Genomic DNA, 72,089 nt, shown 5'->3' on the forward strand with positions numbered 1-72,089 from the left:
GCCTGATACGGCATGTAGAGGAGCCTGATACGGCATGTAGTAGAGCCTGATACGGCATGTAGAGGAGCCTGATACGGCATGTTGAGGAGCCTGATACGGCATGTAGTAGAGCCTGATACGGCATGTAGAGGAGCCTGATACGGCATGTAGTAGAGCCTGATACGGCATGTAGAGGAGCCTGATACGGCATGTGGAGGAGCCTGATACGGCATGTAGAGGAGCCTGATACGGCATGTAGTAGAGCCTGATACGGCATGTAGAGGAGCCTGATACGGCATGTAGTAGAGCCTGATACGGCATGTAGAGGAGCCTGATACGGCATGTTGAGGAGCCTGATACGGCATGTAGAGGAGCCTGATACGGCATGTAGAGGAGCCTGATACGGCATGTAGAGGAGCCAGATACGGCATGTTGAGGAGCCTGATACGGCATGTAGAGGAGCCTGATACGGCATGTAGAGGAGCCTGATACGGCATGTAGAGGAGCCTGATACGGCATGTAGAGGAGCCTGATACGGCATGTTGAGGAGCCTGTTAAGGCATGTAGCCTCTAATACTCTATAGACCTTATAATCTAATACTGTTTTTATTAAGGCTTATTATAATCTAATACTCTATAGACCTTATAATCTAATACTGTTTTTATTAAGGTTTATTATAATCTAATACTCTATAGACCTTATAATCTAATACTGTTTTTATCAAGGTTTATTATAATCTTATACTGTTTTTATCAAGGTTTATTATAATCGAATACTGTTTTTATCTAGGTTTATTATAATCTAATACTCAGGAAGAAGGAGAGATGTTGTCTGCCTCCTAAAGATCCTCTGACACACTCGGTCGCAGAATGAATCAGTCCCACACGATGCCTGCTGCCATTGCCCCAGATGATGTTGACACGTCTTCCTCGCAGGGTCTTGTCTGAGACGACGGTGTCATTTAGACCCCGATACCCTGGAGTATTCTCCTCCTCATGCAGACTGCTTAATGAAGCAATTAATGGCCCGAGAGGGAGAGTGTAGGGGGAAGGGGGAGAGAGAGTGTATGAGTGTGTATGACAAAGAGGGAGAAGGAGAGAGAGAAGGATGGAGGGAGAGCGAGAGAAGAAGCTGTGGAGGGGTACTGATGATGAGTGTTAAAGCTAAATCTCCTGCCTGCCATTTACCTCCACTGATTAACTTCAATTTAAACACATCAACACTGTGGTTTGGTTTCTGTCACATCTAGGTACAGTACATTACTGCATTGGTACATTACTGTATCGGTACATTACTGCATTGGTACATTACTGCATTGGTACATTACTGTATCGGTACATTACTGTATCGGTACATTACTACATTGGTACATTACTGTATCGGTACATTACTGCATTGGTACATTACTGCATTGGTACATTACTGCATTGGTACATTACTGTATCGGTACATTACTGCATTGGTACATTACTGCATTGGTACATTACTGCATTGGTACATTACTGCATTGGTACATTACTGCATTGGTACATTACTGCATTGGTACATTACTGCATAGGTACATTACTGCATTGGTACATTACTGCATAGGTACATTACTGTATCGGTACATTACTGTATCGGTACATTACTACATTACTGCATTGGTACATTACTGTATCGGTACATTACTGCATAGGTACATTACTGCATTGGTACATTACTGCATTGGTACATTACTGCATAGGTACATTACTGCATTGGTACATTACTGTATCGGTACATTACTGCATTGGTACATTACTGCATTGGTACATTACTGCATTGGTACATTACTGCATTGGTACATTACTGCATTGGTACATTACTGCATTGGTACATTACTGCATTGGTACATTACTGCATAGGTACATTACTGCATTGGTACATTACTGCATAGGTACATTACTGCATTGGTACATTACTGCATTGGTACATTACTGCATTGGTACATTACTGCATTGGTACATTACTGCATTGGTACATTACTGTATCGGTACATTACTGCATTGGTACATTACTGTATCGGTACATTACTGCATTGGTACATCACTGCATTGGTACATTACTGCATTGGTACATTACTGCATAGGTACATTACTGCATTGGTACATTACTGCATTGGTACATTACTGCATTGGTACATTACTGCATAGGTACATTACTGCATTGGTACATTACTGCATAGGTACATTACTGCATTGGTACATTACTGCATAGGTACATTACTGCATTGGTACATTACTGCATAGGTACATTACTGCATTGGTACATTACTGCATAGGTACATTACTGCATTGGTACATTACTGTATCGGTACATTACTGCATTGGTCCATGACAACATAGGTACATTACTACATAGACACGTGGCTGCATAGGAACAGGACTACATTGGTACATGGCTACACTGGTACATGACTACCTTGGTACATGACTACATTGGTACATGACTACATTGGTACATGAATACATTGGTACATGACTACATTGGTACATGACTACATTGGTACATGACTACATTGGTACATGACTACATTGCTACATTACTACATAGGCACATGGCTGCATAGGTACATGACTACATCGGTACATGACTGTATTGGTACAGAACGACATTGGTACATGACTACATATGTACATGACTACACAGGTACATGACTACATCGGTACATGACTGTATTGGTACAGAACGCCATTGGTACATGCCTACATTGGTACATGACTGTATTGGTCCATAACGGTATTGGTACATGACTATATTGACTGTGTTGGTACATTCATATATGTACTGTATTGGTACATTGCTGTATTGGTACATGACTGTATCGACTGTATCGAAACATGAATGTATTACATGTATCGGTACATAACTATATTGGTACATGACTGTATTGACCACACTGGTACATAACTGTATTGGTACATGACTATATTTGTACACACATGTATTGACTGTATTGGTACATGACTATATTGGTACATGGCTGCATTGGTACATGTCCGTATTGGTACATGTATGTATTGGTACAAGCCTGTATTGGTACATGAATGCATTTAATGTATTGGTACATGTCTGTATTGGTACATGGCTGTATTGGTACATGACTGTATTGGTACATGACTGTATTGGTACATGACATGTTATAAACATTAGGAACACTTTCCTAATACTGAGGAAGCTTTTTGCTCTCAGAACAGTCTCAATTTGTCGGGGCATGGACTCTACAAGGTGTTGATAGCGTTCCACAGGGATGCTGGTCCATGTTGACTCTACAAGGTGTCGATAGCGTTCCACAGGGATGCTGGCCCATGTTGACTCTACAAGGTGTCGATAGCGTTCCACAGGGACGCTGGCCCATGTTGACTCTACAAGGTGTCGATAGCGTCCCACAGGGATGCTGGCCCATGTTGACTCTACAAGGTGTCGATAGCGTTCCACAGGGATGCTGGCCCATGTTGACTCTACAAGGTGTCGATAGCGTTCCACAGGGACGCTGGCCCATGTTGACTCTACAAGGTGTCGATAGCGTTCCACAGGGATGCTGGTCCATGTTGACTCTACAAGGTGTCGATAGCGTTCCACAGGGATGCTGGCCCATGTTGACTCTACAAGGTGTCGATAGCGTTCCACAGGGATGCTGGCCCATGTTGACTCCAATGTTTCCCACAGTTGTGTCAAGTTGGCTGGATGTCCTTTGGGCAGTGGACCATTCTAAGTGTGAAAACCCCAGCAGCGTTTCAGTCCTTGACACAAACCGATGCGCCTGGCACCTACTACCATACTCCGTTCAAAGGCAATTCAATATTTTATCTTTGTCCATTCACACTCTGAATGGCATAAATACACAATCCATGTCTACATTTTTATTTTACCTTTATTTAACTAGGCAAGTCAGTTAAGAATAAATTCTTATTTTCAATGATGGCCTAGGAACTGTGGGTTAACTGCCTGTTCAGGGGCAGAACGACAGATTTGTACCTTGTCAGCTCGGGGATTCGATCTAGCAACTTTTAGCATGCCACCATTTAATAGCAGGTACATTTATGTAATTTCGATGTCACAGACACATCACTTGAAAAACCCTTTTAAATCCTTTTAAAACCGATTCAAATTACAGACTATATATATATTTTTTTTTAAAATCTGGCTTCCAGACCTTCTTTCTCATACAGGACAAGAACAAATTGGCCTAGCAGCATTGACAAATGTCACTTGGTACAAGTAACCTACAGTACTCCCATCTGAAGCGATGTCAAAGTGCTCCCTATTGATGTCAGGCAACACAGTGAGTAAAGCACTACCCAGCCACATTATAAGGAGATCTATTAGTTACCGCTGTGCAGCATGCGTAATGGGCCACCCACGGGAGAGCAGGAAATCATTTGAATCTCCACCCCAAATGGCACCCTATTCTCTATATAGTGCACTACTCATGACCAGGGCCCATATTATATTATATAGAATAGGGTGCCATTGGGACACAGTTTAAACTCCAGGAAATTCCAAGCAGTGGCAAGCCTCTGTAATCTGCACCCTAACCCCAGGCAGCAATACGGACCAGATGCAATTAGAGGGTTACAACATTCAACACAGCAAACAAAGAGACATGTAAATTACTGTTAAATCATGAAACAAAGAAGAACAGAAATATAGAGAGGGTATTTATATTATCTGATGAGCATGTAGGCCTACTGATATAGCTCAATATCTCTCTATATGATTTACAATTATATCTGGATATTTTTCTTTAATTCAGTAGTTAGTTATTGAGAAGGTAGTTGTAATATTGTAATGACTAATCCCCCCCACCCCAAAAAAACGTGTAATATTAAGTATCTGAACCCTATTTTAATACACTATTACGATATTTGAATGTATTTGATTGTATCTTCATAAACCTAGTTAAATTGCACAGAATCAGATGTTATGTTCTCCTAAATGAACCTTTCTCCTTTAAATCGGTCTCTTCCTTCAAGATAAGGATAAGGGTTGTTGGTTGGTCAATTGTCAGAAGACTGATCGTACGCCTGCAGCAGAAGAGTCTGGTAAGTGTGGAGGAGAGGCTCATATCAATATATTTATACAGAAACATGCACTACAGATAGCCTAAAACGTGTGCCACTGTGGTTAGTAATGTCCTGCTCGCTATTTCTGAGTCTATAGCTTTTTACCTAGCCGTTCTTAGACAATTTTGTGATGAGTGGAAGCGCATGTCGATTGTTTTTTTTTGTCTGTGAGTCCCGCCTTCCACTATACTATTGGTCAATTCCGCAAATACTCGTCTCTGATTAGAGAGCTAAATTGTCTATCATTAGTGGTGACGTGGAATACCAGGAAATGATAATTGGGGTGAAGTGATGTGTTGGCATGTTAGGGAGAATTTGGTGGAAAATATAGCAAATCTGTCAATTATCTCTTACATGTTTGCAGACTGCAGACAGGCAACCTGAGAATGCAGAAGTACCTTGAATAAGCAACAATATTTCGACTTACTGAGTAGGTAAGTGCACCAATGTAGCATATGCATTTGGGTGTAGTCATTCGATATTGTGCACAGAAAGTGCAGCTAAATTATTGAGTTCAGCCTGTCTGTTGCAGTGGATATGCATTTTGAAGAGTTGTACAATGTGTAGTTGACACAATCACCGCATAGGGAAAATACACAACTATTATTATCAACATTCTGGCATAAAATGGCTGTTGTGGATTTTTGCGTCCTCCTTGCCCAGGTTTACATTTTATAGTGACTTAAAGCCAGGTCATGGTGCTGTTTCTTAATCAACCAATCCCACTGTACTGGACATATGGTTTGTTTTAAAATGCATTTCCTCCTATTTCTTAGTATAGCTGGAGGTGCAAATGGTTTTCTCTGTGACGCTCAAACCTTTTTTGTTTACTCAGTCTTCAATGGGTTAGCCTACACACCTACAGGCTTCTTCAGACTAGGACCATATATATTATTTCACCTTTATTTAACCAGGTAGGCTAGTTGAGAACAAGTTCTCATTTACAACTGCGACCTGGACCAAGATAAAGCATAGCAGTGTGAACAGACAACACAGAGTTACACATGGAGTAAACATACACACAGTAGAAAAAGTCTATATACAGCATGTGTGCAAATGAGGTAAGATAAGGGAGGTAAAGGCAATAAATAGGCCATGGTGGTGAAGTAATTACGATATAGCAATTAAACACTGGAGTGATGGATGTGCAGAATTTGGATGTGCAGGTAGAGATACTGGGGTGCAAAGGAGCAAGATAAATAAATAAATAAATACAGTATGGGGATGAGGTAGTTGGAAGGTTGTTGGATTGTTTGTCAACGCTGCGGAGGATTTAAATGTTGTTGGATTGTTTGTCAAAGCTGCGGAGGATTTAAATGTTGTTGGATTGTTTGTCAACGCTGCGGAGGATTTAAATGTTGTTGGATTGTTTGTCAACGCTGCGGAGGATTTAAAGGTTGTTGGATTGTTTGTCAACGCTGCGGAGGATTTAAAGGTTGTTGGATTGTTTTCTGAGAGAATAGGTCAGAGGGGATTTAGAATCAGAAACACTCCCGCCCTTTGACTCGTACTGTCTCCCCCTCTTAAACAGAGTAGGGCTGGGTGACATGGCCAACATCTCATGTCCTGAATATAGGTCATTTCTTATAACGAAACATATCACAATATACTCATTTTCTGTCAATTAAATTAATTAATAGTATATTTAAAATGGCCACATTTAAAGGCCTATTTCTTATTTAATTTTGAATTAGACAATTATTTTTTAATTTTTTTCTTCGTTTGGTACCTTGGGTTGAGTGTTAGCACCAACTCACGAAACCCCCGTTTCCCGACCGTGTAAATTGGGGCCATGTCTTTGCAGCTGTTCTCTCCTTCCATCTTCGTGGTTCTTTGCCATATGGTGTGCCGCGGGCAAAAGCCTCTTGCAACGTCTGAGTCGGGGTTTGTTTTGAGCGCTTGACTGTACTTTTTAGGGTCTCATCCGTAGACTCTCCATACTGTTCCACATGACTCCTGCGTAGGTGTTAAGAGGTTAGTGGTGTTTGAGCCTGTTGTCTGGGCCCGGCCTGTTCCACATGACTCCTGCGTAGGTGTTAAGAGGTTAGTGGTGTTAGAGCCTGTGGTCGGGACCGGCCTGTTCCACATGACTCCTGCGTAGGTGGTGAAAGAGGTTAGTGGTGTTTGAGCCTGTTGTCTGGACCGGCCTGTTCCACATGACTCCTGCGTAGGTGGTGAAAGAGGTTAGTGGTGTTTGAGCCTGTGGTCGGGACCGGCCTGTTCCACATGACTCCTGCGTAGGTGTTAAGAGGTTAGTGGTGTTAGAGCCTGTTGTCTGGACCGGCCTGTTCCACATGACTCCTGCGTAGGTGTTAAGAGGTTAGTGGTGTTTGAGCCTGTGGTCGGGACCGGCCTGTTCCACATGACTCCTGCGTAGGTGGTGAAAGAGGTTAGTGGTGTTTGAGCCTGTTGTCTGGACCGGCCTGTTCCACATGACTCCTGCGTAGGTGGTGAAAGAGGTTAGTGGTGTTTGAGCCTGTTGTCTGGACCGGCCTGTTCCACATGACTCCTGCGTAGGTGGTGAAAGAGGTTAGTGGTGTTTGAGCCTGTTGTCTGGACCGGCCTGTTCCACATGACTCCTGCGTAGGTGGTAAAAGAGGTTAGTGGTGTTTGAGTCTGGTCGGGACCGGCCTGTTCCACATGACTCCTGCGTAGGTGTTAAGAGGCTTTAGTGGTGTTTGAGTCTGGTCGGGACCGGCCTGTTCCACATGACTCCTGCGTAGGTGGTGAAAGAGGTTAGTGGTGTTTGAGCCTGTGGTCGGGACCGGCCTGTTCCACATGACTCCTGCGTAGGTGGTAAAAGAGGTTAGTGGTGTTTGAGTCTGGTCGGGACCGGCCTGTTCCACATGACTCCTGCGTAGGTGTTAAGAGGTTAGTGGTGTTTGAGTCTGGTCGGGACCGGCCTGTTCCACATGACTCCTGCGTAGGTGTTAAGAGGTTAGTGGTGTTTGAGCCTGTGGTCGGGACCGTCCTGTTCCACATGACTCCTGCGTAGGTGGTGAAAGAGGTTAGTGGTGTTTGAGCCTGTGGTCGGGACCGGCCTGTTCCACATGACTCCTGCGTAGGTGGTAAAAGAGGTTAGTGGTGTTTGAGCCTGTGGTCGGGACCGGCCTGCAGCATATTCTGCAGAGGACGGTTTTCTGGTCCGTGTCAGACTTCTCATACCCAAACCACGTCCATGCGATCGAAGTAGCCCCTCTTTTAGGCACGGTCTCTGTCAGGTTCTCCATGTTTGTTTGTGTTGCACATTTCTTTCCACACGACACGAAGAGTGCAAAGCGACGTCCAATTGACAAAAAATATTGCCGTAAAGAGTGTGATTTGCAACACAATGAAATAAACGGTAGAGCATAATATGAAACGATAGAAAAACGTCTATCGTCATAGAGAGATATAGATATCTCCCTAAAACAGAGTTTTGATGTAAAACAGTACTGTGTATAGGCCTAAGAGCTTTGATACAATACCACAGTTGATTAATACAGATTTTGTATTCAAGATTCATGTAATATTTAGCTGTAGGCCTATTGTCTGTCCTCAGAATGTTAACTCTTCTATTCTTCTTCCTCCCAGGTGAGGATGGGGAGGAAGGATGCATGCGCTACAATGGCCCCGGTCGACCAGTACCGGAAACAGATCGGTGAGTTTCTTGTACTGAGTCAGGGCTAACGTAACTAGCTGTACAGCCTGATAATACCGGTGATGGTGTACAGCCTGATAATACCAGTGATGGTGTACAGCCTGATAATACCAGTGACGGTGTACAGCCTGATAATACCAGTGATGGTGTACAGCCTGATAATACCAGTGACGGTGTACAGCCTGATAATACCAGTGACGGTGTACAGCCTGATAATACCAGTGATGGTGTACAGCCTGATAATACCAGTGACGGTGTACAGCCTGATAATACCAGTGACGGTGTACAGCCTGATAATACCAGTGACGGTGTACAGCCTGATAATACCAGTGACGGTGTACAGCCTGATAATACCAGTGACGGTGTACAGCCTGATAATACCAGTGATGGTGTACAGCCTGATAATACCAGTGACGGTGTACAGCCTGATAATACCAGTGACGGTGTACAGCCTGATAATACCAGTGATGGTGTACAACCTGATAATACCAGTGATGGTGTACAGCCTGATAATACCAGTGACGGTGTACAGCCTGATAATACCAGTGACGGTGTACAGCCTGATAATACCAGTGACGGTGTACAGCCTGATAATACCAGTGACGGTGTACAGCCTGATAATACCAGTGATGGTGTACAGCCTGGTGTTACCAGTGATGATGTGTAACCGTATCTTCTAAATCGGAGGAATACACAAAGCAAGAATGTTGGCTACGTGAAGTAGCTAACACAACATTACATGTAGCTACAGATTATAAGGTCTCCTAGGAAACACTTTGGTTTCTACCTTGTCACAATGGCTCCTCCCTGGCATTTTCATTTGTCGTTTTCTCAAGACACTGAATTCAAAGTGCCCACTATTATATTCTATAGATTTAAAATAATCATTCTATTTCAACAGTTCACCAAAGTGTTTTGCTCTAAATCACAAGTCAAATTGCAATTGCAAAATGTTGTTAAAAAATAAGGCCCATATTGTGAAGACCTACGTAACCGTGTGGAAATGATCTGAAATTCGTGCATGAAATTGCAGAAACATATTTTGGGTTGAATTGAACAGTATACAACAAATCAGAATGGAGCAAGACCCATTTGAAATCACTTAATGTCTCACTACAAAGGGTTGCAAAGGGTCGGAAACTTTTCCGGATACATTTCTGCTCGTTTCTTTGCTACCATGTGGGCTTTAGCTTGCTAACTGAGTGTTAATTCACCAGTTTCCATACATGTTTAATTTTAAAACATTTATCTTACAAAGAAGCAGTTAGATTAAACAACTCAACTATTTATCTGTAATTGTATTATATTTGACTCTTTTCTAATCTCTACATGAAAATGCCTCGGGCACTATCTGATGTGTGGAGACATTTCACTGCAGCTAATGTAGAAGGAAAAGCTGTGTACATTTGCAAATACTGTGCCAAATCATATGTGAAGAATGCAACAAAGATGCAGAATCATCTGGCCAAGTGCATAAAGTTCCCTCAGCGTTCACAACAAGCAACCTCTGACAAAACTCCCTCTACTCCTATTCGAGGTGAAAATGATGAATCTGACACCTTATCGATAGCAACGGCTCATAGTCCTCCTGGAATCAGAAGGTTTTTGACTCAATGGAGAAACGTGGTCAGAGAAATGCTGATGATTGTCTTGCTCTAGATGCGTATGCAACTGGTTTACCTCTGACGCTCACAGGCAATGTGTATTGGAAGAGATTACTGAATGTTCTTTGCCCAGCATACACCCCTCCAACCAGACATGCTTTAACTACTCATTTGCTAGATGCAGAGTTCAACAGAGTTCAAGTCAAGGTCAAGCAAATGTTGTGTGGTTGAATGTTCGTGGACAAGGATTAATTAACTACATAATCTCCACCCCTCAACCAGTATTCAACAAGAGCACAGACACAAGGGACAACATTGCAGATTAGCTGAAGGTCCACAGCACTGTTGCCAGACAATGCTGCGAACATGAAGGCTGCTTGGTCTAAAGTGGAGGAGTCCTACCCTCACATCACATCCAATGGCTGTGCTGCTCATGCATTGAATCTGCTCCTCAAGGACATCATGTCACTGAAAACAATGGATACACTCTACAAGAGAGCCAAGGAAATGGTTAGGCATGTGAAGGGTCATCAAGTTATAGCAGCAATCTACCTCACCAAGCAAAGTGAGAAGAATAAGAGCACCACATTGAAGCTGCCCAGCAACACCCGTTGGGGTGGTGTTGTCATGTTTGACAGTCTCCTGGAGGGGAAGGAGTCTCTCCAAGAAATGGCCATATCACAGTCTGCCGATGTGGACGGCCCCATCATGAGGATCCTCCTGGATGATGTATTTTGGGAGAGAGTGGTAAGCAGCCTGAAACTCCTGAACTCTATAGCAGTAGCCATTGGACGGATTGAGGGAGACATTGTCATCCTGTCTGATGTTCAGACTCTGCTTGCAGATGTAAGAGAAGAAATCCGTACTGCCCTGCCCACTTCACTGTTTCTCCAAGCAGAGGATACTGCAGTTCTGAAATACATCAAAAAGTGTGAAGACTTCTGCCTTGAGCCAATACACGCCGCAGCGTACATGTTGGACCCCAAGTACGCTGGCAAGAGCATTGTGTCTGGTGCAGAGATCAACCAGGCCTATGGCGTCATCACTACCGTATCTCGCCACCTTGGCCTGGATGAGGGCAAGGTTCTTGGCAGTCTGGCAAAATACACTTCCAAGCAAGGGCTTTGGGATGGAGATGCAATATGGCAGTCGTGCCAACATATCTCATCAGCCACCTGGTGGAAGGGACTTTGTGGATCTGAGGCTCTTTCCCTTGTTATTTAATCTGTAGGGTAATAAACTGCATGGTTTCCTGGGTCGTAGTGGGAGGACCACACAACAACACATCGGGTGACTCAAAGTTGACTTCCATGTGGTTATTATATCGATATTTGCGCATTAAGGCGTTTCCACCGCCATTTCTCGTAAAATGAATTTTACAGACACAAAGCGATCGCACCTTGTCTAGTTTTGTCGACATTTGGAAAGTTTACCTACAAATGTTCTGTTTCCATCAGACCTGTTGCATAAAAAATGTCACCGTACTTTACCGGTATTGAAAGGGTGGAAACCTGGTTACTGACTCGTGTTGTCTTATTCTGACCAGGGCTGGTCCAATCTATTAAAGTTGGGTCTTTTCTGTAGTCTTTTATTATTTCTCCCCCCAACATGTCGTTGTCCTAACCAAGACAAGATGCTGCATATCAATCATGATTTCAGGCCTTCAGCATGCCAGCTGTCTTCCCCTAGCTGTAGCACCAATGAGAGAGGGTTTTATTCCCTGGAGCACCAATGAGAGAGGGTTTTATTCCCTGGAGCACCAATGAGAGAGGGTTTTATTCCCTGGAGCACCAATGAGAGAGGGTTTTATTCCCTGGAGCACCAATGAGAGAGGGTTTTATTCCCTGGAGCACCAATGAGAGAGGGTTTTATTCCCTGGAGCACCAATGAGAGAGGGTTTTATTCCCTGGCGCACCAATGAGAGAGGGTTTTATTCCCTGAAGCACCTTCGTTTCTGAGGAAATGGCAGTGTTGGAAAATTGCACTGTTGTGTAGTACACATAAACCAAGGTTGTCCATGTACTGGCCTTCCATCTTGTGCAACCCAGCTTATTGGTACATATTTGGTCTATCCCCCTCAAATTCAACTCTGGACCTCCAAGCCAGTTCCACTGTATAATAAAAAATAAATAAAAATAAACAAATCCTTGTTCCCCTCTAAACAGGGACTGATTTAGACCTGGGACACCAGGTGGGTGATTCCCCTCTAATCAGGGACTGGTTTTAGACCTGGGACACCAGGTGGGTGATTCCCCTCTAATCGGGGACTGATTTAGACCTGGGACACCAGGTGGGTGATTCCCCTCTAATTGGGGACTGGTTTAGACCTGGGACACCAGGTGGGTGATTCCCCTCTAATCGGGGACTGATTTAGACCTGGGACACCAGGTGGGTGATTCCCCTCTAATCGGGGACTGGTTTTAGACCTGGGACACCAGGTGGGTGATTCCCCTCTAATCGGGGACTGATTTAGACCTGGGACACCAGGTGGGTGATTCCCCTCTAATCGGGGACTGATTTAGACCTGGGACACCAGGTGGGTGATTCCCCTCTAATTGGGGACTGGTTTAGACCTGGGACACCAGGTGGGTGATTCCCCTCTAATCGGGGACTGGTTTTAGACCTGGGACACCAGGTGGGTGATTCCCCTCTAATCGGGGACTGGTTTTAGACCTGGGACACCAGGTGGGTGATTCCCCTCTAATCGGGGACTGATTTAGACCTGGGACACCAGGTGGGTGATTCCCCTCTAATCGGGGACTGGTTTTAGACCTGGGACACCAGGTGGGTGATTCCCCTCTAATCAGGGACTGATTTAGACCTGGGACACCAGGTGGGTGATTCCCCTCTAATCGGGGACTGATTTAGACCTGGGACACCAGGTGGGTGATTCCCCTCTAATTGGGGACTGGTTTAGACCTGGGACACCAGGTGGGTGATTCCCCTCTAATCGGGGACTGGTTTTAGACCTGGGACACCAGGTGGGTGATTCCCCTCTAATCGGGGACTGGTTTTAGACCTGGGACACCAGGTGGGTGATTCCCCTCTAATCGGGGACTGGTTTTAGACCTGGGACACCAGGTGGGTGATTCCCCTCTAATCGGGGACTGATTTAGACCTGGGACACCAGGTGGGTGATTCCCCTCTAATCGGGGACTGATTTAGACCTGGGACACCAGGTGGGTGATTCCCCTCTAATCGGGGACTGGTTTTAGACCTGGGACACCAGGTGGGTGATTCCACTCTAATCAGGGACTGATTTAGACCTGGGACACCAGGTGGGTGATTCCCCTCTAATCGGGGACTGGTTTTGGACCTGGGACACCAGGTGGGTGATTCCCCTCTAATCGGGGACTGATTTAGACCTGGGACACCAGGTGGGTGATTCCCAGGAAACCAGCTCCAGACCTCGTATGGTCAGAGTTGAATATCCCTGGTCTTCCCTATTCTCTCCCCCCAAAATTTAAAAATTCCAAATCAAAATGTTACATGCGCTCAATACAACTGGCGTAGTCTTTACTGTGAAAACCCTAAACACACTCAGACATATAACATACCAAATACAGTCACTCACTGACAGAAAACATCACTGCTCTAGAGGAGATCTGCATGGAGGAATGGGCCAAAATACCAGCAACAGTGTGTGAAAACCTTGTGAAGACTTACAAAAAACATTTGCCCTCTGTCATTGCCATCAAAGGGTATATAACAAAGTATTGAGATAAACTTTTGTTATTGACCAAATACTTATTTTCCACCATAATTTGCAAATAAATTCATAAAAAATCCTACAATGTGATTTTCTGGATTTTTTTTCTCATTTTGTCTGTCATAGTTGAAGTGTACCTATGATGAAAATTACAGGCCTCTCATCTTTTTAAGTGGGAGAACTTGCACAATTGGTGGCTAACAAAATACTTTTTTGCCCCACTGTATGTATGTATGTATGTATGTATGTATGTATGTATGTATGTATGTATGTGTATATGTATGTATATGTGTATATGTAAAATATATATAACATACCATATACACAGTCACTCACTGACAGTCAGTGCAGATAGTGTGGATACCATTTAATTGACTATTTAGTAGGCTTATGGCTCGGGGGGGGGGGTTCGCTGTCTCAGAAGCTGTTTGGTCTGATAGCTGACGCTCCGGGACTGTTTGCTGGAAGGCATCAGTGACCTGGCTCGGATGGCTGGAGTTCTTCGGGCCTTCCTCTTAGATCATTCTAAATAACTCTAAATCATCAAAGCATATAGGACCTGTGTTTCAAATGATCACTTTACCGCTCCACCACTTCACATCATCACATGGGGGAAATGATCCTTTTATTTAGCTCAGTTCAATTATTTTATTTTACTATCAATTAATGGCACTGGACTTATCAGCATATCTAGTCTGATAAATGAACAAGCTACAGTCTATAGCCAGATAACATGCAGTATCTAGTCGGATAAATGAACAAGCCTACAGGCTATATCATAGCCAGATAGCATACAGTATCTAGTCTGATAAATGAACAAGCTACAGTCTATAGCCAGATAACATGCAGTATCTAGTCAGATAAATGAACAAGCCTACAGGCTATAGCCAGATAGCATACAGTGTCTAGTCTGATAAATGAACAAGCCTATAGCCTACAGCATGGAGAATAGCCAGATAACATACAGTATCTAGTCTGATAAATGAACAAGCCTATAGCCTACAGCATGGAGAATAGCCAGATAACATACAGTATCTAGTCTGATAAATGAACAAGCCTATAGCCAGATAACATACAGTATCTAGTCTGATAAATGAACAAGCCTATAGCCAGATAACATACAGTATCTAGTCTGATAAATGAACAAGCCTATAGCCAGATAACATACAGTATCTAGTCAGCTAAATGAACAAGCCTATAGCCAGATAACAGACAGTATCTAGTCTGATGAATGAACAAGCCTACAGCCTATAGCCAGATAACATACAGTATCTAGTCTGATAAATGAACAAGCCTATAGCCAGATAACATACAGTATCTAGTCTGATAAATGAACAAGCCTACAGCCTATAGCCAGATAACATACCGTAGACCAACTCCAATTCTGTTCTTCTGAAATACATTTTCATATGTTTCTTTGGACCTGACTAAAATAAATAATGGATTTATTGGGATGCTGTCTATTAAAATGATTTATCACTGTGTAATGTAGATGTGACAGGCACACAACAGTGTGTTTACAGGCCTGGAGATGTACCCGTGAGACCGGCAGGGTTCTTCTGCATGACAATAACCAGCTGACACAATTTGATGACCGCCACAGTCTTTCATAACATGGGACATAAACTGCTATAATCTCTACATTATGATAGTGCTGTATGAAAGCACAGGACATAACAAACTACTCTCCCGCTGTATCCCTTTCAATGGGCTGAGGCCCAAACCGTACCCTGTTCCCTCTACAGTGGTCCATAGAGCTCCGGTTAGAAAGTAGTAGACTGTAAAGGGAGCAGGGGTGCCGTTTGGGACGTAGAGCTGTCTCTGCGACGTTTGCTCGCAGCCGTTCTCCTACTCATCAATTCAAAGATGTAACCGCAGGTCACAGACAGTCAAGCCCTCCTTTTTATTTCCCTGTGAAAAGAAAGAACCACTATCAACCAGTTTTGGAGAACCGCTGGTTAACAACAAAGAGTATTTAAAAAAAATAATAAAAGCATCTTCCAGAATAGTACGAGGCAATTTTCGTTTATTTTGAGAGACCTGAAAGGGAAACGCCACATTGGTAATGCTGCTAAGGTAATTCATAGGCTGCCACTAATCTAGCGCTTTATGAAGAGCGAGGCTCTGTGATGTCAGACACTGTCAAAAAGACCACTGCTGACACTGGGTTTTAAATACTATTATTATGGGTTCATAATTGACTAGTCAGCTGTCATCCAACCACCTGCCTGGCCGAGAGTATGGGAGATGAGAAGAGGATTGGATGGGAGAGGAGGAGGGAATGGGAGAAGAGGAAGGGACAGGGGGGAAGAGGAGGACGGGGGGGGGGGGGGGAGAGGACGGAGGAGGGGGGGGGAAGAGGACGGGAGGAAGAGGACGGGAGGAGGGGGGGGGAAGAGGAGGACGGAGGAGGGGGGGGAAGAGGAGGACGGAGGAGGGGGGGGAAGAGGAGGACGGAGGAGGGGGGGGGGGGGAAGAGGACGGGAGGGGGGGGGGGGGAAGAGGACGGGAGGAGGGGGGGGGGAAGAGGAGGACGGAGGAGGGGGGGGGGGGGAAGAGGACGGGAGGAGGGGGGGGGGAAGAGGAGGACGGAGGAGGGGGGGGGAAGAGGAGGACGGAGGAGGGGAAGAGGAGGACGGAGGAGGGGGGGGGGAAGAGGAGGACGGAGGAGGGGAAGAGGAGGACGGAGGAGGGGGGGGGAAAGAGGAGGACGGAGGAGGGGGGGGGAAAGAGGAGGACGGAGGGGGGGGAGAGGAGGACGGAGGAGGGGGGGGGGGAAGAGGAGGACGGGGGGTGGGGAAGAGGGGGGGGGGAAGAGGAGGACGGGAAGGGGGAAGAGGAGGACGGGAGGGGGGGTGGGGAAGAGGAGGACGGGAAGGGGGAAGAGGAGGACGGGAGGGGGGGGGGAGAGGAGGACGGGAAGGGGGAAGAGGAGGGGGAGGGGGGATGGGGAAGAGGAGGACGGGAGGGGGGGGAAGAGGAGGACGGGGGGGGGGGGAAGAGGAGGACGGGAGGACGAGGGGGGGGGGGGAGAGGAGGACGGGAGGACGAGGGGGATGGGGTGGGGGGAAGAGGAGGACGGGGGGGAAGAGGAGGACGGGGGGGAAGAGGAGGACGGGAGGGGGAGGAGGGAGGAGGGGGGGGGAAGAGGAGGACGGGAGGGGGGGGGGAGAGGAGGACGGGGGGGGGGGGGGGAGAGGACGGGATGGGAGAAGAGGATGGGAGAAGAGGACGGGAGGGGATGGGAGAAGAGGATGGGAGAAGAGGTACGGGAGGGGATGGGAGAAGAGGTACGGGAGGGGATGGGAGAAGAGGTACGGGAGGGGATGGGAGAAGAGGTACGGGAGGGGATGGGAGAAGAGGACGGGAGGGGATGGGAGAAGAGGACGGGAGAGGAGAGGAGGAGGGAATGGGAGAGGAGGAGGAAATGGGAGAGGAGGAGGGAATGGGAGAGGACGGGAGGGGATGGGAGAAGAGGACGGGATGGGAGGAGGGGATGGGAGAAGTGGACGGGAGGGGGGGGGGAAGAGGACGGGAGGGGATGGGAGAAGAGGACGGGAGGGGATGGGAGAAGAGGACGGGATGGGAGAAGAGGACGGAAGGGGAGGGGATGGGAGAAGAGGACGGGATGGGAGAAGAGGACCGGAGAGGAGGAGGGAATGGGAGAAGAGGATGGGAGGGGATGGGAGAAGAGGATGGGATGGGAGAAGAGGACGGGATGGGAGAAGAGGACGGGATGGGAGAAGAGGACGGGAGGGGATGGGAGAAGAGGACGGGAGGGGATGGGAGGGGATGGGAGAAGAGGACGGGAGGGGATGGGAGAAGAGGACGGGAGGGGATGGGAGACGAGGAGGGGATGGGAGACGAGGACGGGAGGGGATGGGAGAAGAGGACGGGATGGGAGAAGAGGACGGAAGGGGAGGGGATGGGAGAAGAGGACGGGATGGGAGAAGAGGACCGGAGAGGAGGAGGGAATGGGAGAAGAGGATGGGAGGGGATGGGAGAAGAGGATGGGATGGGAGAAGAGGACGGGAGGGGATGGGAGAAGAGGACGGGAGGGGATGGGAGAAGAGGACGGGAGGGGATGGGAGGGGATGGGAGAAGAGGACGGGAGGGGATGGGAGGGGAGAAGAGGACGGGAGGGGATGGGAGAAGAGGATGGGAGGGAGGAGGACGGGAGGGGATGGGAGAAGCGGACGGGAGGGGATGGGAGAAGAGGACAGGAGAGGAGGAGGGAGACGGGGATGGGAGAAGGAGGTGGAGGAGGAGTGGAGGAGGAGGACGGGAGGGAAGAGGAGGAGGACGGGAGGGAAGAGGAGGCGGACGGGAGGGAAGAGGAGGAGGAGGAGGACGGGAGGGAGGAGGAGGACAGGAGGGAAGTGGAGGAGGAGGACGGGAGGGAAGTGGAGGAGGATGGGAGGGAAGTGGAGGATGGGAGGGAAGAGGAGGAGGACGGGAAGGAGGAGGAGGACGGGAGGGAGGAGGAGGACGGGAGGGAAGAGGAGGAGGAGGACGGGAGAGAAGTGGAGGAGGACGGGAGGGAAGTGGAGGAGGAGGGAAGAGGAGGAGGAGGACGGGCAGAGAGGAGGAGGACGGGAGGGAAGAGGAGGAGGAGGAGGAGGACGACGGGAGGGAAGAGGAGGAGGACGACGGGAGGGAAGTGGAGGAGGAGGAGGACGGGAGGGAGGAGGACGGGAGGGAAGTGGAGGAGGAGGAGGAGGGCGGGAGGGAAGAGGAGGAGGAGGAGGAGGACGGGAGGGATGAAGAGGAGGAGGAGGACGGGAGGGAAGTGGAGGAGGACGGAAGGGAGGAGGGAGGGAGGGAAGTGGAAGTGGAGGAGGAGGACGGGAGGGAAGTGGAGGAGGAGGAGGATGGGAGGAAAGTGGAGGATGGGAGGGAAGAGGAGGAGGAGGAGGACGGGAGGGAGGGAGGAGGAGGACGGGAGGGAGGAAGAGGAGGAGGAGGACGGGAGGGAAGAGGAGGAGGAGGAATGGAGGGAGGAGGAGGACGGGAGGGAAGAGGAGGCGGACGGGAGAAGGAGGAGGACGGGTGGGAGGAGGCGGCGGACGGGAGGGAAGTTGAGGAGGCGGACGGGAGGAGGAGGAGGAGGAGGACGGGAGTGAAGAGGAGGAGTACGGGAGGGAAGTGGAGGAGGCGGACGGGAGGGAAGAGGAGGAGGAGGATGGGAGGGAAGTGGAGGAGGAGGAGGAGGGAGGGAGGAGGATGACGACGGGAGGCGGACGGGAGGGAAGTGGACGAGGAGGAGGACGGGAGGGAAGAGGAGTACGGGAGGGAAGTGGAGGAGGCGGACGGGATGGAAGAGGAGGACGGGAGGAGGAGGAGGAGGAGGGAGGGAGGATGAGGCGGACGGGAGGAGGAGGACGGGAGGGAGGAGGAAGAGGAGGGAATTGGAGGAGGCGGACGGGAGGGAATTGGAGGAGGAGGACGGGAGGGAGGAGGCGGGAGGGAGGAGGGAAGAGGAGGCGGACGGGAGGGAAGAGGAGGAGGAGGACGGGAGGGAAGTGGAGGAGGATGGGAGGGAAGAGGAGGACGGGGAGGAGGAGGAGGAGGACGGGAGGGAGGAGGAGGACGGGAGGGAAGTGGAGGAGGAGGAGGTGGATTGGAGGAGGAGGAAGAGGCGGACGGGAGGGAGGAGGCGGACGGGAGGGAGGAGGCGGACTGGAGGGAAGAGGCGGAGGAGTAGGACGGGAGGGAGGAGTAGGGAGGGAGGAGGACGGGATGGAGGAGGACGGGAGGGAAGAGGAGGAGTAGGACGGGAGGGAGGCGGACGGGAGGGAAGTGGAGGAGGAGGAGGCGTATGGGAGGGAAGAGGCGGACGGGAGGGAAGAGGAGGAGGACGGGAGGGAAGAGGAGGACGGGAGGGAAGAGGAGGACGGGAGGGAAGAGGAGGACGGGAGGGAAGAGGAGGAGGACGGGAGGGAAGAGGAGGAGGACGAGAGGGAGGAGGAGGACGGGAGGGAAGTGGAGGAGGACGGGAGGGAAGAGGAGGAGGAGGACGGGAGAGAAGTGGAGTAGGACGGGAGGAGGAGGACGGGAGGGAGGACGGGAGGGAAGAGGAGGAGAAGGAGGACGGGAGGGAAGAGGAGGAGGAGGCGGACGGGAGGGAAGAGGAGGTGGAGGCGGACGGGAGGGAAGAGGAGGTGGAGGCGGACGGGAGGGAAGAGGAGGCGGACGGGAGGGAAGAGGAGGAAGACGGGAGGGAGGAGGAGGACATGAGGGAGGAGGAGGAGGACGGGAGGGAAGAGGAGGAGGAGGACGGGAGGGGAGAGGAGGAGGACGGGAGGGAAGTGGAGGAGGACGGGAGGGAAGTGGAGGAGGACGGGAGGGAAGTGGATGAGGACGGGAGGGAAGTGGATGAGGACGGGAGGGAAGTGGAGGAGGACGGGAGGGAGGAGGAGGACGGGAGGGAAGTGAAGGAGGAGGAGGACGGGAGGGAACTGGAGGAGGAGGAGGAGGAGGAGGACGGGAGGGAAGTGGAGGAGGACGGGAGGGAAGTGGAGGAGGACGGGAGGGAAGAAGAGGAGGAGGAGGACGGGAGGGAAGTGGAGAGGATGGGAGGAGGACGGGAGGGAAGTGGAGGAGGAGGAGGACGGGAGGGAAGTGGAGGGGGAGGGAAGTGGAGGAGGACGGGAGGGAAGAGGAGGCGGACGGGAGGGAAGAGGAGGCGGAGGCGGACGGGAGGAGGAGGAGGACGGGTGGGAGGAGGCGGCGGACGGGAGGGAAGTTGAGGAGGAGGACGGGAGGGAAGTGGAGGAGGCGGACGGGAGGAGGAGGGAGGATGAGGAGGGAGGTAGGATGAGGAGGAGGACGGGAGGGAGGAGGAAGAGGAGGCGGAGAGGAGGGAAGTGGAGGAGGCGGACGGGAGGAGGAGGACGGGAGGGAAGTGGAGGAGGCGGACGGGAGGAGGAGGGGAGGGAAGAGGAGGACGGGAGGAGGCGGACGGGAGGAGGAGGCGGACGGGAGAAGGAGGAGGACGGGTGGGAGGAGGCGGCGGACGGGAGGGAAGTGGAGGAGGCGGACGGGAGTAGGAGGAGGACGGGAGGGAGGAGGAGGAGGATGACGACGGGAGGCGGACGGGAGGGAAGTGGAGGAGGAGGAGGAGTACGGGAGGGAAGTGGAGGAGGCGGACGGGATGGAAGAGGAGTACGGGAGGGAAGTGGAGGAGGCGGACGGGAGGGAAGAGGAGGCGGACGGGAGGGAGGAGGAGGACGGGAGGGAGGAGGAGGACGGGAGGGAAGAGGAGGAGGAGGACGGGAGGGAGGAGGGAAGAGGAGGAGGAGGACGGGAGGGAGGAGGACGGGAGGAGGAGGACGGGAGGGAAGTGGAGGAGGCGGACGGGAGGAGGAGGGGAGGGAAGAGGAGGACGGGAGGGAAGTGGAGGAGGCGGACGGGAGGAGGAGGCGGACGGGAGAAGGAGGAGGACGGGTGGGAGGAGGCGGCGGACGGGAGGGAAGTGGAGGAGGCGGACGGGAGTAGGAGGAGGACGGGAGGGAGGAGGAGGAGGATGACGACGGGAGGCGGACGGGAGGGAAGTGGAGGAGGAGGAGGAGGACGGGAGGGAAGAGGAGTACGGGAGGGAAGTGGAGGAGGCGGACGGGAGGGAAGAGGAGGCGGACGGGAGGGAGGAGGAGGACGGGAGGGAGGAGGAGGACGGGAGGGATGTGGGAGGGAAGTTGAGGAGGAGGAGGACGCGAGGGAAGAGGAGGACGGGAGGAGGAGGAGGAGGACGGGAGGGAAGAGGAGGAGGAGGACGGGAGGGAGGAGGGAAGAGGAGGAGGAGGACGGGAGGGAGGAGGACGGGAGGAGGAGGACGGGAGGGAAGTGGAGGAGGAGGACGGGAAGGAAATGGAGGAGGTGGATTGGAGGAGGAGGAAGAGGCGGACGGGAGGGAAGTGGAGGAGGAGGCGGACGGGAGGGAGGAGGCGGACGGGAGGGAGGAGGCGGACTGGAGGGAAGAGGCGGAGGAGTAGGACGGGAGGGAGGGAGGAGGAGGAGTAGGGAGGGAGGGAGGAGGAGGACGGGAGGGAAGAGGATGAGGACGGGATGGAGGAGGAGGAGGAGGACGGGAGGGAAGAGGAGGAGTAGGACGGGAGGAGGACGGGAGGGAAGTGGAGGAGGAGGCGTACGGGAGGGAAGAGGAGGACGGGAGGGAAGAGGAGGAGGACGGGAGGGAAGTGGAGGACGGGAGGGAAGTGGAGGAGGTCGGGAGGGAGGAGGAGGACGGGAGGGAAGAGGAGGAGGAGGACGGGAGGGAAGTGGAGGAGGACGGGAGGGAAGAGGAGGAGAAGGAGGACGGGAGGGAAGAGGAGGAGGACGGGAGGGAAGAGGAGGACGGGAGGGAAGAGGAGGACGGGAGGGGAGTGGAGGAGGACGGGAGGGGAGTGGAGGAGGACGGGAGGGGAGTGGAGGAGGACGGGAGGGGAGTGGAGGAGGACAGGAGGGAAGTTTTTTTTTTTTTTTTTTTTTATTTCACCTTTATTTAACCAGGTAGGCTAGTTGAGAACAAGTTCTCATTTGCAACTGCGACCTGGCCAAGATAAGGCATAGCAGTGTGAACAGACAACACAAAGTTACACATGGAGTAAACAATTAACAAGTCAATAACACAGTAGAAAAAAGGGGAGTCTATATATACATTGTGTGCAAAAGGCATGAGAAGGTATGCAAATAATTACAATTATGCAGATTAACACTGGAGTGATAAATGATCAGATGGTTATGTAAAGGTAGAGATAGAGATATTGGTGTGCAAAAGAGCAGAAAAATAAATAAATAAAAACAGTATGGGGATGAGGTAGGTGAAAATGGGTGGGCTATTTACCAATAGACTATGTACAGCTGCAGCGATCGGTTAGCTGCTCAGATAGCAGATGTTTGAAGTTGGTGAGGGAGATAAAAGTCTCCAACTTCAGCGATTTTTGCAATTCGTTCCAATCACAGGCAGCAGAGAACTGGAACGAAAGGCGGCCAAATGAGGTGTAGGCTTTAGGGATGATCAGTGAGATACACCTGCTGGAGCGCGTGCTACGGATGGGTGTTGCCATCGTAACCAGTGAACTGAGATAAGGCGGAGCTTTACCTAGCATGGACTTGTAGATGACCTGGAGCCAGTGGGTCTGGCGACGAATATGTAGCGAGGGCCAGCCGACTAGAGCATACAAGTCGCAGTGGTGGGTGGTATAAGGTGCTTTAGTGACAAAACGGATGGCACTGTGATAAACTGCATCCAGTTTGCTGAGTAGAGTGTTGGAAGCAATTTTGTAGATGACATCGCCGAAGTCGAGGATCGGTAGGATAGTCAGTTTTACTAGGGTAAGTTTGGCGGCGTGAGTGAAGGAGGCTTTGTTGCGGAATAGAAAGCCGACTCTTGATTTGATTTTCGATTGGAGATGTTTGATATGGGTCTGGAAGGAGAGTTTAGAGTCTAGCCAGACACCTAGGTACTTATAGATGTCCACATATTCAAGGTCGGAACCATCCAGGGTGGTGATGCTGGTCAGGCGTGCGGGTGCAGGCAGCGAACGGTTGAAAAGCATGCATTTGGTTTTACTAGCGTTTAAGAGCAGTTGGAGGCCACGGAAGGAGTGCTGTATGGCATTGAAGCTCGTTTGGAGGTTAGATAGCACAGTGTCCAAGGACGGGCCGGAAGTATATAGAATGGTGTCGTCTGCGTAGAGGTGGATCAGGGAATCGCCCGCAGCATGAGAAACATCATTGATATATACAGAGAAAAGAGTCGGCCCGAGAATTGAACCCTGTGGCACCCCCATAGAGACTGCCAGAGGACCGGACAGCATGCCCTCCGATTTGACACACTGAACTCTGTCTGCAAAGTAATTGGTGAACCAGGCAAGGCAGTCATCCGAAAAACCGAGGCTACTGAGTCTGCCGATAAGAATGCGGTGATTGACAGAGTCGAAAGCCTTGGCAAGGTCTATGAAGACGGCTGCACAGTACTGTCTTTTATCGATGGCGGTTATGATATCGTTTAGTACCTTGAGCGTGGCTGAGGTACACCCGTGACCGGCTCGGAAACCAGATTGCACAGCGGAGAAGGTACGGTGGGATTCAAGATGGTCAGTGACCTGTTTGTTGACTTGGCTTTCGAAGACCTTAGATAGGCAGGGCAGGATGGATATAGGTCTGTAACAGTTTGGGTCCAGGGTGTCGCCCCCTTTGAAGAGGGGGATGACTGCGGCAGCTTTCCAATCCTTGGGGATCTCAGACGATATGAAAGAGAGGTTGAACAGGCTGGTAATAGGGGTTGCGACAATGGCGGCGGATAGTTTCAGGAATAGAGGGTCCAGATTGTCAAGCCCAGCTGATTTGTACGGGTCCAGGTTTTGCAGCTCTTTCAGAACATCTGCTATCTGGATTTGGGTAAAGGAGAACCTGGAGAGGCTTGGGCGAGTAGCTGCGGGGGGGGGGGAGCTGTTGGACGAGGTTGGAGTAGCCAGGCGGAAGGCATGGCCAGCCGTTGAGAAATGCTTGTTGAAGTTTTCGATAATCATGGATTTATCGGTGGTGACCGTGTTACCTAGCCTCAGTGCAGTGGGCAGCTGGGAGGAGGTGCTCTTGTTCTCCATGGACTTCACAGTGTCCCAGAACTTTTTGGAGTTGGAGCTACAAGATGCAAACTTCTGCCTGAAGAAGTTGGCTTTAGCTTTCCTGACTGACTGTGTGTATTGGTTCCTGACTTCCCTGAACAGTTGCATATCGCGGGGACTGTTCGATGTTAGTGCAGTCCGCCACAGGATGTTTTTGTGCTGGTCGAGGGCAGTCAGGTCTGGAGTGAACCAGGGGCTATATCTGTTCTTAGTTCTGCATTTTTTGAACGGAGCATGCTTATCTAAAATGGTGAGGAAGTTACTTTTAAAGAAAGACCAGGCATCCTCAACTGACGGGATGAGGTCAATGTCCTTCCAGGATACCCGGGCCAGGTCGATTAGAAAGGCCTGCTCACAGAAGTGTTTTAGGGAGCGTTTGACAGTGATGAGGGGTGGTCGTTTGACTGCGGCTCCATAGCGGATACAGGCAATGAGGCAGTGATCGCTGAGATCCTGGTTGAAGACAGCGGAGGTGTATTTGGAGGGCCAGTTGGTCAGGATGACGTCAATGAGGGTGCCCTTGTTTACAGAGTTAGGGTTGTACCTGGTGGGTTCCTTGATGATTTGAGTGAGATTGAGGGCATCTAGCTTAGATTGTAGGACTGCCGGGGTGTTAAGCATATCCCAGTTTAGGTCACCTAACAGAACAAACTCTGAAGCTAGATGGGGGGCGATCAATTCACAAATGGTGTCCAGGGCACAGCTGGGAGCTGAGGGGGGTCGGTAGCAGGCGGCAACAGTGAGAGACTTATTTCTGGAGAGAGTAATTTTCAAAATTAGTAGTTCGAACTGTTTGGGTATGGACCTGGAAAGTATGACATTACTTTGCAGGCTATCTCTGCAGTAGACTGCAACTCCTCCTCCTTTGGCAGTTCTATCTTGACGGAAGATGTTATAGTTGGGTATGGAAATCTCAGAATTTTTGGTGGCCTTCCTGAGCCAGGATTCAGACACGGCAAGGATATCAGGGTTAGCAGAGTGTGCTAGAGCAGTGAGTAAGACAAACTTAGGGAGGAGGCTTCTGATGTTGACATGCATGAAACCAAGGCTTTTTCGATCACAGAAGTCAACAAATGAGGGTGCCTGGGGACATGCAGGGCCTGGGTTTGGAGGAGGACGGGAGGGAAGAGGAGGACGGGAGGGAGGAGGACGACGGGAGGGAAGTGGAGGAGGACGGGAGGAGGCGGACGGGAGGGAAGAGGAGGAGGAGGACGGGAGGGAAGAAGGACGGGAGGGAAGAGGAGGAGGAGGACGGGAGGGAAGTGGAGGAGGCGGACGGAAGGAAGTGGAGGAGGAGGACGGGAGGAGGAGGAGGACGGGAGGGAAGATGAGGAAGACGGGAGGGAGGAGGAGGACGGGAGGGAAGAGGAGGAGGACGGGAGGGAAGAGGACGGGAGGGAAGAGGGTGAGGAGGACGGGAGGGAGGAGGAGGAGGACGGGAGGGAAGAGGAGGAGGACAGGAGGGAAGTGGAGGAGGAGGACGGGAGGGAAGTGGAGGAGGAGGGGAGGGAGGAGGAGGAGGACGGGAGGGAAGTGGAGGAGGACGGGAGGGAAGTGGAGGAGGACGGGAGGGAAGTGGAGGAGGACAGTAGGGAAGTGGAGGAGGTCGGGAGGGAAGAGGAGGACGGGAGGGAAGAGGAGGACGGGAGGGAGGAGGAGGAGGACGGGAGGGAAGTGGAGGAGGACGGGAGGAGGCGGACGGGAGGGAAGAGGAGGAGGCGGACTGGAGGTAAGTGGAGGAGGAGGACGGGAGGGAAGAGGAATAGGAGGACGGGAGGGAAGAGGAGGAGGAGGACGGGAGGGAAGTGGAGGAGGAGGACGGGAGGGAAGTGGAGGAGGCGGACGGAAGGAAGTGGAGGAGGAGGACGGGAGGGAAGAGGACGGGAGGGAGGAGGAGGAGGACGGGAGGGAAGAGGAGGAAGACGGGAGGGAGGAGGAGGACGGGAGGGAAGAGGACGGGAGGGAAGAGGAGGAGGAGGACGGGAGGGAAGAGGAGGACGAGGACGGAAGGAAGTGGAGGAGGAGGACGGGAGGGAAGAGGAGGGGAGGGAGGAGGAGGAGGACGGGAGGAGGAGGAAGACGGGAGGGAAGAGGAGGAAGACGGGAGGGAAGAGGAGGAGGACGGGAGGGAAGAGGAGGAGGACGGGAGGGAAGAGGACGGGAGGGAAGAGGAGGAGGAGGACGGGAGGGAAGAGGAGGAGGAGGACGGGAGGGAAGAGGAGGAGGAGGAGGACGGGAGGGAAGAGGAGGAGGAGGAGGACGGGAGGGAAGAGGAGGAGGACGGGAGGGAAGTGGAGGAGGACAGGAGGGAAGTGGAGGAGGACGGGAGGGAAGTGGAGGAGGAGGACGGGAGGGAAGTGGAGGAGGAGGGGAGGGAGGAGGACGGGAGGGAAGTGGAGGAGGAGGAGGGGAGGGAGGAGGAGGAGGACGGGAGGGAATTGGAGGAGGAGGAGGACGGGAGGGAACTGGAGGAGGAGGAGGAGGACGGGAGGGAAGTGGAGGAGGACGGGAGGGAAGTGGAGGAGGACGGGAGGGAAGAGGAGGAGGACGGGAGGGAAGAAGAGGAGGAGGAGGACGGGAGGGAAGTGGAGGAGGAGAGGATGGGAGGGAAGTGGAGGAAGACGGGAGGGAGGAGGAGGACGGGAGGGAAGAGGAGGAGGACGGGAGGGAAGAGGACGGGAGGGAAGAGGGTGAGGAGGACGGGAGGGAAGAGGAGGAGGAGGAGGACGGGAGGGAAGAGGAGGAGGACAGGAGGGAAGTGGAGGAGGAGGACGGGAGGGAAGTGGAGGAGGAGGGGAGGGAGGAGGAGGAGGACGGAAGGGAAGTGGAGGAGGAGGAGGACGGGAGGGAAGTGGAGGAGGACGGGAGGGAAGTGGAGGAGGACAGGAGGGAAGTGGAGGAGGTCGGGAGGGAAGAGGAGGACGGGAGGAGGAGGAGGACGGGAGGGAAGATGAGGAAGACGGGAGGGAGGAGGAGGACGGGAGGGAAGAGGAGGAGGACGGGAGGGAAGAGGACGGGAGGGAAGAGGGTGAGGAGGACGGGAGGGAAGAGGAGGAGGAGGAGGACGGGAGGGAAGAGGAGGAGGACAGGAGGGAAGTGGAGGAGGAGGACGGGAGGGAAGTGGAGGAGGAGGGGAGGGAGGAGGAGGAGGACGGGAGGGAAGTGGAGGAGGAGGAGGACGGGAGGGAAGTGGAGGAGGACGGGAGGGAAGTGGAGGAGGACAGGAGGGAAGTGGAGGAGGTCGGGAGGGAAGAGGAGGACGGGAGGGAAGAGGAGGACGGGAGGGAGGAGGAGGAGGACGGGAGGGAAGTGGAGGAGGACGGGAGGAGGCGGACGGGAGGGAAGAGGAGGCGGACGGGAGGGAAGAGGAGGAGGAGGACTGGAGGTAAGTGGAGGAGGAGGACGGGAGGGAAGAGGAGGAGGAGGACGGGAGGGAAGAGGAGGAGGAGGACGGGAGGGAAGTGGAGGAGGAGGACGGGAGGGAAGTGGAGGAGGCGGACGGAAGGAAGTGGAGGAGGAGGACGGGAGGGAAGAGGACGGGAGGGAGGAGGAGGAGGACGGGAGGGAAGAGGAGGAAGACGGGAGGGAGGAGGAGGACGGGAGGGAAGAGGACGGGAGGGAAGAGGAGGAGGAGGACGGGAGGGAAGAGGAGGACGAGGACGGAAGGAAGTGGAGGAAGAGGACGGGAGGGAAGAGGAGGGGAGGGAGGAGGAGGAGGACGGGAGGAGGAGGAGGACGGGAGGGAAGAGGAGGAAGACGGGAGGGAAGAGGAGGAGGACGGGAGGGAAGAGGAGGAGGACGGGAGGGAAGAGGAGGAGGAGGACGGGAGGGAAGAGGAGGAGGAGGACGGGAGGGAAGAGGAGGAGGAGGAGGACGGGAGGGAAGAGGAGGAGGACGGGAGGGGAGAGGAGGAGGACGGGAGGGAAGTGGAGGAGGACAGGAGGGAAGTGGAGGAGGACGGGAGGGAAGTGGATGAGGACGGGAGGGAAGTGGAGGAGGAGGACGGGAGGGAAGTGGAGGAGGAGGGGAGGGAGGAGGACGGGAGGGAAGTGGAGGAGGAGGAGGGGAGGGAGGAGGAGGAGGACGGGAGGGAATTGGAGGAGGAGGAGGACGGGAGGGAACTGGAGGAGGAGGAGGAGGACGGGAGGGAAGTGGAGGAGGACGGGAGGGAAGTGGAGGAGGACGGGAGGGAAGAGGAGGAGGACGGGAGGGAAGAAGAGGAGGAGGAGGACGGGAGGGAAGTGGAGGAGGAGAGGATGGGAGGGAAGTGGAGGAGGAGGAGGAGGACGGGAGGGAAGTGGAGGGGGAGGGAAGAGGAGGCGGACGGGAGGAGGAGGAGGACGGGTGGGAGGAGGCGGCGGACGGGAGGGAAGTTGAGGAGGCGGACGGGAGGAGGAGGACGGGAGGGAAGTGGAGGAGGCGGACGGGAGGAGGAGGGAGGGAGGATGAGGAGGAGGGAGGGAGGATAAGGAGGAGGACGGGAGGGAGGAGGAGGCGGACTGGAGGGAGGAGGAAGAGGAGGCGGACGGGAGGGAAGTGGAGGAGGAGGAGGACGGGAGGGAAGTGGAGGAGGCGGACGGGAGGAGGACGGGAGGGAAGAGGAGGAGGAGGACGGGAGGGATGTGGAGGAGGCGGACGGGAGGAGGAGGAGGACGGGAGGGAAGAGGAGGGCGGGAGGAGGAGGCGGACGGGAGAAGGAGGAGGACGGGAGGGAAGTGGAGGAGGCGGACGGGATGGAAGAGGAGTACGGGAGGGAAGTGGAGGAGGCGGAGGGAAGTGGAGGAGGCGGAGTGAAGAGGAGGACGGGAGGGAAGTGGAGGAGGAGGACGGGAGGGAAGTGGAGGAGGCGGACGGGAGGAGGAGGAGGAGGGAGGATGGGGAGGGAAGAGGAGGAGGAGGACGGGAGGGAAGTGGAGGAGGCGAACGGGAGGAGGGAGGGAGGATGAGGCGGACGGGAGGAGGAGTACGGGAGGGAGGAGGAGGCGGACGGGAGGGAGGAGGAAGAGGAGGCGGACTGGAGGGAAGTGGAGGAGGAGGCGGACGGGAGGAGGAGGACGGGAGGGAGGAGGCGGACGGGAGGGAGGAGGAAGAGGAGGGAAGAGGAGGCGGACGGGAGGGAAGTGGAGGAGGCGGACGGGAGGGAAGTGGAGGGGAGGGAGGAGTATGCTTGGGGTCATTGTCCATTTGGAAGGCCCATTTGCGACCAAGCTTTAACTTCCTGACTGATTTCTTGAGATGTTGCTTCAATATATCCACATCATTTTCCTACCTCATGATGCCATCTATTTTGTGAAGTGCACCAGTCCCTCCTGCAGCAAAGCACCCCCACAACATGATGCTGCCACCCCTGTGCTTCATGGTTGGGATGGTGTCCTTCGGCTTGCAAGCCTCCCTCTTTTTCCTCCTAACATAACGATGGTCATTCTGGCCAAACAGTTCTATTTTTGTTTCATAAAACCAGAGAACATTTCTCCAAAAAGTGCAATCTTTGTCCCCATGTGCAGTTGCGAACCGCAGTCTGGCTTTTTTATGGCGGTTTTGGAGCAGTGGCTTCTTCCTTGCTGAGGAGCCTTTCAGGTTATGTCGATATAGGACTCGTTTTACTGTGGATATAGATACTTTTGTACCTGTTTCCTCCAGCATCTTCACAAGGTCCTTTGCTGTTCAGAGATTGATTTGCACTTTTCGCACCAAAGTACATTCATCTCTAGGAGACAGAATGCGTCTCCTTCGTGAGCGCTATGACGGCTTCATGGTCCCATGGTGTTTATACTTGCGTACTATTGTTTGTACACATGAATGTGGTACCTTCAGGTGCTTGGAAAGTCTGGTTCAATGATGAACCAGACTTGTGGAGGTCTACAATTTTCTTTCTGAGGTCTTGGCTGATTTTCATTTTCATGGAAAACTAAGTGTATGTTAACTTCTGACTTCAATTGTACATACTACCATTCAAACGTTTGTGGTCACTTAGAAATGTCCTTGTTTTTGAAAGAAAATCACTTTATGTCAATTTTAAAAATAACAACATTGATCAGATATACAGTGTAGATATTGTTAATGTTGTAAATGACTATGGCCAAACGGCTGATTTTTTTCAGTGGAATATCTACGTAGGCGTACAGAGGCCCATAATCAGCAACCATCCCTCAGCTAATCCAAGTTAATCATTTTAAAAGGCTAATTGATCATTAGAAAACCATTTTGCAATTATTTTAGCACAGCTGGAAACTGTTTTCCGATTTTAATGAAGCAATAAAACTGGCCTCGTTGAGTATCTGGAGCATCAGCATTTGTTGGTTACAGGCTCAAAATGGCCAGAAACAAAGCTTTCTTCTGAAACTCGTCAGTCTATTATTGTTCTGAGAAATGAAGGCTATTCCATGTGAGAAATTGCCAAGAAACAAGCATGAGAGCACCAGCTGTTCCGGATGACTGTTTAAAGGCTCACGATCTCCATAGCCGATGTGAGTAAGACCTTTAAAACAGGTCAACATTCAGGCTGCAGAGACAGATTACCCGGATGTTTACTGCGACCATGCGCTGACCAACCGGAAAGTGTCTTCACTGACATTTTCAACCTGTCTGAGTCTGTATTACCAACATGTTTTAAGCAGACCACCATAATCCCTGTGCCAAAGAACAGTAAGGTAAACTGCCTAAATGACCACCGACCAGTAGCACTCACATCTGTAGCCATGAAGTGCTTTGAAAGGCTGGTCATGGCTCACATCAACACCATTATCCCAGAAACCCTAGACCCACTCCAATTTGCATACCGCCCCAACAGATGATGCAATCTCAATCGCACTCCACACTGCCTTTTCTCACCTGGACAAAAGGAACACCTATATGAGAATGCTATTAATTAACTACAGCTCAGCGTTCAACATTATAGTGCCCTCAAAGCTCATCACTAAGCTAAGGACGCTGGGACTAAACACCTCCAGGATCCGTCTGCAACTGGATCCTGGACTTCCTGACGGGCCACCCAGGTGGTAAAGGTAGGTAACAACACATCCACCATGCTGATCCTCAACACAGGGGCCCTCAGGGGTGTGTGCTCAGTCCCCTCCTGTACTCGCTGTTCACTCATGACTGCATGACTCCCAACACCATTATTATGTTTGCCTATGACACAACAGTGGTAGGTCTGATCACCGACGAGACAGCCATGTGGTGCCCGGACATCAACCTCTCCCTCCAACATGATCAAGACTAAGGAGATGATTGTGGAAAAGGAGGACCGAGCGCGCCCCCATTCTCATCGACGGGGCTGTCGTGGAGCAGGTTGAGAGCTTCAAGTTCCTTGGTGTTCACATCACCAACAAACTAACATGATCCAAGCACACCATGACAGTCGTGAAGAGGGCACGACAAAACCTATTCTCCCTCAGGAGACTGAAAAGATTTGGCATGGGTCCTCAAAATGTTCTACAGCTGCACCATCGAGAGCATGGTTGCATCACTGCCTGGTATGGCAACACCTTGGCCTCCGACCGTAAGGCACTACATAGGGTAATGCGTATGGCCCAGTACGTCAAGCTTCCTGCCATCCAGGACCTCTATACCAATTGTCAGACTCCAGCCACCCCAGTCATAGACTGTTCTCTCTGCTACCACACAGCAAGCAGTACCGAAGGCTTCTACACAGCTTCTGCCCCCAAGCCATCCTGAACATCTAGTCAAATGGCTACCCAGATGATTCACATTGCCCCCCCCCCCCTCCACTGCCGCTCTCTGTTTGTCATCTATGCATAGTCACTTTAATTAACTCTACCTACATGTACATACTACCTCAATTAACCGGTGCCCTAGCACATTGACTCTGGCACCCCCCTGTATATAGCCTCCACATTGATTCTGTACCGTAATACCCTGTATATAGCCTCCACATTGACTCTGTACCGTAACACCCTGTATATAGCCTCCACATTGACTCTGTACCGTAATTCCCTGTATATAGCCTCCACATTGACTCTGTACCAGTACCCCCTGTATATAGCCTCCACATTGACTCTGTACCAGTACCCCCTGTATATAGCCTCCACATTGACTCTGTACTGTAATTCCCTGTATATAGCCTCCACATTGACTCTGTACCAGTACCCCCTGTATATAGCCTCCACATTGACTCTGTACCAGTACCCCCTGTATATAGCCTCCACATTGACTCTGTACCGTAATTCCCTGTATATAGCCTCCACATTGACTCTGTACCGTAATACCCAGTATATAGCCTCCACATTGACTCTGTACCAGTACCCCCTGTATATAGCCTCCACATTGACTCTGTACCGTAATTCCCTGTATATAGCCTCCACATTGACTCTGTACCAGTACCCCCTGTATATAGCCTCCACATTGACTCTGTACCAGTACACCCTGTATATAGCCTCCACATTGACTCTGTACCAGTATCCCCTGCATATAGCCTCCACATTGACTCTGTACCAGTACCCCCTGCATATAGCCTCCACATTGACTCTGTACCAGTACCCCCTGCATATAGCCTCCACATTGACTCTGTACCGTAATTCCCTGTAAATAGCCTCCACATTGACTCTGTACCAGTACCCCCTGCATATACAGTGCCTTGCGAAAATATTCGGCCCCCTTGAACTTTGCGACCTTTTGCCACATTTCAGGCTTCAAACATAAAGATATAAAACTGTATTTTTTTGTGAAGAATCAACAACAATCATGAAGTGGAACGACATTTATTGGATATTTCAAACTTTGAATGAACTTTGAACTCTTATTCACTACAGAAGTGATACCTCCTAGCCGTTGAGTTAGCAACAGAAACTGCAAACGAGGGTTAGGAAGGAACAGACAGAGTATCCCGTCTATCACACAATGACGTTACTACAACGTATCCAATTGACCACCAGAGACATTCTTCAAAGGACTCGGTTGGGCAACACGGCCTTCCATCTACCACCAACCTACTGAAGCGCAGCTCAGAGTAAATATTTATTGCATTCTCCTTTTCCAAATGGCCTGTAATTTAGAATGCATAAGATACTGTATTTACGATAGCACAGCTTCTACCCTTTGTTCCTCAGTCTTCCCGCTCCTTCACTCAAACCCTGCCCTTTTCTTTTGTGTAACAAGCTGTCATATCTGTTCTGTCCGCTAGGGACGTTTTCCTTTATGACATAATTTGCAATTGAGGTTTAATTAATTCTTTGTATATGTAATTCTGTGTGATTAATTAGGTATTTAGTAAATAAATAATGAAACCCAATATTGCATTGCTGATTCAGCTTGTTAGCCAGGGTTCGTGCAGAATTTAAAACTTTCAGATGAGACTCAATTAAGGTGACGATTAATATTGACTGCTATTGATGTAAAATATTACGAGGTCTTTAAGAGTTTATTTGGAAGATAACAGCTCTATAAATATTATTTTGTGGTGCCCAGACTCTCTAGTTAATTACATTTTACATGATTAGCTCAATCAGGTAATATTAATTACGGATAAGTTATTTTATAGAATAGCATGTCATATCACTTTTTCCGGCATAGCCAAAGACACGACACATAAGATACAATGACTTCAGCACCCGTATCTACTGAAACGTTATTAACCATCATGTTCACTTTATATTCCATCTAATTTTCATTTGTATGCCAGTTGAGATGGGACGTAAGAGGGGAGGGAGTCTGTCAGTTTACCTCCACAGCATCTAGCAACCTCTGCTGCTGAGATGGGGAGAGCTTCTTACATTTCTGCATCAACATTGTCATTGGGGCTGTTGTCTTGATTCCATTTTCCCTTACACGGACCCATCTTCTCCTGGCCACTTCTTCTCATAAAATCACTTTTCCGACATTCTCGCTGCCACAGTGACCAGAAATCCCATAATAATTACATATACACCAGGTTTCTCTTCTGCTGAACGAATTATGTTGTTTGGTTTTACTCGGAAACCTGCACAACTCTGACAGTCGGTTTATTATGTTGATTGATGTCTCTGTCCATTCGTGACAACCTGTTGATGTCGCCGTAGTTTTCTCTCCCAGTCATTAGTTGTGGAAACATTTTTCGCATATCATCATGTGTGGATTGCATAAGCTGATGAGTGATTGCCCCATTTTTTTTCTGGGAGGAATTGAGTGGGTCTTCATCTCCCCCATGTCAGATAATCCACTAACCACCTCTGATCTAAACCGTTAACTCTGTACCGGTAACCCCTGATCTAAACCGTTAACTCTGTACCGGTAACCCCTGATCTAAACCGTTAACTCTGTACCGGTAACCCCTGATCTAAACCGTTAACTCTGTACCGGTAACCCCTGATCTAAACCGTTAACTCTGTACCGGTAACCCCTGATCTAAACCGTTAACTCTGTACCGGTAATCCCTGATCTAAACCGTTAACTCTGTACCGGTAACCCCTGATCTAAACCGTTAACTCTGTACCGGTAACCCCTGTCTAACCGTTCTACACATTCAACAAACCGTTCTTTTGGTTTTTAAACACGTTTTTGATATCTCTCAGACCGTTAAGGAAAACCGTGTATGGCTCTCCGTCCATCGCCCACATCTTGCTCTTCACCACCCACAGCTCCTCCCTAACCCTGACCCTAACCCTAACCCTGACCCTAACCCTAACCCTAACCCTAACCCACATCTTGCTCTTCACCACCCACAGCTCCTCCCTAACCCTGAGTCCTGTGATATTGTGTGTGATTAAATGCCATTGTTGTCCAAAAACCTACCTGTAAGGCAAAGCCACAAATAATGTATAATTATTTAAAATTTGTCTCTTCATATAGGGCAGACTATATTTAACACTGCGATGACAGGAAGTTTACTGACTAATCTCTCCCTGCACGCGGAACACAATTACTGGAGTTATTTAGTCTCTACACCCATGCATACCCCACAAGACATGCCTCCAGAGGTCTCTTCACAGTCCCCAAGTCCAGAACAGACTATGGAAGGAGCACAGTACTACATAGAGCCATGACTACATGGAACTCTATTCCACATTACTACATAGAGCCATGACTACATGGAACTCTATTCCACAGTACTACATAGAGCCATGACTACATGGAACTCTATTCCACAGTACTACATAGAGCCATGACTACATGGAACTCTATTCCACAGTACTACATAGAGCCATGACTACATGATACTCTATTCCACAGTACTACATAGAGCCATGACTACATGGAACTCTATTCCACATTACTACATAGAGCCATGACTACATGGAACTCTATTCCACAGTACTACATAGAGCCATGACTACATGGAACTCTATTCCACAGTACTACATAGAGCCATGACTACATGGAACTCTATTCCACAGTACTACATAGAGCCATGACTACATGGAACTCTATTCCACAGTACTACATAGAGCCATGACTACATGAAACTCTATTCCACAGTATGACATAGAGCCATGACTACATGGATCTCTATTCCACATCAGGTAACTGATGCAGCTGGAGAATCAGATTTAAAAAACAGATAAAAATACACCTTATGGAACAGTGTGGACTGTGTGAAGAGAGACACACACACTCTACACACGTACACATGGATGTTGTATTGCAGATGTGTGGTAGTAGAGTAGTGGCCTGAGGGAACACACTGTGTTATGTGATGTTGTATGTAACCGTATCAATGTTGGACCCCAGGAAGAGTAATGGGGATCCGTAATACATCTAAATGACCAAAGCATTCCAGGTGCAGGCTGGTAATGCTTTCACAAGCTGATACAACTAGTTTAACCTAGGCCCAGTCGTATGGTGTTTTACACTATAACAGGTGAAATTTAGAAGCCACTCAAGCAATTGTTACATTTTGGTTTTAAGTGGAATCATTTTGTGCCCTCTTGAGTATCATTCTTCAATTCTGAATTAAATAGTTGTGAACCTGTAGAGATTTACCACCAGACATTCTGTTTGACGTTCTGTCTGCTAATGATTTCTTTCCCCCAGTCTGTTCCACCCTGATTACCATATATACACGCACAGTGCTGGAGTAGTGTCAGAGAGAGAGAGGCAGACTCTGCCCCATCCATCTGGATGTGGGAGGCCAAGGCCTATTTGTTCCAGAGTGATTGTCTAGGAGTGTGTTTAGACGGTAACTGTCTAGGAGTGTGTTTAGACGCTAACTATCTAGGAGTGTGTTTAGACGCTAACTATCTAGGAGTGTGTCTGTAAATTGGCCCTGTGTGTTGACAGCACTCTGCCAGACCTCACCCTGGGCATTCTGCTGGAGTCACCAAGGACACCTCTCTACCTCTCTCCTCTACTCCTTTCCGCCCCTCCACCCTACCTGGTGACCAGTTTGTCCGCTTCACCTCAGAAAGAACAGCTGTTTAGAATCCAAACTGAACCATGCACACAAATATCTCACTTTGTGTGTGTGAGCAGTTAATTAAATACAATTACCACAGTCCTCATCCTCATTCATTGTTTTTTTTTTCGTCATATATTTCTTACATTGATTTTATATATATATATATATATATATATATATATATATATATATATATATATATATATATATATATATATACACTGCTCAAAAAAATAAAGGGAACACTAAAATAACACATCCTAGATCTGAATGAATTAAATATTCTTATTAAATACTTTTTTCTTTACGTAGTTGAATGTGCTGACAACAAAATCACACAAATTGTCAATGGAAATCAAATTTATCAACCCATGGAGGTCTGGATTTGGAGTCACACTGAAAATTAAAGTGGAAAACCACACTACGGGCTGATCACACTTTGATATAATGTCCTTAAAACAAGTCAAAATGAGGCTCAGTACTGTGTGTGGCCTCCACGTGCCTGTATGACCTCCCTACAACGCCTGGGCATGCTCCTGATGAGGTGGTCTCCTGAGGGATCTCCTCCCGGACCTGGACTAAAGCATCCGCCAACTCCTGGACAGTCTATGGTGCAACGTGGCGTTGGTGGGCCCCCAAACCGGTCACGCTGGAGGATGTGGCAGGCAGCAGTTTGTTCACCACGGCGTCTCCAGACTCTGTCACGTCTGTGAACAGCACAGGGCGCCAGTGGCGAATTTGCCAATCTTGGTGTTCTCTGGCAAATGCCAAACGTCTCGGGCCCTCATGGAGTCTGTTTCTGACCGTTTGAGCAGACACATGCACATTTGTGGCCTGCTGGATGTCATTTTGCAGGGCTCTGGCAGTGCTCCTCCTTGCACAAAGGCGGAGGTAGCGGTCCTGCTGCTGGGTTGTTGCCCTCCTACGGACTCCTCCACATCTCCTGATGTCCTGGTAGCGCCTCCCATGCTCTGGACACTACGCTGACAGACACAGCAAACCTTCTTGCCACAGCTCGCATTGATGTTCCATCCTGGATGAGCTGCACTACCTAAGCCACTTGTGTGGGTTGTAGACTCCGTCTCAGGCTACCACTAGAGTGAAAGCACCGCCAGCATTCAAAAGTGACCAAAACATCAGCCAGGAAGCATAGGAACTGAGAAGTGGTCTGTGGTCACCACCTGCAGAACCACTCCTTTATTGGGGGTGTCTTGCTAATTGCCTATAATTCCACCTGTTGTCAATTCCATTTGCACAACAGCATGTGAAATTTATTGTCAATCAGTGTTGCTTCCTAAGTGGACAGTTTGAATTCACAGAAGTGTGATTGACTTGGAGTTACATTGTGTTGTTTTAAGTGTTCCCTTTTATTTTTTTGAGCAGTGTAGTAGGAGAAGGGGTGACTACAGTAGATATAGTATTATAGTACCTCCATGATGCTGATATAGTAGGAGAAGGGGTCACTACAGTAGATATATTATATAGTATTATAGTACCTCCATGATGCTGATATAGTAGGAGAAGGGGTGACTACAGTAGATATAGTATATAGTATTATAGTACCTCCATGATGCTGATATAGTAGGAGAAGGGGTCACTACAGTAGATATATTATATAGTATTATAGTACCTCCATGATGCTGATATAGTAGGAGAAGGGGTGACTACAGTAGATATAGTATATAGTATTATAGTACCTCCATGATGCTGATATAGTAGGAGAAGGGGTCACTACAGTAGATATAGTATATAGTATTATAGTACCTCCATGATGCTGATATAGTAGGAGAAGGGGTCACTACAGTAGATATAGTATTATAGTACCTCCATGATGCTGATACAGTAGGAGAAGGGGTGACTACAGTAGATATAGCAGTGAGCAGTGTATATTATATCTATGTCCATTTTATATTTCAGGTAAACAAGACTACAAGAAGACCAAGTCAGCTCTGAAGTTGACGAAGTTGAAGGCTGAGGCGAAGAAGAGTGCTCCTGGAATAAGGGTCTGTATGTCTCACCCTCCTCTCTGTGATGAAATGGTCACGAACACACACACACCGTCTAATCTGCCATTTTATATTAAGAAGCATTATCTATTAACTTCCATTTAACTGTTGAAAACACCTTGAGACTTAGGTCTCATTTGCCCCGGGAACAATACAGAGAATGTAATTGTACACAATTTAAAACACAACATGTAATAAGTAGCGCATATTATATAAACATGACTAATATTGTTTAGCTCCTTTGTTAGCAGTAAGCTGTAGTTTATAGTATAATCTGTTCAGGGTTTCTGTTAGCTGCTTTTGGCCCCCAAAAGTAGATGAAAAGTGTTTTTATTTATTTTTTATTATATGACTGTGTCGTCTGACTATCATTAAATGTGAAGACTTATTTTATAAAATCAATTCTCTGTGTAATAATAATTATTATTACGTGATTAACTAGGAAGTCGGCACCACGGGAAAATGTTTTCCCGAATCTACTATTTTCATATCTTCTCGAGTCTTCTATTAATGTATTATTATGACATCATCAGTTCTCATTACTGAACGTCGCAAAGCCTTGGATATCTGTACAAAATTATGAATCAGCAAAATACAAAATAAGTATTTGGTCACCTACAAACAAGCAAGATTTCTGGCTCTCACAGACCTGTAACTTCTTCTTTAAGAAGCTCCTCTGTCCTCCACTCTAACTTACTAATCAAATCACAGAAATACATGAAACACACCCACAATTAGTATTACATAATACAAAGACTTTCCCAAGTGGATGAAACGGATATGACGACTTGGTAGACAAAGGGAAGGGGGAAACTCAGAACTACACTCATAGAAATTGCTAATACCTTACGAGAACTACCGCTCATTCGAAAATAAATTGCAATTTACATATTTACGAGTATTTGTCTTTTCTCTCTCTGTGGTCGCTGGTCCATCTGCTGGAGAGTATTGACAGAAAGGTGCGTTCCCCAGGAGTCACAGTCTATCGTAGTTGTTATAATGGATACTTCAGAGTACCATTCGGGAACTGTTCTTAGAGTGGCTGCTCCGGGCTCTCCCTCTGTGCTCTCCCTCCGTGCTCTCCCTCCGTGCCCTCCCTCCGTGCTCTCCCTCCGGGCTCTCCCTCCGGGCTCTCCCTCCGTGCTCTCCCTCCGTGCTCTCCCTCCGTGCTCTCCCTCCGTGCTCTCCCTCCGTGCTCTCCCTCCGTGCTCTCCCTCCGTGCTCTCCCTCCGTGCTCTCCCTCTGTGCTCTCCCTCTGTGCTCTCCCTCCGTGCTCCATGGCAGCGAAGAGAGTTTCTAAAGCAGGAATTTATGACTGTTGTAAAACCTGATGTGGGTGAGCGAGGGGGCGGGGGGGTGGGTCCACAATTTACACCCCGAAAGGGCCACCTTGTGACATCTGTTGCTGCCCAAAATGACCGAGAGGGAAAAAAAAAAACGTTGCTTTTTATTCACTGATGAAAATACCAGTTGAAGTACAATTTTTTGACCACCATGCTTATCTGTGTGTAGGTCCATTTGCATAATTAAATTTGTCTTTTGTTAGCCATCATGCATCTTATTTATCCAACACCACTATCACACACTCACAGCATACAGAGCCTGGGAGAGATTTCTCCTGTTGCTGCCGGAGTAGAACATATGCAGCAATTCTAGATGCATTCGCACGTTAACAGTTTTCATTTAAAAAAAAATAGCTGCGATTTTTCAATTTCTCAACTGGTAATTGAAGTGCGTCTCCCATTTCACAATTCAACAGTCTATCAGAGCGTCATCCACCACTACAAGGTTAGCTGGAGGCATTTTGAAAACATACTTCATTGTTTTGAAACCTGAAAAGTTTTTTATTTCATATTATCAGGCTATATACAAAATCCAACCATGGAAATGTGGAGGCAATTATTTTATAAAGACTTCATGTTTTAACGGGAAAACGTACAATTTATCCCACCGTTCTGCATAACAGTTTGTGCTTTTTCATCTGTGCATTTTTGTGGAACAGTTTTCATATCAACAATGTTCATTTCTCAAAATCATTGTCACGTTGGTTAATCTGAAACATCTTAATTTAAAATAATAAAAAGTAAAGTCAATGTGAGATCCTCCGTGTCGAAGCGTTGATCCGTTGGCGACTAAAGAGAGGAGAGCATTTCTCAAAATGCTCTGAGCAATTATTTTGTTATTTATCAATCCGTATATTTGAGTTTAACCATAATAGTAGTTGTATTATTAGTTGTGTCTTTTTCTGGAGGATAACATTTCATTGTAACCAGCTTTGTATGGATTGTTTTTAGGAAAGGGTGATATGTTGAACAAAGTTTAATTTTCAGTTAATTGGAAAATGAGAAGTTGCGGTCTGTATGAAGGCTGAGCCTTATAATCTACTGGCAAACCAATTAATGTGAGTGAAGCTTTTAATGAGAGGTTTAATGCTTTAATATTGTATAATTTAATAATTTCAGCCTCCAAAATTATCATTATATAAATATGCATGTTTAATCCTGTCTGGTTTAGCATTCCAAATAAAATGAAATATTTTTTGCTCATATGATTTAAAAAATAAAACGAGTTGTCTGGAGTAGGCAGTGCCTACTTTTTTCTCCTCCTGGGTGTATATAAATGTTACTCTTGAGTGATCAGGAGTTTTGTCTTTGTTCCTTGTGTGGTTGGACTCGCTAAAAACTAAAGCTTCCATGTCTCCATTAAAACTTCTCGACTGGCGTAGTGGTATGTATGGGGACTCTTCCATCAGTCTGTTTTTGCTTGTTTTTTATCTTCAATATATTGACAGCACAGAGATCCTTGATGAAAATGTGCTCAGACTGGGGCGAAGGTTAACCTTCCAACAGGACAACGACCCTAAGCTCACAGCCAAAACAATCCAGCAGTGGCTCAGTCTCCTTGAGTGGCCCGGACTTTTGCTTTGTCATTGTGTTGTGAAAAAACTATTTAATCCATTTTAGAATAAGGCTGTAACGTAACAAAATGTGGGAAAAAAATGTAGGTTTGTAAATACTTTCCGAATGCAGTGTGTGTGTGGGGACACCCCTTCAAATTAGTAGATTCAGCTATTTCAGCCATACCCGTTGCTGACAGGTGTATAAAATGGAGCACACGGGCAGTAGAATGGCCTTACTGAAGAGCTCAGTGACTTTGAACGTGGCATTATCATCACCTTTCCAACAAGTCAGTTCGTCAAATTTCTGTCCTGCTAGTGCTACCCCGATCAACTAAGTGCTGTTATTGTGAAGTGGAAAAGTCTAGGAGCAACAACGGCTCATCTGCAAAGTGGTAGGCCACACAAGCTCACAGAACGGGACCGCCGAGTGTTGAAGCGCGTAGCTCATGAAAATCGTCCTCGGTTGCAACACTCACTACCGAGTTCCAAACTGCTAGAACTGTTCATCAGGAGCTTCATTGCCACCACCTGTTGTGCTGATCAAGGCTTCCTGGCAGAGGACAGACCCGATTTGGAATGAGATGTTGGATGAGCAGGTGTCCACATACTTTATACAGTACAGTGTGACTGGTACACGGGCGAGAGGACGGGGGGGGGGGGTACACGGGCGAGAGGACGGGGGGGGGGTACACGGGCAAGAGGACGAGAGGGGGGACGGGATACACGGGCGAGAGGACGGGGACGGGATACACGGGCGAGAGGACGGGGATGGGGGGGTACATGGGCGAGAGGACGGGGATGGGGGGGTACATGGGCGAGGGGATGGGGGGTACACGGGCGAGAGGACGAGGACGGGATACACGGGCGAGAGGACGGGATGGGGGGGTACCGGTCAAAAGTTTGCTTGCACCTCATTCAAGGGTTTTTCTTTATTTTTACTATTTTATTATTATTTATTTTTCCTACTTTGTATTATAATAGTGAAGATATAAAAACTATGAAATAACACACATGAAATGTAGCGACCTAAAAAGTATTATGACAGCTTTGCACACTGTTGGCGTTCTCTCAACCAGCTTCATGACATAGTCACCTGGAATGCATTTCAATTAACAGGTGTGCCTTGTTCAAGGTTAATTTGTGGAACTTCTTTCCTTCTTAGTGCGTTTGAACCAATCAGTTGTGTTGTGACGAGGTAGGGGTGGTATACAGAAGATGGTATTTTACCAAATAGGGATAAGTCCATATTATGGCAAGAACAGCTTAAATAAGCAAAGAGAAACGACAGTCCATCATTACTTTTAAGACATGAAGGTCAGTCAATTCTGGATCATTTCCATAACTTTGAAAGTTTTTTCAAGTGCAGTCGCAAAAACCATCAAGCGCTATGATGAAACTGGCTCTCATGAGGACCACCACAGGAAAGGAAGACCCAGAGTTACCTCTGCTGCAGAGGATACGTTCATTCGTGTTAACTGTCTCTCATGAGGACCGCCACAGGAAAGGAAGACCCAGAGTTACTTCTGCTGCAGAGGATACGTTCATTCGAGTTAACTGTCTCTCATGAGGACCGCCACAGGAAAGGAAGACCCATAGTTACCTCTGCTACAGAGGATAAGTTTATTAGAGTTAACTGCACCTCAGATTGCATCCCAATTAATGCTTCACAGAGTTCAAGTAGCAGACACATCTCAACATCCACTGTTTGGAGGAGACTACAGCAATTTGACCATGAAGGCCTGATTCACACAAATAAACCTCCTCTAACCACTACCGTGACAGAACACAGAGGAACCGCCCGACCGGGACGGAACACAGACACGTATTAACACACAGCTTCTACTTCCTGAACTGTCCACAGTAGTGTTGGGGGGGCATTCCCTTAATCCCGTTAGATTAGTCGTGAAATACTAATGTTCTTAGTGATCAACTGGAACGGGGAATCAAAGGGAACAGTATTCCTCTGGGAGGAAGATGGAAACCATTTAAATACCCAAATATTGGTTTGGAATGTAGATAATGGAATGGATATGGCCTCCCCTTCAATTTAGTATTTTAACAGAAATCATGTTTTTACATTTATTTTAGAGGGGTCATCTCCCTGTTTGTCTTTGAGGCCGTGGGCTTCATTTTTTTTATTACACTGTTAGCCTGATTTTGGGGAACACCACCCTCTCTCGCTGACGGTTACGGCTTTGTTGGGCCTGTTTTTTGTGTGAGACGATTTGAAGACCTCTCCTCCGTGTGTTCTGGTCTCCGCTGCAGCTGGTGTCTCCTAGGGTTCCAGCTGGCCAGGCAGCCAGGCGGGCAGACAGGCTGTCCTGGAGCCCAGAGCGTGTGTGTGGCAGGCAGGTACGGCCAGCTGCTCCATGGGGCTGGTGGATCTTGGCATGCTGCGAGAGCTGCTGTGCTGTGACCAGGTGGTGTGGTGATGTTCGGGGAGCCAAGGAGCGGGAACCCACCTGCTGTGGTCTCTCTCTCAATTCAATTCAGTAAATGCTTTATTTGAATTAATGGCTGGTTGCCACTGTTGCCAGAGCAATGTATTTATTGTGTGTGAGTGCTATGGGGCGATAGTCATTTAGACATGTTACCTTGGCATTCTTATGCACAGGGACTATTGTTGTCCTCTTGAAACATGTAGGTATTTCAGACTGGGTCAGGGAGAAGTTGAAAATGCTCTCGCATGGTTCAGTGTTAATTGGCTCGGAAGTGAGCATAGAAGGCATTTAGCTTGTCTGGTAGGCACGCATCACTGGCCAGCTCACGGCTGGGTTTCTCTTTCTACACCATGATAGTTTTTAAGCCACATGCGACGAGTGTCAGAGCCGGTGGATTCCTTCTCAGCCGTATTGACACTTTGCCTGTTTGATTGTTCGGTGGAGGGCATAGCGGGATTTCCTAGAAGTGTGTCAGTGCGGATGTTGCCTGTAATCCATGGCTTCTGGTTGGGATATGTACGTACGGTCACTTTTGGGACGACGTTGTTGATTCACTTATTGATGAAGCCCGGTGACTGAGCTGGTAATGCCATTGGATGAATCTTGGAACATATTTCATTCTGCTAGTGAAACAGTCCTGTAGCTTAGTATCCGCTTATAAGCAGGAATCAGGAGGATTTATGGTCAGATTTGCCAAATGCGGGAAGAGTGAAGGTATGTATGTGTCGCTGTTCGTCGCTGTTCGTTTTTTTTTAGTTGCATAGATGACATGCTGGTTTCTTACAAGAAATGTTATATTTTTGTTCAGTATAGTTGAGAGAAAAACACTGCTCTTACTACTCTGCTCTTAAGTTTTACACATCGGCCTTTTTAAAATTTGCACCCTTAAGTAGGCTCCACCCACATCCGTTCAATGCGTTTTCATAAATAAGATCCAGTCAAACGTTTGGACACCTACTCATTAAAGGGTTTTTCTTTATTTTTAGTACTTTCTACAATATAGTATTTTGAGCTTTTTTGAAGCTGGTGTACAAAACCATAAGTAAAAGATGCAATAACAAAACTTAAGAACGGGAAACACAGACATAGCGTACAGAGTAGATCTACCACTTCTTAGACTGGCTTTCAATGAGAATGATAGATCTATAATGCACATTTCTTTGTGAATACGGTCGGGTCGCCCCAAAAAAAGTAACATTGACATTTTTTTATATTTGAGACCGCGCCCCACCCTCCTTGAGTTTACCCGACGCAGCCGTTCTGTCCTGCCGATGTAAAACACGGGATATGATGCTTCCCACGGGAGCATCCTATGTCTTAGACCATTAAACCATGAGGAAATTCCCTCTTGTCTGAAAAAAGACGCTGGTTTTGAAGTACGCAGGAAGGGCTACCACATCATGTGACCATGAGCAATTATTCTGTACAGGATTCCTTCTTTTCACTCTGTCATTCAGGTGTCGTGTCTTTACTATCATTAACTGAAGACTTTTAGTTTTTATCAAAGATTCTCTGTAATTAGCATTTCGTGATTAACTAATCAGGCAAATGTAATTAACTAGGAAGTAGGGGCACCAAGGAAAATATTCAGATTACAAAGTTATAATTTTCCTAATACAACTTTTCAGATATTTTAATATCTGATCAATTAGTCTTCGAATGAATGAATTATTTATTTTACCTCACTTTAGTCTCATTCCAAACGTTGTAAATTGTTGGTTATCTGCACGAACCCAGTCTTCACTATGAGTCATCCATACATCAATTGTCTTAAATCATTTATTTACTAACTAAGTAATTCACAGAAATGCATAAACAAACAGTAGATAGTTACAAGGAAATGATAACGGAGTTTCCCTAGTGGGATAAACCGGCATCGCGGCTTGGTGTACAAAAGGGAAGTGGGGGTCGACTGAGATAAGACGACACACAGTTGATAATTATAACAATTGAAATGCTAATCCTTTGCACATGAACGCTCACTCATTCGGGAACAATTGCAATCAATATTTATTTACGCTCAGTGTGTCGTCGGGGTTTCTGTTGAAAAGTTTGTTTCTGTTGGAGTCTCTCTCTCATGGTTATAATGGGTAGTTCAGAGCGACATTCATTCATGTCGTTATAGAATAGATGTTTCGGCGGTTGTCGGTCTTCGCGTTCAATGATACCGAATTCCTAGCTGCAGACTAGTAATTAATATCAAAGACTTGTTCTTATTCTGTCGGTATCGATAGTCTAAGAGTTTAACCACGTGGGATGGTTAAAAGATTCAGCAATCTACTTGAACCTTATTTCCCTCTATGATAGAGGTACTGGTCTCGTCTCAACCCTTAGCGCTCTCATAATTTGAGGTAAGCTCGGTCTCAAACCTTGGCCCACGCGTTATCGAGGTAAGCTGGTCTCGTGATAGAAAAACCCAGGTGGGGGTTTTATTCGGAACATAGAAAAGGGCTCATGACGCCGTGTCCTGTCTGTGCCCCTGGGGGCGTGCCAAGGACTTAGTGAAACATTTTAGGGAATTGGAGTTTCCTCCATTAAACAGTCCAAAATCACATGACACAATTTCACAAACAGTATCATCCTCACTCATTCATCTTATACAACAATTAGATGTAAGCCTCATATCTGAGGCTATTATATAAACAGCGGTATGGTAATGTGGCGTTATGGTAATTGTCTCACATGAGTTTCACAAATTGTACCAAACGGACCAGTTCTTAGCTTCACCGATCTTTTATACCTTCTCCAGAACATAAATGTTGTTCGGACCTCAAGTTCTGTGAGGTGGAAGAAATTCCTTTGTTCTCTATGAAACTTCACTCTCTTTCTATACTGTGGCCATGAGGAGATAATCCCCGGAAACTGAATTAGGAAGGTCGCCTGTATTTTTGTAGTGACTGGGTGTATTGATACACCGTCTAAAGTGTAATTAATAACTTCACCATGCTCAAAGGGATATTCAATGTCTGCTTTTAATTTGTACCCATCTACCAATAGGTGCCCTTCTCTGTGAAGCATTGGAAAACCTCCCTGGTCTTTGGATGAATCTGTGTTTTTAAATTCATTGCCTTATAGATCATTGTATGTGTGGGGTACAGAGATGAGGTAGTCAATGAAATTGGTACTCCTGAACTTATTTAGGCTTGCCATAACAAGGGGTTGAATACTAAAAAAAAAAAAAAATTATAAACATTTATAAAATCATAATCCCGCTTTGACACTATGGGGTTGTGTGTGTGTTGGCCAGTGACACATAATATTATGGACTAGATTCAATACTATACTTCAGATGCATCAAGACATTTGGCGCTCTTAAAATCATAATCCCGCTTTGACACTATGGGGGGGGGGGGGGGGGGGGGGCGCTCTTTTTTAGAGGGGATGTCTATCAACGTAGACCGGCCTAATTCGGCCCTACATGCATTTGTTGGTGTTTCAAATATTTCTACAGTATTTCTGTTGGATTGCTTGTCCCATTTAGTGTAGCTATGATACCTCACGTCCATACAGAGCAGTGAACTGAATAATACTATAAAATCTCTCTCTCTTCTCTGAGTGAAGAACTCTGTCACAAATTAACTACACACTTGTTTTCCGAATACTTTCGCCCATATTCATGGCAAAAGTTTGGACACACCTACTCATTCTTTGGTTTTTCTTAATTTTTACTTATTTCTACATTGTGGAATAATAGTGAAGACATCAAAACTATGAAATAACACACATGCAATCGTGTAGTAACCCCCCAAAAATTGTTAAACAAATCAAAATATATTTTATATTTTTGATTCTTCAAAATAGCCACCCTTTGTCTTGATGACAGCTTTGCACACTCTTGGCATTCTCTTAACCAGCTTCATGAGGAATGCATTTCCAACGGTCTTGAAGGAGTTCCCACATATGCTGAGCACTTGTTGGCTGCTTTCCCTTCACTCTGCGGTCCAACTCATCCCAAAAGATTGAGGTCAGGTGATTGTGGAGACCAGGTCATCTGATGCAGCACTCCAGCCATCAGACTGTTAAACAGCCACCACTAACATTGAGTGGCTGCTGCCAACACACTGACTCAACTCCAGCCACTTTAATAATGGGAATTGAGGTAAAATATATCACTAGCCACTTTAAACAATGCTACTTAATATAATTTACATTAGTAATTTACATAGTTTACATTATTTATCTCATATGGATACGTATATACTGTACTCTATATCATCTACTGCATCTTTATGTAATACATGTATCACTAGCCACTTTAACTATGCGACTTTGTTTACATACTCATCTCATATGTATATACTGTCCTCGATACCATCTACTGCATCTTGCCTATGCCGCTCTGTACCATCACTCATTCATATATCTTTATGTACATATTCTTTATCCCTTTACACTTGTGTGTATAAGCTAGGAGTTTTGGAATTGTTAGCCAGATTACCCGTTGGTTATTACTGCATTGTCAGAACTAGAAGCACAAGCATTTCGCTACGCTCGCATTAACATCTGCTAACCATGTGTATGTGACAAATACACTTGATTTGATTTGATCCATCACTCTCCATCTTGGTCAAATAGCCCTTGCACAGCCTGGATGTGTGTTGGGTCATTGTCGTGTTGAAAAACAAACCAGCAAAACACCATCACACCTCCTCCTCCATGCTTCACGGTGGGAACCACACATGCAGAAATCATCCATTCAACTACTCTGCGTCTCACAAAGACACGGCGGTTGGAACCAAAAAACTTCAGGACAGATTGTCACTGGTCTAATATCCATTGCTCGTGTTTCTTGGTCCAATCAAGTCTTCTTCTTATTGGTGACCTTTAGTATTGGTTTCTTTGTAGCAATTCGACCGTGAAGGACTGATTCACGCAATCTCCTCTGAACAGTTCATGTGTCTGTTACTTGAACTCTGTGAATCATTTATTTGGGCTGCAATGTCTGAGGCTGGTTACTCTAATGAACTTATCCTCTGCAGAAGAGGTAAATCATGTCTCTGACCTACTCATCGTCAGCCTTGTCCACCCCGTCTCTGAAAGATGGCAGTACTGCTGCAGCATATTGACGATTATGTAGGTTTAGCTAGAGATGTGAATATCAGCATTACACTTTTGTGTGTGTTGAAAATAACTAAGCTTTATAATTGCAGATATGTGAATATTTAGAATAAATTCACATCCTTTTTTATTAGGGCCTTGGTTTGCATTGTATACGTCTAAAAAGAGCGATAATGTAGGCGCTGGTATCTTTCTGCATATTGAAATGGTCTCACCATTTTAGTACATTTTAATGAATAACATACTTGAATGAAAGGCCTGCTTGAAGGAAAGGCCTTCTGCAAAACAACTAGCCCAGAGCAGCACCTTTACAGCTATCTCGACACAGTATAGCAATGCCCCTGAATGAACCATTTGAATGAACAAAACACTTGAATCACTTCAGTTTTGATTACAAAGTTTGGTAATGACTTCTTAAAACAAAGGTTGAGAGGAGAGTGGACCCATGTGGACCCGTGTGGTCTCTAGTGGACCCTAGTGGACTCTAGTGGACCCTAGTGGACCCGTGTGGTCTCTAGTAGACCCGTGTGGACTCTAGTGGACCCTAGTGGACCCGTGTGGACTCTAGTGGACCCGTGTGGTCTCTAGTAGACCTGTGTGGACCTGTGTGGACCCGTGTGGTCTCTAGTGAACCCGTGTGGACTCTAGTGGACCCGTGTGGACTCTAGTGGACTCTAGTGGACCCGTGTGGACTCTAGTGGACCCGTGTGGACTAGTGGACCCCTGTGGATCCTAGTGGACCCGTGTGGACCCTAGTGGACCCTGTGGTCTCTAGTGGACTCTAGTGGACCCGTGTGGTCTCTAGTGGACCCGTGTGGTCTCTAGTGGACTCTAGTGGACCCGTGTGGACCCGTGTGGTCTCTAGTGGACCCGTGTGGACCCTAGTGGACCCGTGTGGACTCTAGTGGACTCTAGTGGACCCGTGTGGTCTCTAGTGGACTCTAGTGGACCCGTGTGGTCACTAGTGGACCCGTGTGGTCACTAGTGGACCCGTGTGGTCTCTAGTGGACCCGTGTGGACCCTAGTGGACCCGTGTGGACCCGTGTGGACACGTGTAGACTCTAGTGGACCCGTGTGGTCGCTATTGGACCCGTGTAGACCCTAGTGGACCCGTGTGGACCCTGGTGGACCCGTGTGGTCTCTAGTGGACCCTTGTGGTCTCGAGTGGACCCGTGTGGACCCTTGTGGACCCTAGTGTAACCGTGTGGATCATAGTGGACCCTAGTGGAACCGTGTGGACCTTAGTGGAACCGTGTGGACTCTAGTGGACCCGTGTGGACTCTAGTGGACCCGTGTGGACCCGGGTGGACTCTAGTGAACCCGTGTGGACCCGTGTGGTCTCTAGTGGACCCGTGTGGTCTCTAGTGGACCCGTGTGGACCCGTGTGGACCCTAGTGGACCTGTGTGGTCTCTAGTGGACTCGTGTGGACCCGTGTGGTCTCTAGTGGACCCGTGTGGACTCTAGTGGACCCGTGTGGACCCTAGTGGACCCGTGTGGACTCTAGTGGACCCGTGTGGACTCTAGTGGACCCGTGTGGTCTCTAGTGGACCCGTGTGGACTTTAGTGGACCCGTGTGGACTTTAGTGGACCCGTGTGGACTCTAGTGGACCCGTGTGGACCCGTGTGGTCCCTAGTGGACCCTAGTGGACCCGTGTGGACCCGTGTGGACTCTAGTGGACCCGTGGCTGGTGAGAGTTGTAATGTGGTGTAAAGGGTATTAAAGGAGCACATAGAAACCCATTTGAAGTTGGAAACCACTCAGCTCCAGCAACCATCCAATTAACAGCACAATTAAACACTTCAACTCTACGTTTAAATTAGGAAAATTGATTTGTGAATATTGAAAAAGTTCATCTCAATCAGTGTGGGACACAAATAATAATATTAATAATGACCACTATTAATAATGACCTCTAGATTAGTTGTGATATGGTGTCATCAGTCACTGTTTGATACAGTATTAGTATTGACCACTAGATTACAGTTGTGATTCGGGGTTAACATGAGGTCGAAAAACTTGAGCACCTTGCAGCTCAGAACTGTTGTTCAAGCATCTCATTTTTGATGCTGTTAAAACCACAATGTTTTTAGTGATTTGATCTTAAGTGCTAATTCCTCATGTGGAATTGGAAAGTGGGTTTTGATTTAATTCTAATATTTAGACGTTTTTCTTAAATCAGATTTTAATTTGAGTTTATTTCTTTGTCGTTTTTTTCAAAATGTTCTTTCCAGATGTTTGTCATCCCTCTCTTTATAAATCCACGTGGTCTTTGTACCTTAACTTTAGGCACGACAGTTTAACTAAACTCATGAGGGATCTATGGGTTGTATTTTTTAACAATCATTGGATATACACTGAGTGTACAATGCATTAGGCACACCTTCCTAATATGGAGTTGTACCCCCTTACCCCCCCTTTTGCCCTCAGAACAGCCTCAATTTGTCGGGGCATGGACTCTACAAGGTGTGGAAAGCGTTCCACAGGGATGCTGGTCCATGTTGACTCTACAAGGTGTCGAAAGCGTCCCACAGGGATGCTGGCCCATGTTGACTCTACAAGGTGTCGAAAGCGTCCCACAGGGATGCTGTCCCATGTTGACTCTACAAGGTGTCGATAGCGTCCCACAGGGATGCTGTCCCAAGTTGACTCCAATGTTTCCCAGAGTTGTGTCAAGATGACTAGATGTTCTTTGGGTGGTGGACCATTCTTGATTCAACAGTTTCCAATGTGTATGTGTAAAACCCTGCAGCGTTGCAGTTCTTGACACACTCAAACCGGTGTGCCCGGCACCTACTACCATACACGGTTTAAAGACAATTCAATCTTTTGTCTTGCCCTTTGAATGGCGCAAACACACAATCCATGTCTCAAGGCTTAAAAATCCTTATTTAACTGGTCTCCTCCTCTTCATCTACACTGATTTGAAGTGAATTTAACACATTCAGCATCAAACAATTTCTCTTTTTGAGGTTTCCAATTAGAATGGGTTATTTTTTATAAATTTGCATAAATGTGCTTTTGTTTTTTTGCTTTATGGTATATCTCATTGATTTTTTTCACAACCACACTTACATCATTCAAAAGTTTGGGTCACTTAGAAATGTCCTTGTTTTTGAAAGAAAATCACTTTTTTTTGTCCATTTAAAATAACAGTGTAGACATTGTTCATTTTTAAAATGTTTATTTATCCGTTATTTTACCAAGTTGACTGAGAACACGTTCTCATTTGCAGCAACGACCTGGGGAATAGTTACAGGGGAGAGAAGGGGGATGAATGAGCCAATTGTAAACTGGGGATTATTAGGTGACCGTGATGGTTTGAGGGCCAGATTGGGAATTTTAGCCAGGACTCCGGGGTTAACATCCCTACTCTTACGATAAGTGACATGGGATCTTTAATGACCTCAGAGAGTCAGGACACCCGTTTAACATCCCATCCGAAAGACGGCACGCTACACAGTGACATCAATAAGGGATCATAGCTTTCACCTGGTCATTCTATCTCATGGATAGTATACTCCGTGTATATCATTATTTTAAAATCGCAGATTGCCTTTTTTTTTAACTATATACTTGTCTCTCCCCTTTCTGTGATTGCAGGATGCTTTCCTGGTCGTCTTAGCCATCCTGGTGTTCATGCTCTGTGTGTATGCGTTCTTCTACCTCAACCTGAGCACTGAACTGGACATGGACCTGGATGTGGACTAAAGCAGGAGAGGACAACTTAACCTCGGGCTCGGGGTCTTGCTGGGCTGGGCTATTGTCAGGCTCTGTCAACATGGCATGGCTCGTTGACTATTGTCAGGCTCTGTCAACGTGGCTCTGGCTATTGTCAGTCTCTGTCGGCATGGCTCATTGGCTATTGTCAGTCTCTGTCAACGTGGCTCATTGACTCATCTTGGATGCAAATTTGACTCAATTTTTTTTTTTTGTCTGATTCCGTTTCATTTTTTTCCTCATTTCTGTTTTCTCCGTTTTGTGTTTTTTTTTTTTTTTTTTTGTCAAAATCACTTTTATAGAACAGTCAGTTTTAGTTGTGGTCCAGAACGATGCTTAAACCACGTCAGGAGACCACTTGAGGTCTGGGAAAAATAAATAAATATATAATTTTTCGATGTAAGCGCACACCAGCAATAGACTGTTTGATAAGCGATGATACTGTAGCGTTCATGTGATGGCAGAGTTTGCAAAACAATTGGCCACTGGATTGTCGCGATTTGTCATTCTACCAATTAGGCATAGTCTACTTTTTGTAGTTAACATTTAATTGATAAGTTGTTGTTTTTTTTTGGGGGGGGGGGGCTTTATCATCTACCAAGAAGACTGTTGACATTAGCATCATCTCTAACAGCTACACAGAGACACATGCGCGAACACAGACGGGGCTGTTGCCTCTTCAGAAATATGAATCACTGATGCGTTTTTATTTCATGTCTTTATATGAATGAATATTAATGAATGTTATAAGTTCAATAAATTTTGTAATATTGTTGAATTCGGTTTTTAATATCTGCATTATGTCTGCTGTTCTCCGCAACAGAGATTTTATACATACATCCTGTCCCGGACAAAGTCCTCTGGATCACCATCTGAAGAGTCTTTCTGATTAACAGAGGAGACTTCCCAACCTCTACCTGGCACTAACAGAAGGAGAAACACGGATATGGTCTTCTACGTGACACTAAAGACCATCTGCCTTTGTAGGAGATGATGGTGATGATGATGATGATGATGATGGACCTTGGAGATGACCGTATCTTGATTGTTCGAATACCCACTACACTGGCCACTCTTCTTCGCTTTTTTCATTATTATACATATATTTTTATACAGATTTCTTGTTTTTTTTTTTCATTTTATTTATTTATTTCACCTAATTTAACTTAATTTAACCAGGTAGGCCAGTTGAGAACACCTTTATTTAACCAGGTAGGCCAGTTGAGAACAAGTTCTCATTTGCAACTGCGACCTGGCCAAGATAAAGCAAAGCAATTCGACACAAACAACAACACAGAGTTACACGTGGAATAAACAAAACATACAGTCAATAATACAGTAGAACAAAAGAAAACAAAAAGTATATATACAGTGACATGCAAATGAGGTAAGATAAGGGAATAAATAGGCCACGGTGGCGACGTAATTACAATATAGCAATTAAACACTGGAATGGTAGATCGGCAGAAGATGAATGTGCAGGTAGAGATACTGGGGTGCAAAGGAGCTAAATAAATAAATAAATACAGTATGGGGATGAGGTAGATAGATTGGCTGTTTACAGATGGGCTACGTACAGGTGCAGTCTCATTGCCCCCTTTTGTTTGACTGTAATACCATCTGAAAAGTAACGTTGTCCAGTTGCCTTCATAAACTATTAACACCTCTTGACTTTTCCTGCATTTTGTTGTGTTACAAAGTGTCCTTAAGAGTCTATTGACGCACCCGTGTGCATCAATCGAAATAACATAACAAAATCCCCATCAAAATCTGTTTGTTTAAGAGATGTCTTTTTTTTTTGTACTGTGTCTCGATCCACCGACTCCATCTGTCAGACATCCTGAAAAACTTATTATTAGGTCTAAAAAATTGCAGATCCATGTCACATTGGGCTAGGCAGGTTACCGGAAGGTTTATTTAATTTAAAAATGGAAAAGAGATTGAAAACAAATTGAAATATATACAAAAAAAATGAAAAATACAAAAAGTACAAACCACGTCTGCACTGCTACGCCATCATGTCCACTTGGTAAGCAAGTCTAGTGTAGATGTGGCTTTATGTTTTCGGTTATTGTCCTGCTGAAAGGTGAATTCATCTCCCAGTGTCTGTTAAGAAAGCAGACTGAACCAGGTTTTCCTTCTCCAGCTGCTGAGTCAGGAAGGATGCCTGTATCTTTATAGTGACTGGGTGTAATTGATAACTTCACCATGCTCAAAGGGATATTCAATGTCTGTCTATTTTTGGGTACCCATCTACCAATAGGTGCCCTTCTTTGCGAGGCATTGAATATACCTACCTCCCTGGTCTTTGGTTGAATCTGTTAATGAAATTCGCTGCTTGACTGGGGGACCTTACAGTTATCTGTATGTGTGGGGTCCAGAGATGAGGTAGTCATTAAAACATCATGTTAAACACTATTATTACACACTGAATTCATGCAATTTTTTTTGTGACTTGTTAAGCACATGTTTACTCCTAAACTTAGGCCTGCCATAACAAAGGGATTGAATACTTATTGATTCAAGACATTTCGGCTTTTAATTTTTTTTTAATAATAATTTGTAAAAAATATCAAACATTTGTGGGTATAACACCCTATTTCCTATATATAGTGTACTACTTTAAACCAGGGCCCTATGGCACCCTATTCCCTATATAGTGCACTACTTTAGACCAGAACCCTATGGAACCCTATTCCCAAATAGTACACTACTTTAGACCAGAGCCCTACGGAACCCTATTCCCTATATAGTACACTACTTTAGACCAGAGCCCTATGGCACCCTATTCCCTATATAGTACACTACTTTAGACCAGAGCCCTATGGAACCCTATTCCCTATATAGTACACTACTTTAGACCAGAGCCCTACGGAACCCTATTCCCTATATAGTACACTACTTTAGACCAGAGCCCTATGGCACCCTATTCCCTATATAGTGCACTACTTTAGACCAGGGCCCTATGGAACCCTATTCCCTATATAGTGCACTACTTTAGACCAGAACCCTATAACACCCTATTTCCTATATATAGTGTACTACTTTAGACCAGGGCCCTATGGCACCCTATTCCCTATATAGTGCACTACTTTAGACCAGAGCCCTACGGAACCCTATTTCCTATATAGTGCACTACTTTATACCAGAGCCCTATAACACCCTATTCCCTATATAGTGCACTACTTTAGACCAGGGCCTTATAGAACCCTATTCCCTATATAGTGCACTACTTTATACCAGAGCCCTATGGGGAATAGGGTGCCATTGGGAAGCATCAAGAATGTGGACTGACTGAAACCTAATCATATTCCTGTCACTTCTCCTCACTGCCTAAGGATGTTGTCAGGATTTTCTATGTCCGTAAGACTGCAGAGTCATGTTGCTACCTAATGTCGTGACTTAACATTAACATTTCATCTGAATACTTATTGATCTATTTACCTAACTGTTTCATTTTGAATGAATTATGTAACAATGAACTCATTAGGATCTGGGGCACCACGAGAGTGATTCTTTAAAGAGTTACCATCTCCAGAATTAAATTCTAAAAGGTCTTTACCTATCACATTTATAAACACTGAACTTATTAACCTCGTATCATATCATCATTCTGAACAGTCGTAGCCTCCTTGCATCTGCAACAACAAAAAAACAAGCCTTATGATTCAGTACTACACAAATTGGTTTATTTATTTACTAGCTAATTAGATGTGAAGACAGGATAAACATACACACTTTGCATCGGTTATTGACTGGAGACTTAATATGCTGAAAACGGAATGACAACAACATGGCTGCTTGCTAAAGAAGAGAGGGAGAGAGAGGGACAGAGACACTTAATATTGGTACATTCAGAAACTACTCTCACCTACAGTAACCATATACTTTGCACACGAACCGCCGCCTGCTTTGAGTAAGATCATGAATATGTTTAAGTGAAATGAATCTCTCTCGGTGGGCAGCCTTGGAAAGGGAGTTGAGCCTTTATGGTGGGGTGAGTTGAGCCTTTATGGTGGGGTGAGTTGAGCCTTTATGGTGGGGTGAGTTGAGCCTTTATGGTGGGGTGAGTTGAGCCTTTATGGTGGGGTGAGTTGAGCCTTTATGGTGGGGTGAGTTGAGCCTTTATGGTGGGGTGAGTTGAGCCTTTATGGTGGGGTGAGTTGAGCCTTTATGGTGGGGTGAGTTGAGCCTTTATGGTGGGGTGAGTTGAGCCTTTATGGTGGGGTGAGTTGAGCCTTTATGGTGGGGTGAGTTGAGCCTTTATGGTGGGGTGAGTTGAGCCTTTATGGTGGGGTGAGTTGAGCCTTTATGGTGGGGTGAGTTGAGCCTTTATGGTGGGGTGCGGGTACAATAGCATGTAATCTGATTGTCTGAAATGGTTCCGACAAGTCTTTTACTGTTCTGCTGTTGTTGTCCGATATCCTGTGACTTCTGTCTCAGCCCTGACCCCTTGTCTCAGCCCTGACCCCTGTCTCAGCCCTGACCCCTGTCTCAGCCCCCCTGACCCTTGTCTCAGCCCTGACCCCTGTCTCAGCCCTGACCCCTGTCTCAGCCCTGACCCTTGTCTCAGCCCTGACCCCTGTCTCAGCCCTGACCCCTGTCTCAGCCCTGACCCCTGAACAGAACTAGAGTTGACTTTCCTTCCATTCGCTCAGCCGTGTCGATGGTTCCCAGTGGGGTGATGAGAGTAGCGTAATACGATAATATTGTCCGAGAGGTGAGTTTATCGTCTCCACTTCGTGTTGAGATTGAGTTCAAACCACTTTAAATATGCAGCTGCAGCTCTATGTCTTTCTGGTCTGGTATGTTAATTATTAACACATCATTTATACAGTTTGCAGCAAAAGGGTTATTCCGGCAGGCTGACACGCTCTCTGACTTCACTCGGGGGGCGGTAACTACTTATTGTGCGCAGTTATAAAAACAATTATGTTATAGCTTCTCAAATCCCTCTCTTAATTAACAAAAAACATTTTCATAATTGTTCATATTACACAACGCATAGTATGGACACTTCATACATGTAGTGAGTGACTTTCCGGTATTTTCTTGTGAACATTTTTGAATTACATCACAAAATGACAAACAAAACGACAGTGTTCAATGGATCGGACCATTTCCCACATTCAATGTTAGAAATATTGTTCCAGTATTCGCTTTTGTACGAGTTATTTTCAGTGGGAAAAGTCTGTTTTAAACAAGAAAGATTACTTTGAATCTTGACAGACCTGAATCTTGTCCTTTTGATTTAGTTATTTCCTTCTTCCTCTAGGGTGAGAGTGGGTCTGATTTAGTTATTTCCTTCTTCCTCTAGGGTGAGAGTGGGTCTGATTTAGTTATTTCCTTCTTCCTCTAGGGTGAGAGTGGGTCTGATTTAGTTATTTCCTTCTTCCTCTAGGGTGAGAGTGGGTCTGATTTAGTTATTTCCTTCTTCCTCTAGGGTGAGAGTGGGTCTGATTTAGTTATTTCCTTCTTCCTCTAGGGTGAGAGTGGGTCTGATTTAGTTATTTCCTTCTTCCTCTAGGGTGAGAGTGGGTCTGATTTAGTTATTTCCTTCTTCCTCTAGGGTGAGAGTGGGTCTGATTTAGTTATTTCCTTCTTCCTCTAGGGTGAGAGTGGGTCTGATTTAGTTATTTCCTTCTTCCTCTAGGGTGAGAGTGGGTCTGATTGAAGTTATTCAATGTAAAACCTGATCTGACCTATTTGGATTCCCGTGGACAGTCATGACACTAATCATATTCCAATCACCTCTCCTCACTGCCCAAGGACGTCGTTAGGATTTGCTATGTCCTTAAGACTGTGTAGCCATGCTGCTCAGGACCTGCATTCCTGAGCACAAATGTGTGCTTACACACACACCTACCTCTGCTTTACAGATCCCAGAGATTAGCGTATGGGATGAAACAGAAAGCTTTCCGCTGATTGGCTGAATGTGTGTGCTGAATACCAAAACACACATCATGGCTTTCCCAAAAGGCACCCTACAGTATTTCCTATATAGTGCACCACTTCCTGTAGGGCTCTGGTCTAACGTATTGCACCACTTCCTGTAGGGCTCTGGTCTAACATAGTGCACCACTTCCCCTGGGACTCTGGTCAAACGTAGTGCACCACGTCCCCTGGGACTCTGGTCAAACGTAGTGCACCACTTCCCCTGGGACTCTGGTCAAACGTAGTGCACCACTTCCCCTGGGACTCTGGTCAAACGTAGTGCACCACTTCCCCTGGGACTCTGGTCAAACGTAGTGCACCACTTCCCCTGGGACTCTGGTCAAACGTAGTGCACCACTTCCCCTGGGACTCTGGTCAAACGTAGTGCACCACTTCCCCTGGGACTCTGGTCAAACGTAGTGCACCACTTTCCCTGGGGCTCTGGTCAAACGTAGCGCAACACTTCCTGTAGGACTCTGGTCTAACGTAGTGCACCACTTCCTGTAGGATTCTGGTCTAACGTAGTGCACCACTTCCTGTAGGACTCTGGTCTAACGTAGTGCACCACTGCCTGTAGGACTCTGGTCTATTGTAGTGCACCACTTCCTGTAGGACTCTGGTCTAACGTAGTGCACCACTTCCTGTAGGACTCTGGTCTAACGTAGTGCACCACTTCCTGTAGGACTCTGGTCTAACGTAGCACTATGAAGGGAATTTGAGACGCCACATCTCATCCTCACCGGCTTTCACAGAAACTATTAGCATTATTATTATTATTATTATTATTATTATTATTATTATTAATATGCAAATACTCATTTGGTTCTTCTTTGATAATGGAAGTCAATGCATAAAAGATGTAGAGACCTAGGTCGTATGACGACAGGATCCATGTAGAGACCTAGGTCGTATGACGACAGGATCCATGTAGAGACCTAGGTCGTATGACGACAGGAGCCATGTAGAGACCTAGGTCGTATGACGACAGGATCCATATTGAGACCTAGGTCGTATGACGACAGGATCCACGGAGAGACCTAGGTCGTATGACGACAGGATCCATGTAGAGACCTAGGTCGTGTGACGACAGGATCCATGTAGAGACCCTAGGTCTTGTGACTACAGGATCCATGTAGAGACCCTAGGTCTTGTGACGACAGGATCCATGGAGAGACCTAGGTTGTGTGACGACAGGATCCATGTAGAGACCCTAGGTCTTGTGACTACAGGATCCATGTAGAGACCTAGGTCGTGTGACGACAGGATCCATGTAGAGACCCTAGGTCTTGTGACGATAGGATCCATGTAGAGACCTAGGTCTTGTGACGACAGGATCCATGGAGAGACCTAGGTCTTGTGACTACAGGATCCATGTAGAGACCTAGGTCGTATGACGACAGGATCCATGGAGAGACCTAGGTCTTGTGACTACAGGATCCATGTAGAGACCTAGGTCGTGTGACGACAGGATCCACGGAGAGACCTAGGTCTTGTGACTACAGGATCCATGTAGAGACCCTAGGTCTTGTGACTACAGGATCCATGTAGAGACCTAGGTCTTGTGACTACAGGATCCATGTAGAGACCTAGGTCGTATGACGACAGGATCCACGGAGAGACCTAGGTCGTATGACGACAGGATCCATGGCGAGACCTAGGTCGTATGATGACAGGATCCATGTAGAGACCTAGGTCTTGTGACTACAGGATCCATGTAGAGACCTAGGTCTTGTGACTACAGGATCCATGTAGAGACCTAGGTCGTATGACGACAGGATCCATGTAGAGACCTAGGTCTTGTGACTACAGGATCCATGTAGAGACCCTAGGTCTTGTGACTACAGGATCCATGTAGAGACCTAGGTCTTGTGACTACAGGATCCATGTAGAGACCTAGGTCTTGTGACTACAGGATCCATGTAGAGACCTAGGTCGTATGACGACAGGATCCATGTAGAGACCTAGGTCGTATGACGACAGGATCCATGTAGAGACCTAGGTCGTATGACGACAGGATCCATGTAGAGACCTAGGTCGTATGACGACAGGATCCATGTAGAGACCTAGGTCGTATGACGACAGGATCCATGTAGAGACCTAGGTCGTATGACGACAGGATCCATGTAGAGACCTAGGTCGTATGATGACAGGATCCATGTAGACTTCTTATCATATCCTTATATTTTCCTCTAAAGACTGAAGAGAATATAAAGTAGTAATTATTTATTACTTGAGGAGGTAGTATTTATGATTACTTGACGGTACCTCTTCTTACCTTAGTCTGTTGTGCGAGGAGGTTCAGTACTCTGTGAAGCATTTATTTGGCCGTCAATTTCTGAGTAACTAATGAACTTACCTCTGCAGCAGAGGTAACTCTGAGTCTTCCTTCCTTGTGGCGGTCCTCATGAGAGCCAGTTTCATCATAGTGCTTGATAGTTTATGCAACTGCACTTGAAGAAACTTTAAAAGTTCTTGAACTTGCTGGATTGACTGACCTCCATGTCTTAAAGTAATTACTCCCGAGAGTCCCATAGCGCGAAAACAACTCAAATAAGCAAAGAAAAACGACAGTCCATAATTACTTGTGTCATGCACAAAGTAGACGTCCTAACCGACTTTCCAAAACTATAGTTTAAAAAGAAATGTGTGGATTGGTTGAAAAACAACTTTTAATGACTCCAATTTAAGTGTATGTAAACTTCGGACTTCAACTGTATGTGTATATATATATATATATATCACACACGCATTACTGTAACACACACATTACCGTAACACACACACACACTACTGTGACACACACTACCGTAACACACACACACTACTGTGACACACACACACTACCGTAACACACACACACTACTGTAACCCATTAAGGCAGTTTCTAAAATCTAGATGATATAGAATAAATGTCTGGAACATGACTACAATGGATGGTGGTGGGGAGTCTTTCATTTCCAGCTAACACATCCTGTATAACACACCAGTCACTTCCTGTCTCTAGTGCTTCCTAAGTTCCAGGTAATAGCTGGGAGGTGTTCACACATCACCTCCCTCATCATCAGCCACAGCTGGCCAATACGCAGTTAACAGTAGGAGGCGACTAATAACCTTCCTAGTTGCACTGTCCCCTGTACATTTATGAAAGCTCAATGGTCTTTTTTCTAAGGGTGAGTCCCAAATGGCACCCTATTCCCTACATAGTGCACACATTTTTGGTCAGAGCCCCATGGACCCCGGTTAATTTTAGTGCACTAAAAAGGGAAAATGGTTCCGTTTGGGAGACAGACTAAATGTATTGTATTAAGAGTGCCTGTCCCACGCGAGGCACTAAGGTTCCCACCTTATATATTATCCCCGTGGAGTTCTGCAGGTTAACAATGAAGCCTGTATTTTAACAAAATACAGGAGAGCAACTTTACGAGTATTACAAATGACTCACATTTACTGAATGATGAAGGTAAACGGCTTATGTTCCTACAGCTAGTTAGGATTAGTCAGAATGGTGGACACTTTTATGATCGTGAATCTTGAGGACTGCAGATACTGTGGGGACATACTTGAAAATATTAGGACAAGTTCCATGGTTAAGTTTTAAGCATCGGGCAAATTAAAATCGTTGACTGTGTGTCACGAGACACATGAACGCTACGTTGTAGCTGGTCCCATCAGATAACATGGCACACGTTAGCCCGATGCTAGCCTCAACAGCTGGCAGGGATTCTTCACTGAAGTAACTTCCTCATCCAAATGTGTCTGTGTGCTAGTATGTCCCCTGACTCTAACCCCTTTGTGTCTAAGACTACAGTACCTTCTCCTGGGGCATTACAGCTAATCTGAACCTATATTATAACAAGAATCTGACGACTGCTTGAGTATATTGATCTATGATAGTCTCTAACAGGTTGCTGCCTGTATTGATCTATAATAGTCTCTAACAGGTTGGTGCCTCTATTGATCTATGATAGTCTCTAACAGGTTGGTGCCTGTATTTATCTATGATAGTCTCTAACAGGTTGGTGCCTGTATTGATCTATAATAGTCTCTAACAGGTTGGTGCCTGTATTGATCTATGATAGTCTCTAACAGGTTGGTGCCTGTATTGATCTATGATAGTCTCTAACAGGTTGGTGCCTGTATTGATCTATAATAGTCTCTAACAGGTTGGTGCCTGTATTGATCTATGATAGTCTCTAACAGGTTGGTGCCTGTATTTATCTATGATAGTCTCTAACAGGTTGGTGCCTGTATTGATCTATAATAGTCTCTAACAGGTTGGTGCCTGTATTGATCTATAATAGTCTCTAACAGGTTGGTGCCTGTATTGATCTATGATAGTCTCTAACAGGTTGTTGCCTGTATTGATCTATGATAGTCTCTAACAGGTTGGTGCCTGTATTGATCTATAATAGTCTCTAACAGGTTGGTGCCTGTATTGATCTATAATAGTCTCTAACAGGTTGGTGCCTGTATTGATCTATGATAGTCTCTAACAGGTTGGTGCCTGTATTGATCTATAATAGTCTCTAACAGGTTGGTGCCTGTATTGATCTATAATAGTCTCTAACAGGTTGGTGCCTGTATTGATCTATGATAGTCTCTAACAGGTTGGTGCCTGTATTGATCTATGATAGTCTCTAACAGGTTGGTGCCTGTATTGATCTATAATAGTCTCTAACAGGTTGGTGCCTGTATTGATCTATGCTAGTCTCTAACAGGTTGGTGCCTGTATTGATCTATGATAGTCTCTAACAGGTTGGTGCCTGTATTGATCTATAATAGTCTCTAACAGGTTGGTGCCTGTATTGATCTATAATAGTCTCTAACAGCTTGGTGCCTGTATTGATCTATAATAGTCTCTAACAGGTTGGTGCCTGTATTGATCTATGATAGTCTCTAACAGGTTGGTGCCTGTATTTATCTATGATAGTCTCTAACAGGTTGCTGCCTGTATTGATCTATAATAGTCTCTAACAGGTTGCTGCCTGTATTTATCTATGATAGTCTCTAACAGGTTGGTGCCTGTATTGATCTATGATAGTCTCTAACAGGTTGGTGCCTGTATTTATCTATGATAGTCTCTAACAGGTTGGTGCCTGTATTTATCTATGATAGTCTCTAACAGGTTGGTGCCTATATTGATCTATGATAGTTTCTAACAGGTTGGTGCCTGTATTGATCTATGATAGTCTCTAGAACAGGTTGGTGCCTGTATTGATCTATGATAGTCTCTAGAACAGCTTGGTGCCTGTATTGATTTCATTCAGCCCAGTCATTATCAGAGCTCCAGTACTCAGCATCTATCAGAGTAAGGAACAGGTTCACACCATCCCACTGTCCGGTGGTAATTACTAATGACCTATTAAAATGTGTGTGTATTGGATTGGTGCTTGTCATGTCTGTATATGTTGTGGCTTGAATGTTGGGTTTGTGTGTGTGTGTGTGTGTTCCCACCATACATCTGCATAGAAATGAATCACGTATCGCAGCTTCGTCGCATTTAAAGCGACCTTAACTTGTGTTTCTTTTGGATTCATTAAAGCTGAAGTAGCCAACAGCCATAGTACCTCACTACCTGTTTATGTGCCAAATTAACTGTCTGTGGTGGACTGGGCTAGTCTCGTTAGTCACTATGTCACCAAGAGTAATTACACCTACACGGGTCCACCCCTCATGGGCACACACACCCACCCCTTGCCTCATAGGCAGACACACACAAACCCCTTGCCTCATAGGCAGACACACATACACACCCACCCCTCGCCTAATAGGCAGACACACACAAACCCCTCATCTCATAGGCAGACACACACAAACCCCTCGCCTCATAGGCAGACACACACACACACACACACACAAACCCCTCGCCTCATAGGCAGACACACACAAACCCCTTGCCTCATAGGCAGACACACATACACACCCACCCCTCGCCTAATAGGCAGACACACACAAACCCCTCGTCTCATAGGCAGACACACACAAACCCCTCGTCTCATAGGCAGACACACACAAACCCCTCGTCTCATAGGCAGACACACACACACCCCTCGTCTTATAGGCAGACACACACAAACCCCTCGTCTCATAGGCAGACACACACACACCCCTCGTCTTATAGGCAGACACACACAAACCCCTCGCCTCATAGGCAGACACACACACACACACACAAACCTCTCGCCTCATAGGCAGACACACACAAACCCCTTGCCTCATAGGCAGACACACACACACATAAACCCCTCGCCTCATAGGCAGACACACACACACACACAAACCCCTCGCCTCATAGGCAGACACACACACACACCCCCCTGAAACCACACAGATATACAATACTACACCACCAAAGAAACATTCTCCTGCAGTACTGTAATACTGGAAATATCCATGTGTTATTGACCCATGAATCATAACACAGTGAACTCCAAAAGTATTGGGACAGTGGCACATGTTTGGCTCTGTACACCCTCACTTCATGTTTGGCTCTGTACACCCTCACTTCAGATTTGAAATTATACAATGACTATGGAAAAAGTTCAGACTATCAACTTTAATTTGAGGGTGTTTTCATCTACATGTACCAGTCAAAATTCCAGGGTTTTTCTTTATTTTTACTATTTTCTACATTGTAGAACAATAGTGAAGACATCAACACTATGAAATAACACATGTTAAATTAAGAGGTTCCCTCCTCTCAGTCTCATGTAGAGATCTGTACAGAATGAAGAGGTTCCCTCCTCTCAGTCTACTGTAGGGATCTGTACAGAATGAAGAGGTTCCCTCCTCTCAGTCTACTGTAGAGATCTGTACAGAATGAAGAGGTTCCCTCCTCTCAGTCTACTGTAGGGATCTGTACAGAATGAAGAGGTTCCCTCCTCTCAGTCTACTGTAGGGATCTGTACAGAATATCAGTTATCTAGCTAGCTAACGTTAGGTCACAGACAACTTGCTAGTTATCTAGCTAGCTAACTTTAGGTCACAGACAACTTGCTAGTGATCTAGCTAGCTAACGTTAGGTCACAGACAACTTGCTAGTGATCTAGCTAGCTAACGTTAGGTCACAGACAACTTGCTAGTTATCTAGCTAGCTAACGTTAGGTCACAGACAACTTGCTAGTGATCTAGCTAGCTAACGTTAGGTCACAGACAACTTGCTAGTGATCTAGCTAGCTAACGTTACGTCACAGACAACTTGCTAGTGATCTAGCTAGCTAACGTTAGGTAACAGACAACTTGCTAGTTATCTAGCCTGCTAACGTTATCTAGCTAGCTGGGCCCGGTTTCCCAAAAGCATCTTAAGGCTACGTTCATTATTTGAACCTTCGTGGGAGCATCGTGAACCTTCATGGGAGCATCGTGAACCTTCGTGGGAGCATCGTGAACCTTCATGGGAGCATCGTGAACCTTCATGGGAGCATCGTGAACCTTCATGGGAGCATCGTGAACCTTCGTGGGAGCATCGTGAACCTTCATGGGAGCATCGTGAACCTTCGTGGGAGCATCGTGAACCTTCATGGGAGCATCGTGAACCTTCGTGGGAGCATCGTGAACCTTCATGGGAGCATCGTGAACCTTCGTGGGAGCATCGTGAACCTTCGTGGGAGCATTGTGAACCTTCGTGGGAGCATCGTGAACCTTCGTGGGAGCATCGTGAACCTTCGTGGGAGCATCGTGAACCTTCGTGGGAGCATCGTGAACCTTCGTGGGAGCATCGTGAACCTTCGTGGGAGCATCGTGAACCTTCGTGGGAGCATCGTGAACCTTCATGGGAGCATCGTGAACCTTCGTGGGAGCATCGTGAACCTTCGTGGGAGCATCGTGAACCTTCGTGGGAGCATCGTGAACCTTCATGGGAGCATCGTGAACCTTCATGGGAGCATCGTGAACCTTCGTGGGAGCATCGTGAGATCCCTGAGCTGTTTCCCAAACCCGTTGTTACTAAAGATGCTCTTGAAAAGGCTTGTTATTTAACGACTGCCTCAGACCACTCAGACCTCAAACTGCCTCAAACTGCCTCAGACCACTCAGACCTCAAACTGCCTCAAACTGCCTCAGACCACTCAGACCTCAAACTGCCTCAAACTGCCTCAGACCCTCAGACCACGACTGCCTCAGACCACTCAGACCTCAAACTGCCTCAAACTGCCTCAGACCCTCAGACCACGACTGCCTCAGACCACTCAGTACGTTGTTAGATGCTTTTTTTGCCCTTTCGTGTTACTTCAGACACAGAAGATCTCCGCTAAACATCAATCGATAACTTCAGAACAAACGTGACTAGGGTGACCACATTGAAAATACCCAAATGCGGGATGACATAATTATTTTGCGGGACAGTGTAGCCCACAATAATAACCCCCCCCCCACACACACACACACACACACACACGTCCCACTCATGGTGCATTGTACATTTTTTAAGTGCCAGAGAGCAATAAAAATGTAAAGTACGTCATAAATTCTCAAAGTTTGTACCGACAGCCTATTGAATATCTCTATAGGATATGCATAAAATGCATCCTCCAATTGCAACGTCTGCCTACGCCCAAAGATACTGTCTCAAAATTATGATTTATTTTAAATACCCATAAGCACCAAGTTTGGCATACCTCATTTCAAAATAGGCCATGCTGTCATCCTCACTGTCAATCAAGACTGATAATTCTTCTGTTATTTTACCTCCTTTTTCTCCCCAAATACCATCCAATTACCATCCAAATACCATCCAAATACGATCCAATTACCATCCAATTACCATCCAATTACCATCCAATTACCATCCAAATACGATCCAATTACCATCCAATTACCATCCAAATACCATCCAATTACCATCCAAATACCATCCAATTACCATCCAATTACCATCCAAATACCATCCAAATACGATCCAATTACCATCCAATTACCATCCAATTACCATCCAATTACCATCCAATTACCATCCAAATACGATCCAATTACCATCCAATTACCATCCAATTACCATCCAAATACCATCCAATTACCATCCAAATACCATCCAAATACCATCCAATTACCATCCAAATACGATCCAATTACCATCCAAATACCATCCAATTACCATCCAATTATCATCCAATTACCATCCAAATACCATCCAATTACCATCCAAATACGATCAATTACCATCCAAATACCATCCAATTACCATCCAAATACGATCCAATTACCATCCAATTACCATCCAAATACCATCCAATTACCATCCAAATACCATTCAATTACCATTCAATTACAATCTTGTCTCATCTTGTCTCAAGTCCAGAACAGACCATGGGAGGTGTACAGTACTACATAGAGCCATGACTACATGGAACTCTATTCCACATCAGGTAACTGATGCAGCAGGAGAATCAGATTTAAAAAAACAGATAAAAATACACCTTATGGAACAGCGGGGACTGTGAAACAACACAAACATAGACACACACACACACAATAACATACACACTATGAACACAAGTACACATGGATTTTGTGTTGTAGATATGTGAACGTGGAGTAGGGGCCTGAGGGAACACAGTCTGTTGTGAATTCTGTCATGAATGTATTGTAGTGTTGTTGTAAAAATTGTATAACTGGCTTAATTTTGCAGGACTCCAGGAAGAGTGGTTGTTGCTGCCTCGGCAATCCATAATACACATCAATACAAAGAAGTGGAGGGAACAGAAGGCCCTAGCTATCCAACGGACTAGCGTGTCAATATGTCAAACTGACCCGAACAGGAGTTGAATGGCGTTAGTATGAACTGTTTGGATGTGGTACCAAAAACCCCATCAGAAAGAAAAACACATGAGAAGTGTTTGTTGCAGTATAAAGAGTGATGGTTTAAAACCTCTTTGGGGTAGTGTGCAGTATTTTCACGTCCGGATGAAAAGTGTGCCCAAAGTAAACTGCCTGCTCCTCAGGCCCGGATATGCATATAATTGGTAGGAGACACTCTAAAGTTTCTAAAACTGTTAAAATAATGTCTGTGAGTATAACATAACTTTTTTGGCAGGCAAAACCCTGAGGACAAACCATCCAGGGAAATTGAAAACACAGTGAACTCAATGGTTTTTCTATGGGAAACTAGAAACTAGGTACTAGGCACCTGGTTGCAGTTCCTATGGCTTCCACTAGATGTCAACAGTCTTTAGAAATTGGTTGATGTTTTTCTTTTGAGTAATGAAGAAGTAGGGCTGTACTTTCTGAGTGTCAAGCCAAGTGGACTCTTTTGTTTGGTGCGCACGACCTGGAACTCGCTCCACTTTCATTTTATCCGCTGTTGAACACAATATGTTCCGTCTTAAATTTTATCGATTATTTACTTTTTAGGATACCTGAAGTTGGATTAGGAAAGTTGTCTGAAATGTTTGGACCAAGTTTACAGGTAATTTATTAGATCATTTGTAGTCATGTTGGGTGAGTTGGAGCCGGGAGAATTTCTGAATCACACACGCCAAATAAATTGATATTTTGGGGATATAACGAAGGAATTTATCGAACAAAAGGACCATTTGTGATGTTTATGGAAATTTTGGAGTGCCAACAGAAGAAGATCTTCAAAGGTAAGACATTCATTATATCGTTATTTCTGACTTTCATTCGCATCTCCCTGGTTAAAAATGATTTGTTATGCATTTGTATGATGAGGCACTGTCCTCAGATAATCGCATGGTTTGCTTTCCCCGTAAAGCCTTTTTGAAATCTGACATGGCGGCTCGATTAACAAGAAGTTAAGCTTTATTTTGGTGTATTGCACTTATGATTTGATGAAAGTTAAATATTTATAATAATTTAATTTGAAAGCAGATGTTGTTCACCGGATGTTGTCCGATAGTTCCGATAGTGGAACCTCTAGCCGTAACTTAAGAAAGACACATTAGAAGTTTGTTGAGGTATAAGGAGTGATGGTTTAAGAATGTCCCAGACAAACAGACAGACAGACATGTAGCTACAACACTGGCTAACAAGCCTGAACAGACGGACAGACATGTAGCTACAACACTGGCTAACAAGCCTGAACACGCCTGCTTTCTCCCCAGAGCCGGACACACACACACCTTATCTGAGCAGGGCGGGGATCTGTAAGTGATCTCTTCAGGGGTCCCAGGGGAGAGGTTACACGACCCAGGGCATCGGGGGTCCCAGGGGAAATCTTAGATTTTTGCATTCTTCGTCAAACCATTTGTCATTGTTGTTCATTTTCTTCAGTTGTCTGCTTGATATTTTTTAGATTTGATGGGGAACCTGAAAGGTCAAATATACTGTTAAGATTTTATACCTTCACTATTATTGCAGTGTAATGTTTTGTCCAGGAAGTTGTCTAGAAGGGATTGAATGTGTTGTTGCCTAATAGTTTTTTGGTAGGTTTCCACAATACTTTCCTTCCATCTATAGCATTTCTAAAAATTACTCAGTTCCCTTGGCTTTGATGCCTCAGGATTGAGTATTGCTCTGTTCAAGTAGACTGTGATTTTGCTTTTATCTGATAGGGGTGTCAGTGGGCTGACTGTGAACGCTCTGAGAGACTCTGGGTTGAGGTCAGTGATTAAGTAGTCTACAGTACTACTGCCAAGAGATGAGCTATAGGTGTACCTACAGTAGGAGTCCCCTCGAAGCCTACCGTTGACTATGTACAGACCCAGCGTGCGACAGAGCTGCAGAAGTTGTGACCCGTTTTTGTTGGTTATGCTGTCATAGTTGTGCCTAGGGGGGCATATGGAGGAGGGAATGCTGTCACCTCCAGGTAGGTGTGCTGTGTGCTGAGGGTGTCAGGTTCTTGTCCTGTTCTGGCATTTTGTCGCCACAGACTAGAATATGTCCCTGGGCCTGGAAAGGATTGATTTCCCACTCCAGGATGGCGAAGCTGTCTTCATTAAAGTTTGGGGATTCTAGTGGGGGGAAATAGGTAGCACACAGGAGGACATTTTTCTCTATTAAGATCATTTCCTTTTGAATTTCTAGCCAAATGTAGAATGTTCCTGTTTTGATTAATTTAATGGAGTGAGTTAGGTCTGCTCTATACCAAATTAGCATACCCCCTGAGTCCCTTCCATGTTTCACACCTGGTAGTGTGATGGATGGGACTACCAGCTCTCTGTAACCTAGAGGACAACCAGTGGGTCCATCTCCTCTATACCATGTTTCACACCTGGTAGTTTGGTGGATGGGACTACCAGCTCTCTGTAACCTAGAGGACAACCAGTGGGTCCATCTCCTCTATACCACACACCTGGTAGTGTGGTGGATGGGACTACCAGCTCTCTGTAACCTAGAGGACAACCAGTGGGTCCATCTCCTCTATACCACCCACCTGGTAGTTTGGTGGATGGGACTACCAGCTCTCTGTAACCTAGAGGACAACCAGTGGGTCCATCTCCTCTACACCTGGTAGTGTGGTGGATGGGACTACCAGCTCTCTGTAACCTAGAGGACAACCAGTGGGTCCGTCTCCTCTGTACCATGTTCCTTGTAGGATGACAATATCAGTATTTCTGATTTCTTCAGGCCAAAGGCAGATGACCTCTGACCTTGTATATTCCAGGATGAGATAGTAAAAGCTTTGTGTTCCATAGTGTCTAGTGTTGTTTTTGTGTGGTTTAGGTCCGGAACATCACAGTTGGTGTGAGCAGAGCATGTTGACCATCTGATACATACCTCTTAGGTCGCAGGATGGGGATTAGGAGAGGGGGGGGGGGGGGGGGGGTTGGGCCTGTTGCTCTTCTCACTACGTGGGCATATGTCCTGCTCTCTCTCTCTTTCCCTCCCTCTCTCTCTCTCCCTCCCCCTCTCTCTCTCCCCTCTCTCTATCTCTCTCTCCTCTATCTCTCTCCTCATTCTCTTTCTTTCTCTCTCTCCTCTCTCTCTCCTCCTTCTCTCTCTCCTCTCTCTCTCTCCTACTTCTCTTTCTCTCTCCCTCACTCTCTCCTCTATCTCTCTCTCCTCCTTCTCTTTCTCTCCCTCTAATTTGATTATTGGAGCTATATCAGTTCAGGCCCTTAGGGAAGATAGTGACCCCTCACCTCTACCCAGATGTAA

At 47.0% G+C, this 72,089-nt stretch overlaps 1 protein-coding gene across 5 annotated transcripts; it reads left to right on the top strand.

Annotated features, from left to right (window-relative positions):
- Positions 1–4,960: 4,960 nt before the first annotated feature.
- triqk (triple QxxK/R motif containing) lies at positions 4,961–53,880 on the top strand. Of its 5 annotated transcripts, none has more exons than XM_036971306.2 (5): positions 4,965–5,046; positions 5,432–5,501; positions 8,641–8,707; positions 38,897–38,982; positions 52,986–53,880. In XM_036971306.2, the coding sequence occupies exons 3-5, from the start codon at positions 8,647–8,649 to the stop codon at positions 53,091–53,093; spliced, it is 255 nt and encodes an 84-aa protein (XP_036827201.1). In that variant the 5' UTR covers positions 4,965–5,046; positions 5,432–5,501; positions 8,641–8,646; the 3' UTR covers positions 53,094–53,880. The 5 variants fall into 5 exon arrangements, with proteins under 5 accessions (XP_021415420.3, XP_036827201.1, XP_090084655.1 ...); XM_090228529.1 differs by having other exon boundaries at positions 4,982–5,046; positions 5,432–5,497; XM_021559745.3 differs by lacking the exon at positions 5,432–5,501 and having other exon boundaries at positions 4,961–5,046.
- The last annotated feature ends 18,209 nt before the right edge of the window (positions 53,881–72,089 follow it).

The sequence above is a fragment of the Oncorhynchus mykiss genome, chromosome 30 (assembly GCF_057628025.1).
Source record: "Oncorhynchus mykiss isolate SJ-2025 chromosome 30, ASM5762802v1, whole genome shotgun sequence".
Classification (NCBI taxonomy): Eukaryota; Metazoa; Chordata; class Actinopteri; order Salmoniformes; family Salmonidae; genus Oncorhynchus; species Oncorhynchus mykiss.

What these genes read in the sequence shown, in the direction of transcription:
- triqk (XM_021559745.3), top strand. Translation starts at nt 8,647, where the DNA reads ATGGGGAGGAAGGATGCATGCGCTACAATGGCCCCGGTCGACCAGTAC. An exon ending in CCAGTACCGGAAACAGATCG is followed by an intron (nt 8,708 to 38,896) that starts GTGAGTTTCTTG and finishes TTTATATTTCAG; the next exon opens with GTAAACAAGACTACAAGAAG. An exon ending in AGAGTGCTCCTGGAATAAGG is followed by an intron (nt 38,983 to 52,985) that starts GTCTGTATGTCT and finishes CTGTGATTGCAG; the next exon opens with GATGCTTTCCTGGTCGTCTT.